Genomic DNA, 59,127 nt, shown 5'->3' with positions numbered 1-59,127 from the left:
GCTCGTTGTCCCATTTTCTACCGCTGCGCTCGTTGTCCCATTTTCTACCCCTGCGCTCGTTGTCCCATTTTCTACCGCCGCGCTCGTTGTCCCATTTTCTACCGCTGCGCTCCTTGTCCCATTTTCTACCGCTGCGCTCGTTGTCCCATTTTCTACCGCCGCGCTCGTTGTCCCATTTTCTACCGCCGCGCTCGTTGTCCCATTTTCTACCGCCGCGCTCGTTGTCCCATTTTCTACCGCCGCGCTCGTTGTCCCATTTTCTACCGCTGCGCACGTTGTCCCATTTTCTACCGCCGCGCACGTTGTCCCATTTTCTACCGCCGCGCTCGTTGTCCCATTTTCTACCGCCGCGCTCGTTGTCCCATTTTGTACCGCTGCGCTCGTTGTCCCATTTTCTACCGTCGCGCTCGTTGTCCCATTTTCAACCGCTGCGCTCGTTGTCCCATTTTCTACCGCTGCACTCATTGTCCCGGGTGATTGTCCCATTTTCTACCGCTGCGCTCGTTGTCCCATTTTCTACCGCCGCACTCGTTGTCCCATTTTCTACCGCTGCACTCATTGTCCCATTTTCTACCGCTGCGCTCGTTGTCCCATTTTCTACCGCTGCGCTCGTTGTCCCATTTTCTACCCCTGCGCTCGTTGTCCCATTTTCTACCGCCGCGCTCGTTGTCCCATTTTCTACCGCTGCGCTCCTTGTCCCATTTTCTACCGCTGCGCTCGTTGTCCCATTTTCTACCGCCGCGCTCGTTGTCCCATTTTCTACCGCCGCGCTCGTTGTCCCATTTTCTACCGCCGCGCACGTTGTCCCATTTTCTACCGCCGCGCACGTTGTCCCATTTTCTACCGCCGCGCTCGTTGTCCCATTTTCTACCGCCGCGCTCGTTGTCCCATTTTCTACCGCCGCGCTCGTTGTCCCATTTTCTACCGCCGCGCTCGTTGTCCCATTTTCTACCGCCGCGCTCGTTGTCCCATTTTCTACCGCCGCGCTCGTTGTCCCATTTTCTACCGCCGCGCTCGTTGTCCCATTTTCTACCGCCGCGCTCGTTGTCCCATTTTCTACCGCCGCGCTCGTTGTCCCATTTTCTACCGCCGCGCTCGTTGTCCCATTTTTTACCGCCGCGCTCGTTGTCCCATTTTCTACCGCCGCGCTCGTTGTCCCATTTTCTACCGCCGCGCTCGTTGTCCCATTTTCTACCGCCGCGCTCGTTGTCCCATTTTCTACCGCCGCGCTCGTTGTCCCATTTTCTACCGCCGCGCTCGTTGTCCCATTTTCTACCGCCGCGCTCGTTGTCCCATTTTCTACCGCCGCGCTCGTTGTCCCATTTTCTACCTCCGCGCTCGTTGTCCCATTTTCTACCGCCGCGCTCGTTGTCCCATTTTCTACCGCCGCGCTCGTTGTCCCATTTTCTACCGCCGCGCTCGTTGTCCCATTTTCTACCGCCGCGCTCGTTGTCCCATTTTCTACCGCCGCGCTCGTTGTCCCATTTTCTACCGCTGCGCTCGTTGTCCCATTTTCTACCGCTGCACTCATTGTCCCGGGTGATTGTCCCATTTTCTACCGCTGCGCTCGTTGTCCCATTTTCTACCGCCGCGCTCGTTGTCCCATTTTCTACCGCCGCGCTCGTTGTCCCATTTTCTACCGCTGCGCTCGTTGTCCCATTTTCTACCGCCGCGCTCGTTGTCCCATTTTCTACCGCCGCGCTCGTTGTCCCATTTTCTACCGCCGCGCTCGTTGTCCCATTTTCTACCGCCGCGCTCGTTGTCCCATTTTCTACCGCCGCGCTCGTTGTCCCATTTTCTACCGCCGCGCTCGTTGTCCCATTTTCTACCGCCGCGCTCGTTGTCCCACATTCTACCGCCGCGCTCGTTGTCCCATTTTCTACCGCCGCGCTCGTTGTCCCATTTTCTACCGCCGCGCTCGTTGTCCCATTTTCTACCGCCGCGCTCGTTGTCCCATTTTCTACCGCCGCGCTCGTTGTCCCATTTTCTACCGCCGCGCTCGTTGTCCCACTTTCTACCGCCGCGCTCGTTGTCCCATTTTCTACCGCCGCGCTCGTTGTCCCATTTTCTACCGCCGCGCTCGTTGTCCCATTTTCTACCGCCGCGCTCGTTGTCCCATTTTCTACCGCCGCGCTCGTTGTCCCATTTTCTACCGCCGCGCTCGTTGTCCCATTTTCTACCGCCGCGCTCGTTGTCCCATTTTCTACCGCCGCGCTCGTTGTCCCATTTTGTACCGCTGCGCTCGTTGTCCCATTTTCTACCGTCGCGCTCGTTGTCCCATTTTCTACCGCTGCGCTCGTTGTCCCATTTTCTACCGCTGCACTCATTGTCCCGGGTGATTGTCCCATTTTCTACCGCTGCGCTCGTTGTCCCATTTTCTACCGCCGCACTCGTTGTCCCATTTTCTACCGCTGCACTCATTGTCCCATTTTCTACCGCTGCGCTCGTTGTCCCATTTTCTACCGCTGCGCTCGTTGTCCCATTTTCTACCCCTGCGCTCGTTGTCCCATTTTCTACCGCCGCGCTCGTTGTCCCATTTTCTACCGCTGCGCTCCTTGTCCCATTTTCTACCGCTGCGCTCGTTGTCCCATTTTCTACCGCCGCGCTCGTTGTCCCATTTTCTACCGCCGCGCTCGTTGTCCCATTTTCTACCGCCGCGCTCGTTGTCCCATTTTCTACCGCCGCGCTCGTTGTCCCATTTTCTACCGCTGCGCACGTTGTCCCATTTTCTACCGCCGCGCACGTTGTCCCATTTTCTACCGCCGCGCTCGTTGTCCCATTTTCTACCGCCGCGCTCGTTGTCCCATTTTGTACCGCTGCGCTCGTTGTCCCATTTTCTACCGTCGCGCTCGTTGTCCCATTTTCAACCGCTGCGCTCGTTGTCCCATTTTCTACCGCTGCACTCATTGTCCCGGGTGATTGTCCCATTTTCTACCGCTGCGCTCGTTGTCCCATTTTCTACCGCCGCACTCGTTGTCCCATTTTCTACCGCTGCACTCATTGTCCCATTTTCTACCGCTGCGCTCGTTGTCCCATTTTCTACCGCTGCGCTCGTTGTCCCATTTTCTACCCCTGCGCTCGTTGTCCCATTTTCTACCGCCGCGCTCGTTGTCCCATTTTCTACCGCTGCGCTCCTTGTCCCATTTTCTACCGCTGCGCTCGTTGTCCCATTTTCTACCGCCGCGCTCGTTGTCCCATTTTCTACCGCCGCGCTCGTTGTCCCATTTTCTACCGCCGCGCTCGTTGTCCCATTTTCTACCGCCGCGCTCGTTGTCCCATTTTCTACCGCCGCGCACGTTGTCCCATTTTCTACCGCCGCGCACGTTGTCCCATTTTCTACCGCCGCGCTCGTTGTCCCATTTTCTACCGCCGCGCTCGTTGTCCCATTTTCTACCGCTGCGCTCGTTGTCCCATTTTCTACCGCCGCGCTCGTTGTCCCATTTTCTACCGCCGCGCTCGTTGTCCCATTTTCTACCGCCGCGGTCGTTGTCCCATTTTCTACCGCCGCGCTCGTTGTCCCATTTTCTACCGCCGCGCTCGTTGTCCCATTTTCTACCGCCGCGCTCGTTGTCCCATTTTCTACCGCCGCGCTCGTTGTCCCATTTTTTACCGCCGCGCCCGTTGTCCCATTTTCTACCGCCGCGCTCGTTGTCCCATTTTCTACCGCCGCGCTCGTTGTCCCATTTTCTACCGCCGCGCTCGTTGTCCCATTTTCTACCGCCGCGCTCGTTGTCCCATTTTCTACCGCCGCGCTCGTTGTCCCATTTTCTACCGCCGCGCTCGTTGTCCCATTTTCTACCGCCGCGCTCGTTGTCCCATTTTCTACCTCCGCGCTCGTTGTCCCATTTTCTACCGCCGCGCTCGTTGTCCCATTTTCTACCGCCGCGCTCGTTGTCCCATTTTCTACCGCCGCGCTCGTTGTCCCATTTTCTACCGCCGCGCTCGTTGTCCCATTTTCTACCGCTGCGCTCGTTGTCCCATTTTCTACCGCCGCGCTCGTTGTCCCATTTTCTACCGCTGCGCTCGTTGTCCCATTTTCTACCGCTGCACTCATTGTCCCGGGTGATTGTCCCATTTTCTACCGCTGCGCTCGTTGTCCCATTTTCTACCGCCGCGCTCGTTGTCCCATTTTCTACCGCCGCGCTCGTTGTCCCATTTTCTACCGCTGCGCTCGTTGTCCCATTTTCTACCGCCGCGCTCGTTGTCCCATTTTCTACCGCCGCGCTCGTTGTCCCATTTTCTACCGCCGCGCTCGTTGTCCCATTTTCTACCGCCGCGCTCGTTGTCCCATTTTCTACCGCCGCGCTCGTTGTCCCATTTTCTACCGCCGCGCTCGTTGTCCCATTTTCTACCGCCGCGCTCGTTGTCCCACTTTCTACCGCCGCGCTCGTTGTCCCATTTTCTACCGCCGCGCTCGTTGTCCCATTTTCTACCGCCGCGCTCGTTGTCCCATTTTCTACCGCCGCGCTCGTTGTCCCATTTTCTACCGCCGCGCTCGTTGTCCCATTTTCTACCGCCGCGCTCGTTGTCCCACTTTCTACCGCCGCGCTCGTTGTCCCATTTTCTACCGCCGCGCTCGTTGTCCCATTTTCTACCGCCGCGCTCGTTGTCCCATTTTCTACCGCCGCGCTCGTTGTCCCATTTTCTACCGCCGCGCTCGTTGTCCCATTTTCTACCGCCGCGCTCGTTGTCCCATTTTCTACCGCCGCGCTCGTTGTCCCATTTTCTACCGCCGCGCTCGTTGTCCCATTTTGTACCGCTGCGCTCGTTGTCCCATTTTCTACCGTCGCGCTCGTTGTCCCATTTTCTACCGCTGCGCTCGTTGTCCCATTTTCTACCGCTGCACTCATTGTCCCGGGTGATTGTCCCATTTTCTACCGCTGCGCTCGTTGTCCCATTTTCTACCGCCGCACTCGTTGTCCCATTTTCTACCGCTGCACTCATTGTCCCATTTTCTACCGCTGCGCTCGTTGTCCCATTTTCTACCGCTGCGCTCGTTGTCCCATTTTCTACCCCTGCGCTCGTTGTCCCATTTTCTACCGCCGCGCTCGTTGTCCCATTTTCTACCGCTGCGCTCCTTGTCCCATTTTCTACCGCTGCGCTCGTTGTCCCATTTTCTACCGCCGCGCTCGTTGTCCCATTTTCTACCGCCGCGCTCGTTGTCCCATTTTCTACCGCCGCGCTCGTTGTCCCATTTTCTACCGCCGCGCTCGTTGTCCCATTTTCTACCGCTGCGCACGTTGTCCCATTTTCTACCGCCGCGCACGTTGTCCCATTTTCTACCGCCGCGCTCGTTGTCCCATTTTCTACCGCCGCGCTCGTTGTCCCATTTTGTACCGCTGCGCTCGTTGTCCCATTTTCTACCGTCGCGCTCGTTGTCCCATTTTCAACCGCTGCGCTCGTTGTCCCATTTTCTACCGCTGCACTCATTGTCCCGGGTGATTGTCCCATTTTCTACCGCTGCGCTCGTTGTCCCATTTTCTACCGCCGCACTCGTTGTCCCATTTTCTACCGCTGCACTCATTGTCCCATTTTCTACCGCTGCGCTCGTTGTCCCATTTTCTACCGCTGCGCTCGTTGTCCCATTTTCTACCCCTGCGCTCGTTGTCCCATTTTCTACCGCCGCGCTCGTTGTCCCATTTTCTACCGCTGCGCTCCTTGTCCCATTTTCTACCGCTGCGCTCGTTGTCCCATTTTCTACCGCCGCGCTCGTTGTCCCATTTTCTACCGCCGCGCTCGTTGTCCCATTTTCTACCGCCGCGCTCGTTGTCCCATTTTCTACCGCCGCGCTCGTTGTCCCATTTTCTACCGCCGCGCACGTTGTCCCATTTTCTACCGCCGCGCACGTTGTCCCATTTTCTACCGCCGCGCTCGTTGTCCCATTTTCTACCGCCGCGCTCGTTGTCCCATTTTCTACCGCTGCGCTCGTTGTCCCATTTTCTACCGCCGCGCTCGTTGTCCCATTTTCTACCGCCGCGCTCGTTGTCCCATTTTCTACCGCCGCGCTCGTTGTCCCATTTTCTACCGCCGCGCTCGTTGTCCCATTTTCTACCGCCGCGCTCGTTGTCCCATTTTCTACCGCCGCGCTCGTTGTCCCATTTTCTACCGCCGCGCTCGTTGTCCCATTTTTTACCGCCGCGCTCGTTGTCCCATTTTCTACCGCCGCGCTCGTTGTCCCATTTTCTACCGCCGCGCTCGTTGTCCCATTTTCTACCGCCGCGCTCGTTGTCCCATTTTCTACCGCCGCGCTCGTTGTCCCATTTTCTACCGCCGCGCTCGTTGTCCCATTTTCTACCGCCGCGCTCGTTGTCCCATTTTCTACCGCCGCGCTCGTTGTCCCATTTTCTACCTCCGCGCTCGTTGTCCCATTTTCTACCGCCGCGCTCGTTGTCCCATTTTCTACCGCCGCGCTCGTTGTCCCATTTTCTACCGCCGCGCTCGTTGTCCCATTTTCTACCGCCGCGCTCGTTGTCCCATTTTCTACCGCCGCGCTCGTTGTCCCATTTTCTACCGCTGCGCTCGTTGTCCCATTTTCTACCGCCGCGCTCGTTGTCCCATTTTCTACCGCCGCGCTCGTTGTCCCATTTTCTACCGCCGCGCTCGTTGTCCCATTTTCTACCGCCGCGCTCGTTGTCCCATTTTCTACCGCCGCGCTCGTTGTCCCATTTTCTACCGCCGCGCTCGTTGTCCCATTTTCTACCGCCGCGCTCGTTGTCCCATTTTCTACCGCCGCGCTCGTTGTCCCATTTTCTACCTCCGCGCTCGTTGTCCCATTTTCTACCGCCGCGCTCGTTGTCCCATTTTCTACCGCCGCGCTCGTTGTCCCATTTTCTACCGCCGCGCTCGTTGTCCCATTTTCTACCGCCGCGCTCGTTGTCCCATTTTCTACCGCCGCGCTCGTTGTCCCATTTTCTACCGCTGCGCTCGTTGTCCCATTTTCTACCGCCGCGCTCGTTGTCCCATTTTCTACCGCTGCGCTCGTTGTCCCATTTTCTACCGCTGCACTCATTGTCCCGGGTGATTGTCCCATTTTCTACCGCTGCGCTCGTTGTCCCATTTTCTACCGCCGCGCTCGTTGTCCCATTTTCTACCGCCGCGCTCGTTGTCCCATTTTCTACCGCTGCGCTCGTTGTCCCATTTTCTACCGCCGCGCTCGTTGTCCCATTTTCTACCGCCGCGCTCGTTGTCCCATTTTCTACCGCCGCGCTCGTTGTCCCATTTTCTACCGCCGCGCTCGTTGTCCCATTTTCTACCGCCGCGCTCGTTGTCCCATTTTCTACCGCCGCGCTCGTTGTCCCATTTTCTACCGCCGCGCTCGTTGTCCCACTTTCTACCGCCGCGCTCGTTGTCCCATTTTCTACCGCCGCGCTCGTTGTCCCATTTTCTACCGCCGCGCTCGTTGTCCCATTTTCTACCGCCGCGCTCGTTGTCCCATTTTCTACCGCCGCGCTCGTTGTCCCATTTTCTACCGCCGCGCTCGTTGTCCCACTTTCTACCGCCGCGCTCGTTGTCCCATTTTCTACCGCCGCGCTCGTTGTCCCATTTTCTACCGCCGCGCTCGTTGTCCCATTTTCTACCGCCGCGCTCGTTGTCCCATTTTCTACCGCCGCGCTCGTTGTCCCATTTTCTACCGCCGCGCTCGTTGTCCCATTTTCTACCGCCGCGCTCGTTGTCCCATTTTCTACCGCCGCGCTCGTTGTCCCATTTTGTACCGCTGCGCTCGTTGTCCCATTTTCTACCGTCGCGCTCGTTGTCCCATTTTCTACCGCTGCGCTCGTTGTCCCATTTTCTACCGCTGCACTCATTGTCCCGGGTGATTGTCCCATTTTCTACCGCTGCGCTCGTTGTCCCATTTTCTACCGCCGCACTCGTTGTCCCATTTTCTACCGCTGCACTCATTGTCCCATTTTCTACCGCTGCGCTCGTTGTCCCATTTTCTACCGCTGCGCTCGTTGTCCCATTTTCTACCCCTGCGCTCGTTGTCCCATTTTCTACCGCCGCGCTCGTTGTCCCATTTTCTACCGCTGCGCTCCTTGTCCCATTTTCTACCGCTGCGCTCGTTGTCCCATTTTCTACCGCCGCGCTCGTTGTCCCATTTTCTACCGCCGCGCTCGTTGTCCCATTTTCTACCGCCGCGCTCGTTGTCCCATTTTCTACCGCCGCGCTCGTTGTCCCATTTTCTACCGCTGCGCACGTTGTCCCATTTTCTACCGCCGCGCACGTTGTCCCATTTTCTACCGCCGCGCTCGTTGTCCCATTTTCTACCGCCGCGCTCGTTGTCCCATTTTGTACCGCTGCGCTCGTTGTCCCATTTTCTACCGTCGCGCTCGTTGTCCCATTTTCAACCGCTGCGCTCGTTGTCCCATTTTCTACCGCTGCACTCATTGTCCCGGGTGATTGTCCCATTTTCTACCGCTGCGCTCGTTGTCCCATTTTCTACCGCCGCACTCGTTGTCCCATTTTCTACCGCTGCACTCATTGTCCCATTTTCTACCGCTGCGCTCGTTGTCCCATTTTCTACCGCTGCGCTCGTTGTCCCATTTTCTACCCCTGCGCTCGTTGTCCCATTTTCTACCGCCGCGCTCGTTGTCCCATTTTCTACCGCTGCGCTCCTTGTCCCATTTTCTACCGCTGCGCTCGTTGTCCCATTTTCTACCGCCGCGCTCGTTGTCCCATTTTCTACCGCCGCGCTCGTTGTCCCATTTTCTACCGCCGCGCTCGTTGTCCCATTTTCTACCGCCGCGCTCGTTGTCCCATTTTCTACCGCCGCGCACGTTGTCCCATTTTCTACCGCCGCGCACGTTGTCCCATTTTCTACCGCCGCGCTCGTTGTCCCATTTTCTACCGCCGCGCTCGTTGTCCCATTTTCTACCGCTGCGCTCGTTGTCCCATTTTCTACCGCCGCGCTCGTTGTCCCATTTTCTACCGCCGCGCTCGTTGTCCCATTTTCTACCGCCGCGCTCGTTGTCCCATTTTCTACCGCCGCGCTCGTTGTCCCATTTTCTACCGCCGCGCTCGTTGTCCCATTTTCTACCGCCGCGCTCGTTGTCCCATTTTCTACCGCCGCGCTCGTTGTCCCATTTTTTACCGCCGCGCTCGTTGTCCCATTTTCTACCGCCGCGCTCGTTGTCCCATTTTCTACCGCCGCGCTCGTTGTCCCATTTTCTACCGCCGCGCTCGTTGTCCCATTTTCTACCGCCGCGCTCGTTGTCCCATTTTCTACCGCCGCGCTCGTTGTCCCATTTTCTACCGCCGCGCTCGTTGTCCCATTTTCTACCGCCGCGCTCGTTGTCCCATTTTCTACCTCCGCGCTCGTTGTCCCATTTTCTACCGCCGCGCTCGTTGTCCCATTTTCTACCGCCGCGCTCGTTGTCCCATTTTCTACCGCCGCGCTCGTTGTCCCATTTTCTACCGCCGCGCTCGTTGTCCCATTTTCTACCGCCGCGCTCGTTGTCCCATTTTCTACCGCTGCGCTCGTTGTCCCATTTTCTACCGCCGCGCTCGTTGTCCCATTTTCTACCGCTGCGCTCGTTGTCCCATTTTCTACCGCTGCACTCATTGTCCCGGGTGATTGTCCCATTTTCTACCGCTGCGCTCGTTGTCCCATTTTCTACCGCCGCGCTCGTTGTCCCATTTTCTACCGCTGCGCTCGTTGTCCCATTTTCTACCGCCGCGCTCGTTGTCCCATTTTCTACCGCCGCGCTCGTTGTCCCATTTTCTACCGCCGCGCTCGTTGTCCCATTTTGTACCGCTGCGCTCGTTGTCCCATTTTCTACCGTCGCGCTCGTTGTCCCATTTTCTACCGCTGCGCTCGTTGTCCCATTTTCTACCGCTGCACTCATTGTCCCGGGTGATTGTCCCATTTTCTACCGCTGCGCTCGTTGTCCCATTTTCTACCGCCGCACTCGTTGTCCCATTTTCTACCGCTGCGCTCGTTGTCCCATTTTTTACCCCTGCGCTCGTTGTCCCATTTTCTACCGCTGCGCTCGTTGTCCCATTTTCTACCGCTGCGCTCGTTGTCCCATTTTTTACCCCTGCGCTCGTTGTCCCATTTTCTACCGCCGCGCTCGTTGTCCCATTTTCTACCGCCGCGCACGTTGTCCCATTTTCTACCGCCGCGCTCGTTGTCCCATTTTCTACCGCCGCGCTCGTTGTCCCATTTTCTACCGCTGCGCTCGTTGTCCCATTTTCTACCGCTGCGCTCGTTGTCCCATTTTCTACCGCTGCGCTCGTTGTCCCATTTTCTACCGCTGCGCTCCTTGTCCCATTTTCTACCGCCGCGCTCGTTGTCACATTTTCTACCGCTGCGCTCGTTGTCCCATTTTCTACCGCCGCGCTCGTTGTCCCATTTTCTACCGCCGCGCTCGTTGTCCCATTTTCTACCGCCGCGCTCGTTGTCCCATTTTCTACCGCCGCGCTCGTTGTCCCATTTTCTACCGCCGCGCTCGTTGTCCCATTTTCTACCGCCGCGCTCGTTGTCCCATTTTCTACCGCCGCGCTCGTTGTCCCATTTTCTACCGCCGCGCTCGTTGTCCCATTTTCTACCGCCGCGCTCGTTGTCCCATTTTCTACCCCTGCGCTCGTTGTCCCATTTTCTACCGCCGCGCTCGTTGTCCCATTTTCTACCGCTGCGCTCCTTGTCCCATTTTCTACCGCTGCGCTCGTTGTCCCATTTTCTACCGCCGCGCTCGTTGTCCCATTTTCTACCGCCGCGCTCGTTGTCCCATTTTCTACCGCCGCGCTCGTTGTCCCATTTTCTACCGCCGCGCTCGTTGTCCCATTTTCTACCGCCGCGCACGTTGTCCCATTTTCTACCGCCGCGCACGTTGTCCCATTTTCTACCGCCGCGCTCGTTGTCCCATTTTCTACCGCCGCGCTCGTTGTCCCATTTTCTACCGCTGCGCTCGTTGTCCCATTTTCTACCGCCGCGCTCGTTGTCCCATTTTCTACCGCCGCGCTCGTTGTCCCATTTTCTACCGCCGCGCTCGTTGTCCCATTTTCTACCGCCGCGCTCGTTGTCCCATTTTCTACCGCCGCGCTCGTTGTCCCATTTTCTACCGCCGCGCTCGTTGTCCCATTTTCTACCGCCGCGCTCGTTGTCCCATTTTTTACCGCCGCGCTCGTTGTCCCATTTTCTACCGCCGCGCTCGTTGTCCCATTTTCTACCGCCGCGCTCGTTGTCCCATTTTCTACCGCCGCGCTCGTTGTCCCATTTTCTACCGCCGCGCTCGTTGTCCCATTTTCTACCGCCGCGCTCGTTGTCCCATTTTCTACCGCCGCGCTCGTTGTCCCATTTTCTACCGCCGCGCTCGTTGTCCCATTTTCTACCTCCGCGCTCGTTGTCCCATTTTCTACCGCCGCGCTCGTTGTCCCATTTTCTACCGCCGCGCTCGTTGTCCCATTTTCTACCGCCGCGCTCGTTGTCCCATTTTCTACCGCCGCGCTCGTTGTCCCATTTTCTACCGCCGCGCTCGTTGTCCCATTTTCTACCGCTGCGCTCGTTGTCCCATTTTCTACCGCCGCGCTCGTTGTCCCATTTTCTACCGCTGCGCTCGTTGTCCCATTTTCTACCGCTGCACTCATTGTCCCGGGTGATTGTCCCATTTTCTACCGCTGCGCTCGTTGTCCCATTTTCTACCGCCGCGCTCGTTGTCCCATTTTCTACCGCTGCGCTCGTTGTCCCATTTTCTACCGCCGCGCTCGTTGTCCCATTTTCTACCGCCGCGCTCGTTGTCCCATTTTCTACCGCCGCGCTCGTTGTCCCATTTTGTACCGCTGCGCTCGTTGTCCCATTTTCTACCGTCGCGCTCGTTGTCCCATTTTCTACCGCTGCGCTCGTTGTCCCATTTTCTACCGCTGCACTCATTGTCCCGGGTGATTGTCCCATTTTCTACCGCTGCGCTCGTTGTCCCATTTTCTACCGCCGCACTCGTTGTCCCATTTTCTACCGCTGCGCTCGTTGTCCCATTTTTTACCCCTGCGCTCGTTGTCCCATTTTCTACCGCTGCGCTCGTTGTCCCATTTTCTACCGCTGCGCTCGTTGTCCCATTTTTTACCCCTGCGCTCGTTGTCCCATTTTCTACCGCCGCGCTCGTTGTCCCATTTTCTACCGCCGCGCACGTTGTCCCATTTTCTACCGCCGCGCTCGTTGTCCCATTTTCTACCGCCGCGCTCGTTGTCCCATTTTCTACCGCTGCGCTCGTTGTCCCATTTTCTACCGCTGCGCTCGTTGTCCCATTTTCTACCGCTGCGCTCGTTGTCCCATTTTCTACCGCTGCGCTCCTTGTCCCATTTTCTACCGCCGCGCTCGTTGTCACATTTTCTACCGCTGCGCTCGTTGTCCCATTTTCTACCGCCGCGCTCGTTGTCCCATTTTCTACCGCCGCGCTCGTTGTCCCATTTTCTACCGCCGCGCTCGTTGTCCCATTTTCTACCGCCGCGCTCGTTGTCCCATTTTCTACCGCCGCGCTCGTTGTCCCATTTTCTACCGCCGCGCTCGTTGTCCCATTTTCTACCGCCGCGCTCGTTGTCCCATTTTCTACCGCCGCGCTCGTTGTCCCATTTTCTACCGCCGCGCTCGTTGTCCCATTTTCTACCGCCGCGCTCGTTGTCCCATTTTCTACCGCTGCGCTCGTTGTCCCATTTTCTACCGCTGCGCTCGTTGTCCCATTTTCTACCGCCGCGCTCGTTGTCCCATTTTCTACCGCTGCGCTCGTTGTCCCATTTTCTACCGCTGCACTCATTGTCCCGGGTGATTGTCCCATTTTCTACCGCTGCGCTCGTTGTCCCATTTTCTACCGCCGCACTCGTTGTCCCATTTTCTACCGCTGCACTCATTGTCCCATTTTCTACCGCTGCGCTCGTTGTCCCATTTTCTACCGCTGCGCTCGTTGTCCCATTTTCTACCCCTGCGCTCGTTGTCCCATTTTCTACCGCTGCGCTCGTTGTCCCATTTTCTACCGCTGCGTTCGTTGTCCCATTTTCTACCGCTGCGCTCGTTGTCCCGGGTGATTGTCCCATTTTCTACCGCTGCACTCATTGTCCCGGGTGAATGTCCCATTTTCTACCGCTGCGCTCATTGTCCCATTTTCTACCGCTGTGCTCGTTGTCCCATTTTCTACCGCCGCGCTCGTTGTCCCATTTTCTACCGCCGCGCTCGTTGTTCCATTTTCTACCGCTGCGCTCGTTGTCCCATTTTCTACTGCTGCACTCATTGTCCCGGGTGATTGTCCCATTTTCTACCGCTGCGCTCGTTGTCCCATTTTCTACCGCTGCGCTCGTTGTCCCATTTTCTACTGCTGCACTCATTGTCCCGGGTGATTGTCCCATTTTCTACCGCTGCGCTCGTTGTCCCATTTTCTACCGCTGCGCTCGTTGTCCCATTTTCTACCGCCGCGCTCGTTGTCCCATTTTCTACCGCTGCGCTCGTTGTCCCATTTTCTACCGCCGCGCTCGTTGTCCCATTTTCTACCGCTGCGCTCGTTGTCCCATTTTCTACCGCCGCGCACGTTGTCCCATTTTCTACCGCCGCGCTCGTTGTCCCATTTTCTACCGCTGCGCTCGTTGTCCCATTTTCTACCGCTGCGCTCGTTGTCCCATTTTCTACCGCTGCGCTCGTTGTCCCATTTTCTACCGCTGCGCTCGTTGTCCCATTTTCTACCGCTGCGCTCGTTGTCCCATTTTCTACCGCTGCGCTCGTTGTCCCATTTTCTACCGCTGCGCTCGTTGTCCCATTTTCTACCGCCGCGCTCGTTGTCCCATTTTCTACCGCTGCGCTCGTTGTCCCATTCTCTACCGCTGCACTAATTGTCCCGGGTGATTGTCCCATTTTCTACCGCTGCGCTCGTTGTCCCATTTTCTATCGCTGCGCTCGTGGTCCCATTTTCTACCGCCGCGCTCGTTGTCCCATTTTCTACCGCTGCGCTCGTTGTCCCATTTTCTACCGCCGCGCTCGTTGTCCCATTTTCTACCGCCGCGCTCGTTGTCCCATTTTCTACCGCCGCGCTCGTTGTCCCATTTTCTACCGCTGCGCTCGTTGTCCCATTTTCTACCGCCGCGCTCGTTGTCCCATTTTCTACCGCCGCGCTCGTTGTCCCATTTTCTACCGCCGCGCTCGTTGTCCCATTTTCTACCGCCGCGCACGTTGTCCCATTTTCTACCGCCGCGCTCGTTGTCCCATTTTCTACCGCTGCGCTCGTTGTCCCGGGTGATTGTCCCATTTTCTACCGCTGCACTCATTGTCCCGGGTGAATGTCCCATTTTCTACCGCTGCGCTCATTGTCCCATTTTCTACCGCTGTGCTCGTTGTCACATTTTCTACCGCCGCGCTCGTTGTCCCATTTTCTACCGCCGCGCTCGTTGTCCCATTTTCTACCGCTGCGCTCGTTGTCCCATTTTCTACTGCTGCACTCATTGTCCCGGGTGATTGTCCCATTTTCTACCGCTGCGCTCGTTGTCCCATTTTCTACCGCTGCGCTCGTTGTCCCATTTTCTACTGCTGCACTCATTGTCCCGGGTGATTGTCCCATTTTCTACCGCTGCGCTCGTTGTCCCATTTTCTACCGCTGCGCTCGTTGTCCCATTTTCTACCGCCGCGCTCGTTGTCCCATTTTGTACCGCTGCGCTCGTTGTCCCATTTTCTACCGCCGCGCTCGTTGTCCCATTTTCTACCGCCGCGCTCGTTGTCCCATTTTCTACCGCCGCGCTCGTTGTCCCATTTTCTACCGCCGCGCTCGTTGTCCCATTTTCTACCGCCGCGCACGTTGTCCCATTTTCTACCGCCGCGCTCGTTGTCCCATTTTCTACCGCTGCGCTCGTTGTCCCATTTTCTACCGCTGCGCTCGTTTTCCCATTTTCTACCGCTGCGCTCGTTGTCCCATTTTCTACCGCTGCGCTCGTTGTCCCATTTTCTACCGCTGCGTTCGTTGTCCCATTTTCTACCGCTGCGCTTGTTGTCCCATTTTCTACCGCTGCGCTCATTGTCCCATTTTCTACCGCTGCGTTCGTTGTCCCAATTTCTACCGCTGCGCTCGTTGTCCCGGGTGATTGTCCCATTTTCTACCGCTGCACTCATTGTCCCGGGTGAATGTCCCATTTTCTACCGCTGCGCTCATTGTCCCATTTTCTACCGCTGTGCTCGTTGTCCCATTTTCTACCGCCGCGCTCGTTGTCCCATTTTCTACCGCCGCGCTCGTTGTCCCATTTTCTACCGCTGCGCTCGTTGTCCCATTCTCTACCGCTGCACTCATTGTCCCGGGTGATTGTCCCATTTTCTACCGCTGCGCTCGTTGTCCCATTTTCTATCGCTGCGCTCGTTGTCCCATTTTCTACCGCCGCGCTCGTTGTCCCATTTTCTACCGCCGCGCTCGTTGTCCCATTTTCTACCGCTGCGCTCGTTGTCCCATTTTCTACCGCCGCGCTCGTTGTCCCATTTTCTACCGCCGCGCTCGTTGTCCCATTTTCTACCGCTGCGCTCGTTGTCCCATTTTCTACCGCCGCGCTCGTTGTCCCATTTTCTACCGCCGCGCTCGTTGTCCCATTTTCTACCGCCGCGCTCGTTGTCCCATTTTCTACCGCCGCGCACGTTGTCCCATTTTCTACCGCCGCGCTCGTTGTCCCATTTTCTACCGCCGCGCTCGTTGTCCCATTTTCTACCGCTGCGCTCGTTGTCCCATTTTCTACCGCTGCGCTCGTTGTCCCATTTTCTACCGCTGCGCTCGTTGTCCCATTTTCTACCGCTGCGTTCGTTGTCCCATTTTCTACCGCTGCGCTCGTTGTCCCGGGTGATTGTCCGATTTTCTACCGCTGCACTCATTGTCCTGGGTGATTGTCCCATTTTCTATCGCTTCGCTCATTGTCCCATTTTATACCGCTGCGCTCGTTGTCCCATTTCCTACCGCCGCGCTCGTTGTCCCATTTTCTACCGCCACGCTCGTTGTCCCATATTCTACCGCTGCGCTCGTTGTCCCATTTTCTACCGCCGCGCTCGTTGTCCCATTTTCTACCGCTGCGCTCGTTGTCCCATTTTCTACCGCCGCGCTCGTTGTCCCATTTTCTACCGCCGCGCTCATTGTCCCATTCTCTACCGCTGCACACATTGTCCCGGGTGATTGTCCCATTTTCTACCGCTGCGCTCGTTGTCCCATTTTCTATCGCTGCGCTCGTTGTCCCATTTTCTACCGCCGCGCTCGTTGTCCCATTTTCTACCGCTGCGCTCGTTGTCCCATTTTCTACCGCCGCGCTCGTTGTCCCATTTTCTACCGCCGCGCTCGTTGTCCCATTTTCTACCGCTGCGCTCGTTGTCCCATTTTCTACCGCCGCGCTCGTTGTCCCATTTTCTACCGCCGCGCTCGTTGTCCCATTTTCTACCGCCGCGCACGTTGTCCCATTTTCTACCGCCGCGCTCGTTGTCCCATTTTCTACCGCTGCGCTCGTTGTCCCATTTTCTACCGCTGCTCTCGTTGTCCCATTTTCTACCGCTGCGCTCGTTGTCCCATTTTCTACCGCTGCGTTCGTTGTCCCATTTTCTACCGCTGCGCTCGTTGTCCCGGGTGATTGTCCCATTTTCTACCGCTGCACTCATTGTCCCGGGTGATTGTCCCATTTTCTATCGCTGCGCTCATTGTCCCATTTTCTACCGCTGCGCTCGTTGTCCCATTTCCTACCGCCGCGCTCGTTGTCCCATTTTCTACCGCCGCGCTCGTTGTCCCATTTTCTACCGCTGCGCTCGTTGTCCCATTTTCTACCGCCGCGCTCGTTGTCCCATTTTCTACCGCTGCGCTCGTTGTCCCATTTTCTACCGCCGCGCTCGTTGTCCCATTTTCTACCGCCGCGCTCATTGTCCCATTTTCTACCGCCGCGCTCGTTGTCCCATTTTCTACCACTGCGCTCGTTGTCCCATTTTCTACCGCTGCGCTCGTTGTCCCATTTTCTACCGCTGCGCTCGTTGTCCCATTTTCTACGCCGCGGTCGTTGTCCCATTTTCTATCGCTGCGCTCGTTGTCCCATTTTCTACCGCTGCACTCATTGTCCCGGGTGATTGTCCCATTTTCTACCGCTGCGCTCGTTGTCCCATTTTCTACCGCCGCGCTCGTTGTACCATTTTCTACCGCCGCGCTCGTTGTACCATTTTCTACCGCCGCGCTCGTTGTCCCATTTTCTACCGCCGCGCTCGTTGTCCCATTTTCTACCGCCGCGCTCGTTGTCCCATTTTCTACCGCCGCGCTCGTTGTCCCATTTTCTAACGCCGCGCTCGTTGTCCCATTTTCTACCGCCGCGCTCGTTGTCCCATTTTCTACCGCCGCGCTCGTTGTCCCATTTTCTACCGCCGCGCTCGTTGTCCCATTTTCTACCGCCGCGCTCATTGTCCCATTTTCTACCGCCGCGCTCGTTGTCCCATTTTCTACCGCTGCGCTCGTTGTCCCATTTTCTACCGCCGCGGTCGTTGTCCCATTTTCTACCGCTGCGCTCGTTGTCCCATTTTCTACCGCTGCACTCATTGTCCCGGGTGATTGTCCCATTTTCTACCGCTGCGCTCGTTGTCCCATTTTCTACCGCCGCGCTCGTTGTCCCATTTTCTACCGCTGCGCTCGTTGTCCCATTTTCTACCGCTGCACTCATTGTCCCGGGTGATTGTCCCATTTTCTACCGCTGCGCTCGTTGTCCCATTTTCTACCGCTGCGCTCGTTGTCCCATTTTCTACCGCTGCGCTCGTTGTCCCATTTTCTACCGCTGCGCTCGTTGTCCCATTTTCTACCGCCGCGCTCGTTGTCCCATTTTCTACCGCTGCGCTCGTTGTCCCATTTTCTACCGCTGCACTCATTGTCCCGGGTGATTGTCCCATTTTCTACCGCTGCGCTCGTTGTCCCATTTTCTACCGCTGCGCTCGTTGTCCCATTTTCTACTGCTGCACTCATTGTCCCGGGTGATTGTCCCATTTTCTACCGCTGCGCTCGTTGTCCCATTTTCTACCGCTGCGCTCGTTGTCCCATTTTCTACCGCCGCGCTCGTTGTCCCATTTTCTACCGCCGCGCTCGTTGTCCCATTTTCTACCGCCGCGCTCGTTGTCCCATTTTCTACCGCCGCGCTCGTTGTCCCATTTTCTACCGCCGCGCACGTTGTCCCATTTTCTACCGCCGCGCTCGTTGTCCCATTTTCTACCGCTGCGCTCGTTGTCCCATTTTCTACCGCCGCGCTCGTTGTCCCATTTTCTACCGCCGCGCTCGTTGTCCCATTTTCTACCGCTGCGCTCGTTGTCCCATTTTCTACCGCTGCGCTCGTTGTCCCATTTTCTACCGCCGCGCTCGTTGTCCCATTTTCTACCGCTGCGCTCGTTGTCCCATTCTCTACCGCTGCACTAATTGTCCCGGGTGATTGTCCCATTTTCTACCGCTGCGCTCGTTGTCCCATTTTCTATCGCTGCGCTCGTGGTCCCATTTTCTACCGCCGCGCTCGTTGTCCCATTTTCTACCGCTGCGCTCGTTGTCCCATTTTCTACCGCCGCGCTCGTTGTCCCATTTTCTACCGCCGCGCTCGTTGTCCCATTTTCTACCGCCGCGCTCGTTGTCCCATTTTCTACCGCTGCGCTCGTTGTCCCATTTTCTACCGCCGCGCTCGTTGTCCCATTTTCTACCGCCGCGCTCGTTGTCCCATTTTCTACCGCCGCGCTCGTTGTCCCATTTTCTACCGCCGCGCACGTTGTCCCATTTTCTACCGCCGCGCTCGTTGTCCCATTTTCTACCGCTGCGCTCGTTGTCCCGGGTGATTGTCCCATTTTCTACCGCTGCACTCATTGTCCCGGGTGAATGTCCCATTTTCTACCGCTGCGCTCATTGTCCCATTTTCTACCGCTGTGCTCGTTGTCCCATTTTCTACCGCCGCGCTCGTTGTCCCATTTTCTACCGCCGCGCTCGTTGTCCCATTTTCTACCGCTGCGCTCGTTGTCCCATTTTCTACTGCTGCACTCATTGTCCCGGGTGATTGTCCCATTTTCTACCGCTGCGCTCGTTGTCCCATTTTCTACCGCTGCGCTCGTTGTCCCATTTTCTACTGCTGCACTCATTGTCCCGGGTGATTGTCCCATTTTCTACCGCTGCGCTCGTTGTCCCATTTTCTACCGCTGCGCTCGTTGTCCCATTTTCTACCGCCGCGCTCGTTGTCCCATTTTCTACCGCTGCGCTCGTTGTCCCATTTTCTACCGCCGCGCTCGTTGTCCCATTTTCTACCGCCGCGCTCGTTGTCCCATTTTCTACCGCCGCGCTCGTTGTCCCATTTTCTACCGCCGCGCTCGTTGTCCCATTTTCTACCGCCGCGCACGTTGTCCCATTTTCTACCGCCGCGCTCGTTGTCCCATTTTCTACCGCTGCGCTCGTTGTCCCATTTTCTACCGCTGCGCTCGTTTTCCCATTTTCTACCGCTGCGCTCGTTGTCCCATTTTCTACCGCTGCGCTCGTTGTCCCATTTTCTACCGCTGCGCTCGTTGTCCCATTTTCTACCGCTGCGCTTGTTGTCCCATTTTCTACCGCTGCGCTCATTGTCCCATTTTCTACCGCTGCGTTCGTTGTCCCAATTTCTACCGCTGCGCTCGTTGTCCCGGGTGATTGTCCCATTTTCTACCGCTGCACTCATTGTCCCGGGTGAATGTCCCATTTTCTACCGCTGCGCTCATTGTCCCATTTTCTACCGCTGTGCTCGTTGTCCCATTTTCTACCGCCGCGCTCGTTGTCCCATTTTCTACCGCCGCGCTCGTTGTCCCATTTTCTACCGCTGCGCTCGTTGTCCCATTCTCTACCGCTGCACTCATTGTCCCGGGTGATTGTCCCATTTTCTACCGCTGCGCTCGTTGTCCCATTTTCTATCGCTGCGCTCGTTGTCCCATTTTCTACCGCCGCGCTCGTTGTCCCATTTTCTACCGCCGCGCTCGTTGTCCCATTTTCTACCGCTGCGCTCGTTGTCCCATTTTCTACCGCCGCGCTCGTTGTCCCATTTTCTACCGCCGCGCTCGTTGTCCCATTTTCTACCGCCGCGCTCGTTGTCCCATTTTCTACCGCTGCGCTCGTTGTCCCATTTTCTACCGCCGCGCTCGTTGTCCCATTTTCTACCGCCGCGCTCGTTGTCCCATTTTCTACCGCCGCGCTCGTTGTCCCATTTTCTACCGCCGCGCACGTTGTCCCATTTTCTACCGCCGCGCTCGTTGTCCCATTTTCTACCGCCGCGCTCGTTGTCCCATTTTCTACCGCTGCGCTCGTTGTCCCATTTTCTACCGCTGCGCTCGTTGTCCCATTTTCTACCGCTGCGCTCGTTGTCCCATTTTCTACCGCTGCGCTCGTTGTCCCGGGTGATTGTCCGATTTTCTACCGCTGCACTCATTGTCCTGGGTGATTGTCCCATTTTCTATCGCTTCGCTCATTGTCCCATTTTATACCGCTGCGCTCGTTGTCCCATTTCCTACCGCCGCGCTCGTTGTCCCATTTTCTACCGCCACGCTCGTTGTCCCATATTCTACCGCTGCGCTCGTTGTCCCATTTTCTACCGCCGCGCTCGTTGTCCCATTTTCTACCGCTGCGCTCGTTGTCCCATTTTCTACCGCCGCGCTCGTTGTCCCATTTTCTACCGCCGCGCTCATTGTCCCATTCTCTACCGCTGCACACATTGTCCCGGGTGATTGTCCCATTTTCTACCGCTGCGCTCGTTGTCCCATTTTCTATCGCTGCGCTCGTTGTCCCATTTTCTACCGCCGCGCTCGTTGTCCCATTTTCTACCGCTGCGCTCGTTGTCCCATTTTCTACCGCCGCGCTCGTTGTCCCATTTTCTACCGCCGCGCTCGTTGTCCCATTTTCTACCGCTGCGCTCGTTGTCCCATTTTCTACCGCCGCGCTCGTTGTCCCATTTTCTACCGCCGCGCTCGTTGTCCCATTTTCTACCGCCGCGCACGTTGTCCCATTTTCTACCGCCGCGCTCGTTGTCCCATTTTCTACCGCTGCGCTCGTTGTCCCATTTTCTACCGCTGCTCTCGTTGTCCCATTTTCTACCGCTGCCCTCGTTGTCCCATTTTCTACCGCTGCGTTCGTTGTCCCATTTTCTACCGCTGCGCTCGTTGTCCCGGGTGATTGTCCCATTTTCTACCGCTGCACTCATTGTCCCGGGTGATTGTCCCATTTTCTATCGCTGCGCTCATTGTCCCATTTTCTACCGCTGCGCTCGTTGTCCCATTTCCTACCGCCGCGCTCGTTGTCCCATTTTCTACCGCCGCGCTCGTTGTCCCATTTTCTACCGCTGCGCTCGTTGTCCCATTTTCTACCGCCGCGCTCGTTGTCCCATTTTCTACCGCTGCGCTCGTTGTCCCATTTTCTACCGCCGCGCTCGTTGTCCCATTTTCTACCGCCGCGCTCATTGTCCCATTTTCTACCGCCGCGCTCGTTGTCCCATTTTCTACCACTGCGCTCGTTGTCCCATTTTCTACCGCTGCGCTCGTTGTCCCATTTTCTACCGCTGCGCTCGTTGTCCCATTTTCTACGCCGCGGTCGTTGTCCCATTTTCTATCGCTGCGCTCGTTGTCCCATTTTCTACCGCTGCACTCATTGTCCCGGGTGATTGTCCCATTTTCTACCGCTGCGCTCGTTGTCCCATTTTCTACCGCCGCGCTCGTTGTACCATTTTCTACCGCCGCGCTCGTTGTACCATTTTCTACCGCCGCGCTCGTTGTCCCATTTTCTACCGCCGCGCTCGTTGTCCCATTTTCTACCGCCGCGCTCGTTGTCCCATTTTCTACCGCCGCGCTCGTTGTCCCATTTTCTAACGCCGCGCTCGTTGTCCCATTTTCTACCGCCGCGCTCGTTGTCCCATTTTCTACCGCCGCGCTCGTTGTCCCATTTTCTACCGCCGCGCTCGTTGTCCCATTTTCTACCGCCGCGCTCATTGTCCCATTTTCTACCGCCGCGCTCGTTGTCCCATTTTCTACCGCTGCGCTCGTTGTCCCGGGTGATTGTCCCATTTTCTACCGCTGCGCTCGTTGTCCCATTTTCTACCGCTGCGCTCGTTGTCCCATTTTCTACCGCCGCGCTCGTTGTCCCATTTTCTACCGCCGCGCTCGTTGTCCCATTTTCTACCGCCGCGCTCGTTGTCCCATTTTCTACCGCCGCGCTCGTTGTCCCATTTTCTACCGCCGCGCACGTTGTCCCATTTTCTACCGCCGCGCTCGTTGTCCCATTTTCTACCGCTGCGCTCGTTGTCCCATTTTCTACCGCTGCGCTCGTTGTCCCATTTTCTACCGCTGCGCTCGTTGTCCCATTTTCTACCGCTGCGCTCGTTGTCCCATTTTCTACCGCTGCGCTCGTTGTCCCATTTTCTACCGCCGCGCTCGTTGTCCCATTTTCTACCGCTGCGCTCGTTGTCCCATTCTCTACCGCTGCACTAATTGTCCCGGGTGATTGTCCCATTTTCTACCGCTGCGCTCGTTGTCCCATTTTCTATCGCTGCGCTCGTGGTCCCATTTTCTACCGCCGCGCTCGTTGTCCCATTTTCTACCGCTGCGCTCGTTGTCCCATTTTCTACCGCCGCGCTCGTTGTCCAATTTTCTACCGCCGCGCTCGTTGTCCCATTTTCTACCGCCGCGCTCGTTGTCCCATTTTCTACCTTTGCGCTCGTTGTCCCATTTTCTACCGCCGCGCTCGTTGTCCCATTTTCTATCGCCGCGCTCGTTGTCCCATTTTCTACCGCCGCGCTCGTTGTCCCATTTTCTACCGCCGCGCACGTTGTCCCATTTTCTACCGCCGCGCTCGTTGTCCCATTTTCTACCGCTGCGCTCGTTGTCCCGGGTGATTGTCCCATTTTCTACCGCTGCACTCATTGTCCCGGGTGAATGTCCCATTTTCTACCGCTGCGCTCATTGTCCCATTTTCTACCGCTGTGCTCGTTGTCCCATTTTCTACCGCCGCGCTCGTTGTCCCATTTTCTACCGCCGCGCTCGTTGTCCCATTTTCTACCGCTGCGCTCGTTGTCCCATTTTCTACTGCTGCACTCATTGTCCCGGGTGATTGTCCCATTTTCTACCGCTGCGCTCGTTGTCCCATTTTCTACCGCTGCGCTCGTTGTCCCATTTTCTACTGCTGCACTCATTGTCCCGGGTGATTGTCCCATTTTCTACCGCTGCGCTCGTTGTCCCATTTTCTACCGCTGCGCTCGTTGTCCCATTTTCTACCGCCGCGCTCGTTGTCCCATTTTCTACCGCCGCGCTCGTTGTCCCATTTTCTACCGCCGCGCTCGTTGTCCCATTTTCTACCGCCGCGCTCGTTGTCCCATTTTCTACCGCCGCGCTCGTTGTCCCATTTTCTACCGCCGCGCTCGTTGTCCCATTTTCTACCGCCGCGCACGTTGTCCCATTTTCTACCGCCGCGCTCGTTGTCCCATTTTCTACCGCTGCGCTCGTTGTCCCATTTTCTACCGCTGCGCTCGTTTTCCCATTTTCTACCGCTGCGCTCGTTGTCCCATTTTCTACCGCTGCGCTCGTTGTCCCATTTTCTACCGCTGCGCTCGTTGTCCCATTTTCTACCGCTGCGCTTGTTGTCCCATTTTCTACCGCTGCGCTCATTGTCCCATTTTCTACCGCTGCGTTCGTTGTCCCAATTTCTACCGCTGCGCTCGTTGTCCCGGGTGATTGTCCCATTTTCTACCGCTGCACTCATTGTCCCGGGTGAATGTCCCATTTTCTACCGCTGCGCTCATTGTCCCATTTTCTACCGCTGTGCTCGTTGTCCCATTTTCTACCGCCGCGCTCGTTGTCCCATTTTCTACCGCCGCGCTCGTTGTCCCATTTTCTACCGCTGCGCTCGTTGTCCCATTCTCTACCGCTGCACTCATTGTCCCGGGTGATTGTCCCATTTTCTACCGCTGCGCTCGTTGTCCCATTTTCTATCGCTGCGCTCGTTGTCCCATTTTCTACCGCCGCGCTCGTTGTCCCATTTTCTACCGCCGCGCTCGTTGTCCCATTTTCTACCGCTGCGCTCGTTGTCCCATTTTCTACCGCCGCGCTCGTTGTCCCATTTTCTACCGCCGCGCTCGTTGTCCCATTTTCTACCGCCGCGCTCGTTGTCCCATTTTCTACCGCTGCGCTCGTTGTCCCATTTTCTACCGCCGCGCTCGTTGTCCCATTTTCTACCGCCGCGCTCGTTGTCCCATTTTCTACCGCCGCGCTCGTTGTCCCATTTTCTACCGCCGCGCACGTTGTCCCATTTTCTACCGCCGCGCTCGTTGTCCCATTTTCTACCGCCGCGCTCGTTGTCCCATTTTCTACCGCTGCGCTCGTTGTCCCATTTTCTACCGCTGCGCTCGTTGTCCCATTTTCTACCGCTGCGCTCGTTGTCCCATTTTCTACCGCTGCGCTCGTTGTCCCGGGTGATTGTCCGATTTTCTACCGCTGCACTCATTGTCCTGGGTGATTGTCCCATTTTCTATCGCTTCGCTCATTGTCCCATTTTATACCGCTGCGCTCGTTGTCCCATTTCCTACCGCCGCGCTCGTTGTCCCATTTTCTACCGCCACGCTCGTTGTCCCATATTCTACCGCTGCGCTCGTTGTCCCATTTTCTACCGCCGCGCTCGTTGTCCCATTTTCTACCGCTGCGCTCGTTGTCCCATTTTCTACCGCCGCGCTCGTTGTCCCATTTTCTACCGCCGCGCTCATTGTCCCATTCTCTACCGCTGCACACATTGTCCCGGGTGATTGTCCCATTTTCTACCGCTGCGCTCGTTGTCCCATTTTCTATCGCTGCGCTCGTTGTCCCATTTTCTACCGCCGCGCTCGTTGTCCCATTTTCTACCGCTGCGCTCGTTGTCCCATTTTCTACCGCCGCGCTCGTTGTCCCATTTTCTACCGCCGCGCTCGTTGTCCCATTTTCTACCGCTGCGCTCGTTGTCCCATTTTCTACCGCCGCGCTCGTTGTCCCATTTTCTACCGCCGCGCTCGTTGTCCCATTTTCTACCGCCGCGCACGTTGTCCCATTTTCTACCGCCGCGCTCGTTGTCCCATTTTCTACCGCTGCGCTCGTTGTCCCATTTTCTACCGCTGCTCTCGTTGTCCCATTTTCTACCGCTGCCCTCGTTGTCCCATTTTCTACCGCTGCGTTCGTTGTCCCATTTTCTACCGCTGCGCTCGTTGTCCCGGGTGATTGTCCCATTTTCTACCGCTGCACTCATTGTCCCGGGTGATTGTCCCATTTTCTATCGCTGCGCTCATTGTCCCATTTTCTACCGCTGCGCTCGTTGTCCCATTTCCTACCGCCGCGCTCGTTGTCCCATTTTCTACCGCCGCGCTCGTTGTCCCATTTTCTACCGCTGCGCTCGTTGTCCCATTTTCTACCGCCGCGCTCGTTGTCCCATTTTCTACCGCTGCGCTCGTTGTCCCATTTTCTACCGCCGCGCTCGTTGTCCCATTTTCTACCGCCGCGCTCATTGTCCCATTTTCTACCGCCGCGCTCGTTGTCCCATTTTCTACCACTGCGCTCGTTGTCCCATTTTCTACCGCTGCGCTCGTTGTCCCATTTTCTACCGCTGCGCTCGTTGTCCCATTTTCTACGCCGCGGTCGTTGTCCCATTTTCTATCGCTGCGCTCGTTGTCCCATTTTCTACCGCTGCACTCATTGTCCCGGGTGATTGTCCCATTTTCTACCGCTGCGCTCGTTGTCCCATTTTCTACCGCCGCGCTCGTTGTACCATTTTCTACCGCCGCGCTCGTTGTACCATTTTCTACCGCCGCGCTCGTTGTCCCATTTTCTACCGCCGCGCTCGTTGTCCCATTTTCTACCGCCGCGCTCGTTGTCCCATTTTCTACCGCCGCGCTCGTTGTCCCATTTTCTAACGCCGCGCTCGTTGTCCCATTTTCTACCGCCGCGCTCGTTGTCCCATTTTCTACCGCCGCGCTCGTTGTCCCATTTTCTACCGCCGCGCTCGTTGTCCCATTTTCTACCGCCGCGCTCATTGTCCCATTTTCTACCGCCGCGCTCGTTGTCCCATTTTCTACCGCTGCGCTCGTTGTCCCATTTTCTACCGCCGCGGTCGTTGTCCCATTTTCTACCGCTGCGCTCGTTGTCCCATTTTCTACCGCTGCACTCATTGTCCCGGGTGATTGTCCCATTTTCTACCGCTGCGCTCGTTGTCCCATTTTCTACCGCCGCGCTCGTTGTCCCATTTTCTACCGCTGCGCTCGTTGTCCCATTTTCTACCGCTGCACTCATTGTCCCGGGTGATTGTCCCATTTTCTACCGCTGCGCTCGTTGTCCCATTTTCTACCGCTGCGCTCGTTGTCCCATTTTCTACCGCTGCGCTCGTTGTCCCATTTTCTACCGCTGCGCTCGTTGTCCCATTTTCTACCGCCGCGCTCGTTGTCCCATTTTCTACCGCTGCGCTCGTTGTCCCATTTTCTACCGCTGCACTCATTGTCCCGGGTGATTGTCCCATTTTCTACCGCCGCGCTCGTTGTCCCATTTTCTACCGCCGCGCTCGTTGTCCCATTTTCTACCGCCGCGCTCGTTGTCCCATTTTCTACCGCCGCGCTCGTTGTCCCATTTTCTACCGCCGCGCTCGTTGTCCCATTTTCTACCGCCGCGCTCGTTGTCCCATTTTCTACCGCCGCGCTCGTTGTCCCATTTTCTACCGCCGCGCTCATTGTCCCATTTTCTACCGCCGCGCTCGTTGTCCCATTTTCTACCGCCGCGCTCGTTGTCCCATTTTCTACCGCTGCGCTCGTTGTCCCATTTTCTACCGCTGCGCTCGTTGTCCCATTTTCTACCGCTGCGCTCGTTGTCCCATTTTCTACCGCTGCGCTCGTTGTCCCGGGTGATTGTCCGATTTTCTACCGCTGCACTCATTGTCCTGGGTGATTGTCCCATTTTCTATCGCTTCGCTCATTGTCCCATTTTATACCGCTGCGCTCGTTGTCCCATTTCCTACCGCCGCGCTCGTTGTCCCATTTTCTACCGCCACGCTCGTTGTCCCATATTCTACCGCTGCGCTCGTTGTCCCATTTTCTACCGCCGCGCTCGTTGTCCCATTTTCTACCGCTGCGCTCGTTGTCCCATTTTCTACCGCCGCGCTCGTTGTCCCATTTTCTACCGCCGCGCTCATTGTCCCATTCTCTACCGCTGCACACATTGTCCCGGGTGATTGTCCCATTTTCTACCGCTGCGCTCGTTGTCCCATTTTCTATCGCTGCGCTCGTTGTCCCATTTTCTACCGCCGCGCTCGTTGTCCCATTTTCTACCGCTGCGCTCGTTGTCCCATTTTCTACCGCCGCGCTCGTTGTCCCATTTTCTACCGCCGCGCTCGTTGTCCCATTTTCTACCGCTGCGCTCGTTGTCCCATTTTCTACCGCCGCGCTCGTTGTCCCATTTTCTACCGCCGCGCTCGTTGTCCCATTTTCTACCGCCGCGCACGTTGTCCCATTTTCTACCGCCGCGCTCGTTGTCCCATTTTCTACCGCTGCGCTCGTTGTCCCATTTTCTACCGCTGCTCTCGTTGTCCCATTTTCTACCGCTGCCCTCGTTGTCCCATTTTCTACCGCTGCGTTCGTTGTCCCATTTTCTACCGCTGCGCTCGTTGTCCCGGGTGATTGTCCCATTTTCTACCGCTGCACTCATTGTCCCGGGTGATTGTCCCATTTTCTATCGCTGCGCTCATTGTCCCATTTTCTACCGCTGCGCTCGTTGTCCCATTTCCTACCGCCGCGCTCGTTGTCCCATTTTCTACCGCCGCGCTCGTTGTCCCATTTTCTACCGCTGCGCTCGTTGTCCCATTTTCTACCGCCGCGCTCGTTGTCCCATTTTCTACCGCTGCGCTCGTTGTCCCATTTTCTACCGCCGCGCTCGTTGTCCCATTTTCTACCGCCGCGCTCATTGTCCCATTTTCTACCGCCGCGCTCGTTGTCCCATTTTCTACCACTGCGCTCGTTGTCCCATTTTCTACCGCTGCGCTCGTTGTCCCATTTTCTACCGCTGCGCTCGTTGTCCCATTTTCTACGCCGCGGTCGTTGTCCCATTTTCTATCGCTGCGCTCGTTGTCCCATTTTCTACCGCTGCACTCATTGTCCCGGGTGATTGTCCCATTTTCTACCGCTGCGCTCGTTGTCCCATTTTCTACCGCCGCGCTCGTTGTACCATTTTCTACCGCCGCGCTCGTTGTACCATTTTCTACCGCCGCGCTCGTTGTCCCATTTTCTACCGCCGCGCTCGTTGTCCCATTTTCTACCGCCGCACTCGTTGTCCCATTTTCTACCGCCGCGCTCGTTGTCCCATTTTCTAACGCCGCGCTCGTTGTCCCATTTTCTACCGCCGCGCTCGTTGTCCCATTTTCTACCGCCGCGCTCGTTGTCCCATTTTCTACCGCCGCGCTCGTTGTCCCATTTTCTACCGCCGCGCTCATTGTCCCATTTTCTACCGCCGCGCTCGTTGTCCCATTTTCTACCGCTGCGCTCGTTGTCCCATTTTCTACCGCCGCGGTCGTTGTCCCATTTTCTACCGCTGCGCTCGTTGTCCCATTTTCTACCGCTGCACTCATTGTCCCGGGTGATTGTCCCATTTTCTACCGCTGCGCTCGTTGTCCCATTTTCTACCGCCGCGCTCGTTGTCCCATTTTCTACCGCTGCGCTCGTTGTCCCATTTTCTACCGCTGCACTCATTGTCCCGGGTGATTGTCCCATTTTCTACCGCTGCGCTCGTTGTCCCATTTTCTACCGCTGCGCTCGTTGTCCCATTTTCTACCGCTGCGCTCGTTGTCCCATTTTCTACCGCTGCGCTCGTTGTCCCATTTTCTACCGCCGCGCTCGTTGTCCCATTTTCTACCGCTGCGCTCGTTGTCCCATTTTCTACCGCTGCACTCATTGTCCCGGGTGATTGTCCCATTTTCTACCGCCGCGCTCGTTGTCCCATTTTCTACCGCCGCGCTCGTTGTCCCATTTTCTACCGCCGCGCTCGTTGTCCCATTTTCTACCGCCGCGCTCGTTGTCCCATTTTCTACCGCCGCGCTCGTTGTCCCATTTTCTACCGCCGCGCTCGTTGTCCCATTTTCTACCGCCGCGCTCGTTGTCCCATTTTCTACCGCCGCGCTCGTTGTCCCATTTTCTACCGCCGCGCTCATTGTCCCATTTTCTACCGCCGCGCTCGTTGTCCCATTTTCTACCGCTGCGCTCGTTGTCCCATTTTCTACCGCCGCGCTCGTTGTCCCATTTTCTACCGCTGCGCTCGTTGTCCCATTTTCTACCGCCGCGCTCGTTGTCCCATTTTATACCGCTGCGCTCGTTTTCCCATTTTCTACCGCAGCACTCATTGTCCCGGGTGATTGTCCCATTTTCTACCGCTGCGCTCGTTGTCCCATTTTCTACCGCCGCGCTCGTTGTCCCATTTTCTACCGCTGCGCTCGTTGTCCCATTTTCTACCGCTGCACTCATTGTCCCGGGTGATTGTCCCATTTTCTACCGCTGCGCTCGTTGTCCCATTTTCTACCGCCGCGCTCGTTGTACCATTTTCTACCGCCGCGCTCGTTGTACCATTTTCTACCGCCGCGCTCGTTGTCCCATTTTCTACCGCCGCGCTCGTTGTCCCATGCTCGTTGTCCCATTTTCTACCGCCGCGCTCGTTGTCCCATTTTCTAACGCCGCGCTCGTTGTCCCATTTTCTACCGCCGCGCTCGTTGTCCCATTTTCTACCGCCGCGCTCGTTGTCCCATTTTCTACCGCCGCGCTCGTTGTCCCATTTTCTACCGCCGCGCTCATTGTCCCATTTTCTACCGCTGCGCTCGTTGTCCCATTTTCTACCGCTGCGCTCGTTGTCCCATTTTCTACCGCCGCGCTCGTTGTCCCATTTTCTACCGCTGCGCTCGTTGTCCCATTTTCTACCGCCGCGCTCGTTGTCCCATTTTCTACCGCTGCGCTCGTTGTCCCATTTTCTACCGCTGCACTCATTGTCCCGGGTGATTGTCCCATTTTCTACCGCTGCGCTCGTTGTCCCATTTTCTACCGCCGCGCTCGTTGTCCCATTTTCTACCGCTGCGCTCGTTGTCCCATTTTCTACCGCTGCACTCATTGTCCCGGGTGATTGTCCCATTTTCTACCGCTGCGCTCGTTGTCCCATTTTCTACCGCTGCGCTCGTTGTCCCATTTTCTACCGCTGCGCTCGTTGTCCCATTTTCTACCGCTGCGCTCGTTGTCCCATTTTCTACCGCCGCTGCACTCATTGTCCCGGGTGATTGTCCCATTTTCTACCGCTGCGCTCGTTGTCCCATTTTCTACCGCCGCGCTCGTTGTCCCATTTTCTACCGCCGCGCTCGTTGTCCCATTTTCTACCGCCGCGCTCGTTGTCCCATTTTCTACCGCCGCGCTCGTTGTCCCATTTTCTACCGCTGCGCTCGTTGTCCCATTTTCTACCGCTGCGCTCGTTGTCCCATTTTCTACCGCTGCGCTCGTTGTCCCATTTTCTACCGCTGCGCTCGTTGTCCCATTTTCTACCGCTGCGCTCGTTGTCCCATTTTCTACCGCCGCGCTCGTTGTCCCATTTTCTACCGCCGCGCTCGTTGTACCATTTTCTACCGCCGCGCTCGTTGTACCATTTTCTACCGCCGCGCTCGTTGTCCCATTTTCTACCGCCACGCTCGTTGTCCCATTTTCTACCGCCGCGCTCGTTGTCCCATTTTCTACCGCCGCGCTCGTTGTCCCATTTTCTACCGCCGCGCTCGTTGTCCCATTTTCTACCGCCGCGCTCGTTGTCCCATTTTCTACCGCCGCGCTCGTTGTCCCATTTTCTACCGCCGCGCTCGTTGTCCCATTTTCTACCGCCGCGCTCATTGTCCCATTTTCTATCGCCGCGCTCGTTGTCCCATTTTCTACCGCTGCGCTCGTTGTCCCATTTTCTACCGCTGCGCTCGTTGTCCCATTTTCTACCGCCGCGCTCGTTGTCCCATTTTCTACCGCCGCGCTCGTTGTCCCATTTTCTACCGCTGCGCTCGTTGTCCCATTTTCTACCGCTGCACTCATTGTCCCGGGTGATTGTCCCATTTTCTACCGCTGCGCTCGTTGTCCCATTTTCTACCGCTGCGCTCGTTGTCCCATTTTCTACCGCTGCGCTCGTTGTCCCATTTTCTACCGCTGCGCTCGTTGTCCCATTTTCTACCGCCGCGCTCGTTGTCCCATTTTCTACCGCCGCGCTCGTTGTCCCATTTTCTACCGCTGCGCTCGTTGTCCCATTTTCTACCGCTGCGCTCGTTGTCCCATTTTCTACCGCCGCGCTCGTTGTCCCATTTTCTACCGCCGCGCTCGTTGTCCCATTTTCTACCGCTGCGCTCGTTGTCCGATTTTCTACCGCTGCACTCATTGTCCTGGGTGATTGTCCCATTTTCTATCGCTTCGCTCATTGTCCCATTTTATACCGCTGCGCTCGTTGTCCCATTTCCTACCGCCGCGCTCGTTGTCCCATTTTCTACCGCCACGCTCGTTGTCCCATATTCTACCGCTGCGCTCGTTGTCCCATTTTCTACCGCCGCGCTCGTTGTCCCATTTTCTACCGCTGCGCTCGTTGTCCCATTTTCTACCGCCGCGCTCGTTGTCCCATTTTCTACCGCCGCGCTCATTGTCCCATTCTCTACCGCTGCACACATTGTCCCGGGTGATTGTCCCATTTTCTACCGCTGCGCTCGTTGTCCCATTTTCTATCGCTGCGCTCGTTGTCCCATTTTCTACCGCCGCGCTCGTTGTCCCATTTTCTACCGCTGCGCTCGTTGTCCCATTTTCTACCGCCGCGCTCGTTGTCCCATTTTCTACCGCCGCGCTCGTTGTCCCATTTTCTACCGCTGCGCTCGTTGTCCCATTTTCTACCGCCGCGCTCGTTGTCCCATTTTCTACCGCCGCGCTCGTTGTCCCATTTTCTACCGCCGCGCACGTTGTCCCATTTTCTACCGCCGCGCTCGTTGTCCCATTTTCTACCGCTGCGCTCGTTGTCCCATTTTCTACCGCTGCTCTCGTTGTCCCATTTTCTACCGCTGCCCTCGTTGTCCCATTTTCTACCGCTGCGTTCGTTGTCCCATTTTCTACCGCTGCGCTCGTTGTCCCGGGTGATTGTCCCATTTTCTACCGCTGCACTCATTGTCCCGGGTGATTGTCCCATTTTCTATCGCTGCGCTCATTGTCCCATTTTCTACCGCTGCGCTCGTTGTCCCATTTCCTACCGCCGCGCTCGTTGTCCCATTTTCTACCGCCGCGCTCGTTGTCCCATTTTCTACCGCTGCGCTCGTTGTCCCATTTTCTACCGCCGCGCTCGTTGTCCCATTTTCTACCGCTGCGCTCGTTGTCCCATTTTCTACCGCCGCGCTCGTTGTCCCATTTTCTACCGCCGCGCTCGTTGTCCCATTTTCTACCGCCGCGCTCGTTGTCCCATTTTCTACCACTGCGCTCGTTGTCCCATTTTCTACCGCTGCGCTCGTTGTCCCATTTTCTACCGCTGCGCTCGTTGTCCCATTTTCTACGCCGCGGTCGTTGTCCCATTTTCTATCGCTGCGCTCGTTGTCCCATTTTCTACCGCTGCACTCATTGTCCCGGGTGATTGTCCCATTTTCTACCGCTGCGCTCGTTGTCCCATTTTCTACCGCCGCGCTCGTTGTACCATTTTCTACCGCCGCGCTCGTTGTACCATTTTCTACCGCCGCGCTCGTTGTCCCATTTTCTACCGCCGCGCTCGTTGTCCCATTTTCTACCGCCGCACTCGTTGTCCCATTTTCTACCGCCGCGCTCGTTGTCCCATTTTCTAACGCCGCGCTCGTTGTCCCATTTTCTACCGCCGCGCTCGTTGTCCCATTTTCTACCGCCGCGCTCGTTGTCCCATTTTCTACCGCCGCGCTCGTTGTCCCATTTTCTACCGCCGCGCTCATTGTCCCATTTTCTACCGCCGCGCTCGTTGTCCCATTTTCTACCGCTGCGCTCGTTGTCCCATTTTCTACCGCCGCGGTCGTTGTCCCATTTTCTACCGCTGCGCTCGTTGTCCCATTTTCTACCGCTGCACTCATTGTCCCGGGTGATTGTCCCATTTTCTACCGCTGCGCTCGTTGTCCCATTTTCTACCGCCGCGCTCGTTGTCCCATTTTCTACCGCTGCGCTCGTTGTCCCATTTTCTACCGCTGCACTCATTGTCCCGGGTGATTGTCCCATTTTCTACCGCTGCGCTCGTTGTCCCATTTTCTACCGCTGCGCTCGTTGTCCCATTTTCTACCGCTGCGCTCGTTGTCCCATTTTCTACCGCTGCGCTCGTTGTCCCATTTTCTACCGCCGCGCTCGTTGTCCCATTTTCTACCGCTGCGCTCGTTGTCCCATTTTCTACCGCTGCACTCATTGTCCCGGGTGATTGTCCCATTTTCTACCGCCGCGCTCGTTGTCCCATTTTCTACCGCCGCGCTCGTTGTCCCATTTTCTACCGCCGCGCTCGTTGTCCCATTTTCTACCGCCGCGCTCGTTGTCCCATTTTCTACCGCCGCGCTCGTTGTCCCATTTTCTACCGCCGCGCTCGTTGTCCCATTTTCTACCGCCGCGCTCGTTGTCCCATTTTCTACCGCCGCGCTCGTTGTCCCATTTTCTACCGCCGCGCTCATTGTCCCATTTTCTACCGCCGCGCTCGTTGTCCCATTTTCTACCGCTGCGCTCGTTGTCCCATTTTCTACCGCCGCGCTCGTTGTCCCATTTTCTACCGCTGCGCTCGTTGTCCCATTTTCTACCGCCGCGCTCGTTGTCCCATTTTATACCGCTGCGCTCGTTTTCCCATTTTCTACCGCTGCACTCATTGTCCCGGGTGATTGTCCCATTTTCTACCGCTGCGCTCGTTGTCCCATTTTCTACCGCCGCGCTCGTTGTCCCATTTTCTACCGCTGCGCTCGTTGTCCCATTTTCTACCGCTGCACTCATTGTCCCGGGTGATTGTCCCATTTTCTACCGCTGCGCTCGTTGTCCCATTTTCTACCGCCGCGCTCGTTGTACCATTTTCTACCGCCGCGCTCGTTGTACCATTTTCTACCGCCGCGCTCGTTGTCCCATTTTCTACCGCCGCGCTCGTTGTCCCATGCTCGTTGTCCCATTTTCTACCGCCGCGCTCGTTGTCCCATTTTCTAACGCCGCGCTCGTTGTCCCATTTTCTACCGCCGCGCTCGTTGTCCCATTTTCTACCGCCGCGCTCGTTGTCCCATTTTCTACCGCCGCGCTCGTTGTCCCATTTTCTACCGCCGCGCTCATTGTCCCATTTTCTACCGCTGCGCTCGTTGTCCCATTTTCTACCGCTGCGCTCGTTGTCCCATTTTCTACCGCCGCGCTCGTTGTCCCATTTTCTACCGCTGCGCTCGTTGTCCCATTTTCTACCGCCGCGCTCGTTGTCCCATTTTCTACCGCTGCGCTCGTTGTCCCATTTTCTACCGCTGCACTCATTGTCCCGGGTGATTGTCCCATTTTCTACCGCTGCGCTCGTTGTCCCATTTTCTACCGCCGCGCTCGTTGTCCCATTTTCTACCGCTGCGCTCGTTGTCCCATTTTCTACCGCTGCACTCATTGTCCCGGGTGATTGTCCCATTTTCTACCGCTGCGCTCGTTGTCCCATTTTCTACCGCTGCGCTCGTTGTCCCATTTTCTACCGCTGCGCTCGTTGTCCCATTTTCTACCGCTGCGCTCGTTGTCCCATTTTCTACCGCCGCTGCACTCATTGTCCCGGGTGATTGTCCCATTTTCTACCGCTGCGCTCGTTGTCCCATTTTCTACCGCCGCGCTCGTTGTCCCATTTTCTACCGCCGCGCTCGTTGTCCCATTTTCTACCGCCGCGCTCGTTGTCCCATTTTCTACCGCCGCGCTCGTTGTCCCATTTTCTACCGCTGCGCTCGTTGTCCCATTTTCTACCGCTGCGCTCGTTGTCCCATTTTCTACCGCTGCGCTCGTTGTCCCATTTTCTACCGCTGCGCTCGTTGTCCCATTTTCTACCGCTGCGCTCGTTGTCCCATTTTCTACCGCCGCGCTCGTTGTCCCATTTTCTACCGCCGCGCTCGTTGTACCATTTTCTACCGCCGCGCTCGTTGTACCATTTTCTACCGCCGCGCTCGTTGTCCCATTTTCTACCGCCACGCTCGTTGTCCCATTTTCTACCGCCGCGCTCGTTGTCCCATTTTCTACCGCCGCGCTCGTTGTCCCATTTTCTACCGCCGCGCTCGTTGTCCCATTTTCTACCGCCGCGCTCGTTGTCCCATTTTCTACCGCCGCGCTCGTTGTCCCATTTTCTACCGCCGCGCTCGTTGTCCCATTTTCTACCGCCGCGCTCATTGTCCCATTTTCTATCGCCGCGCTCGTTGTCCCATTTTCTACCGCTGCGCTCGTTGTCCCATTTTCTACCGCTGCGCTCGTTGTCCCATTTTCTACCGCCGCGCTCGTTGTCCCATTTTCTACCGCCGCGCTCGTTGTCCCATTTTCTACCGCTGCGCTCGTTGTCCCATTTTCTACCGCTGCACTCATTGTCCCGGGTGATTGTCCCATTTTCTACCGCTGCGCTCGTTGTCCCATTTTCTACCGCTGCGCTCGTTGTCCCATTTTCTACCGCTGCGCTCGTTGTCCCATTTTCTACCGCTGCGCTCGTTGTCCCATTTTCTACCGCCGCGCTCGTTGTCCCATTTTCTACCGCCGCGCTCGTTGTCCCATTTTCTACCGCTGCGCTCGTTGTCCCATTTTCTACTGCCGCGCTCGTTGTCCCATTTTCTACCGCCGCGCTCGTTGTACCATTTTCTACCGCCGCGCTCGTTGTACCATTTTCTACCGCCGCGCTCGTTGTCCCATTTTCTACCGCCGCGCTCGTTGTCCCATTTTCTACCGCCGCGCTCGTTGTCCCATTTTCTACCGCCGCGCTCGTTGTCCCATTTTCTACCGCCGCGCTCGTTGTCCCATTTTCTACCGCCGCGCTCGTTGTCCCATTTTCTACCGCCGCGCTCGTTGTCCCATTTTCTACCGCCGCGCTCGTTGTCCCATTTTCTACCGCCGCGCTCGTTGACCCATTTTCTACCGCCGCGCTCATTGTCCCATTTTCTACCGCCGCGCTCGTTGTCCCATTTTCTACCGCTGCGCTCGTTGTCCCATTTTCTACCGCTGCGCTCGTTGTCCCATTTTCTACCGCCGCGCTCGTTGTCCCATTTTCTACCGCCGCGCTCGTTGTCCCATTTTCTACCGCTGCGCTCGTTGTCCCATTTTCTACCGCTGCACTCATTGTCCCGGGTGATTGTCCCATTTTCTACCGCTGCGCTCGTTGTCCCATTTTCTACCGCCGCGCTCGTTGTCCCATTTTCTACCGCTGCACTCATTGTCCCATTTTCTACCGCTGCGCTCGTTGTCCCATTTTCTACCGCTGCGCTCGTTGTCCCATTTTCTACCGCTGCACTCATTGTCCCGGGTGATTGTCCCATTTTCTACCGCCGCGCTCGTTGTCCCATTTTCTACCGCCACGCTCGTTGTCCCATTTTCTACCGCTGCGCTCGTTGTCCCATTTTCTACCGCCGCGCTCATTGTCCCATTTTCTACCGCCGCGCTCGTTGTCCCATTTTCTACCGCTGCGCTCGTTGTCCCATTTTCTACCGCTGCGCTCGTTGTCCCATTTTCTACCGCTGCGCTCGTTGTCCCATTTTCTACCGCTGCGCTCGTTGTCCCATTTTCTACCGCTGCGCTCGTTGTCCCATTTTCTACCGCTGCGCTCGTTGTCCCATTTTCTACCGCTGCGCTCGTTGTCCCATTTTCTACCTCCGCGCTCGTTGTCCCATTTTCTACCTCCGCGCTCGTTGTCCCATTTTCTACCGCCGCGCTCGTTGTCCCATTTTCTACCGCCGCGCTCGTTGTCCCATTTTCTACCGCCGCGCTCGTTGTCCCATTTTCTACCGCCGCGCTCGTTGTCCCATTTTCTACCGCCGCGCTCGTTGTCCCATTTTCTACCGCCGCGCTCGTTGTCCCATTTTCTACCGCCGCGCTCGTTGACCCATTTTCTACCGCCGCGCTCATTGTCCCATTTTCTACCGCCGCGCTCGTTGTCCCATTTTCTACCGCTGCGCTCGTTGTCCCATTTTCTACCGCTGCGCTCGTTGTCCCATTTTCTACCGCCGCGCTCGTTGTCCCATTTTCTACCGCCGCGCTCGTTGTCCCATTTTCTACCGCTGCGCTCGTTGTCCCATTTTCTACCGCTGCACTCATTGTCCCGGGTGATTGTCCCATTTTCTACCGCTGCGCTCGTTGTCCCATTTTCTACCGCCGCGCTCGTTGTCCCATTTTCTACCGCTGCACTCATTGTCCCATTTTCTACCGCTGCGCTCGTTGTCCCATTTTCTACCGCTGCGCTCGTTGTCCCATTTTCTACCGCTGCACTCATTGTCCCGGGTGATTGTCCCATTTTCTACCGCCGCGCTCGTTGTCCCATTTTCTACCGCCACGCTCGTTGTCCCATTTTCTACCGCTGCGCTCGTTGTCCCATTTTCTACCGCCGCGCTCATTGTCCCATTTTCTACCGCCGCGCTCGTTGTCCCATTTTCTACCGCTGCGCTCGTTGTCCCATTTTCTACCGCTGCGCTCGTTGTCCCATTTTCTACCGCTGCGCTCGTTGTCCCATTTTCTACCGCTGCGCTCGTTGTCCCATTTTCTACCGCTGCGCTCGTTGTCCCATTTTCTACCGCTGCGCTCGTTGTCCCATTTTCTACCGCTGCGCTCGTTGTCCCATTTTCTACCTCCGCGCTCGTTGTCCCATTTTCTACCGCTGCGCTCGTTGTCCCATTTTCTACCGCCGCGCTCGTTGTCTCATTTTCTACCGCTGCGCTCGTTGTCCCATTTTCTACCGCTGCACTCATTGTCCCGGGTGATTGTCCCATTTTCTACCGCTGCGCTCGTTGTCCCATTTTCTACCGCCGCGCTCGTTGTCCCATTTTCTACCGCCGCGCTCGTTGTCCCATTTTCTACCGCCGCGCTCGTTGTCCCATTTTCTACCGCCGCGCTCATTGTCCCATTTTCTACCGCTGCGCTCGTTGTCCCATTTTCTACCGCTGCGCTCGTTGTCCCATTTTCTACCGCTGCGCTCGTTGTCCCATTTTCTACCGCTGCGTTCGTTGTCCCATTTTCTACCGCTGCGCTCGTTGTCCCGGGTGATTGTCCCATTTTCTACCGCTGCACTCATTGTCCCGGGTGATTGTCCCATTTTCTACCGCTGCGCTCGTTGTCCCATTTTCTACCGCTGCGCTCGTTGTCCCATTTTCTACCGCCGCGCTCGTTGTCCCATTTTCTACCGCTGCGCTCGTTGTCCCATTTTCTACCGCTGCACTCATTGTCCCGGGTGATTGTCCCATTTTCTACCGCCGCGCTCGTTGTCCCATTTTCTACCGCCGCGCTCGTTGACCCATTTTCTACCGCCGCGCTCATTGTCCCATTTTCTACCGCCGCGCTCGTTGTCCCATTTTCTACCGCTGCGCTCGTTGTCCCATTTTCTACCGCTGCGCTCGTTGTCCCATTTTCTACCGCCGCGCTCGTTGTCCCATTTTCTACCGCCGCGCTCGTTGTCCCATTTTCTACCGCTGCGCTCGTTGTCCCATTTTCTACCGCTGCACTCATTGTCCCGGGTGATTGTCCCATTTTCTACCGCTGCGCTCGTTGTCCCATTTTCTACCGCCGCGCTCGTTGTCCCATTTTCTACCGCTGCACTCATTGTCCCATTTTCTACCGCTGCGCTCGTTGTCCCATTTTCTACCGCTGCGCTCGTTGTCCCATTTTCTACCGCTGCACTCATTGTCCCGGGTGATTGTCCCATTTTCTACCGCCGCGCTCGTTGTCCCATTTTCTACCGCCACGCTCGTTGTCCCATTTTCTACCGCTGCGCTCGTTGTCCCATTTTCTACCGCCGCGCTCATTGTCCCATTTTCTACCGCCGCGCTCGTTGTCCCATTTTCTACCGCTGCGCTCGTTGTCCCATTTTCTACCGCTGCGCTCGTTGTCCCATTTTCTACCGCTGCGCTCGTTGTCCCATTTTCTACCGCTGCGCTCGTTGTCCCATTTTCTACCGCTGCGCTCGTTGTCCCATTTTCTACCGCTGCGCTCGTTGTCCCATTTTCTACCGCTGCGCTCGTTGTCCCATTTTCTACCTCCGCGCTCGTTGTCCCATTTTCTACCGCTGCGCTCGTTGTCCCATTTTCTACCGCCGCGCTCGTTGTCTCATTTTCTACCGCTGCGCTCGTTGTCCCATTTTCTACCGCTGCACTCATTGTCCCGGGTGATTGTCCCATTTTCTACCGCTGCGCTCGTTGTCCCATTTTCTACCGCCGCGCTCGTTGTCCCATTTTCTACCGCCGCGCTCGTTGTCCCATTTTCTACCGCCGCGCTCGTTGTCCCATTTTCTACCGCCGCGCTCATTGTCCCATTTTCTACCGCTGCGCTCGTTGTCCCATTTTCTACCGCTGCGCTCGTTGTCCCATTTTCTACCGCTGCGCTCGTTGTCCCATTTTCTACCGCTGCGTTCGTTGTCCCATTTTCTACCGCTGCGCTCGTTGTCCCGGGTGATTGTCCCATTTTCTACCGCTGCACTCATTGTCCCGGGTGATTGTCCCATTTTCTACCGCTGCGCTCGTTGTCCCATTTTCTACCGCTGCGCTCGTTGTCCCATTTTCTACCGCCGCGCTCGTTGTCCCATTTTCTACCGCTGCGCTCGTTGTCCCATTTTCTACCGCTGCACTCATTGTCCCGGGTGATTGTCCCATTTTCTACCGCCGCGCTCGTTGTCCCATTTTCTACCGCTGTGCTCGTTGTCCCATTTTCTACCGCTGCGCTCGTTGTCCCATTTTCTACCGCTGCGCTCGTTGTCCCATTTTCTACCGCCGCGCTCGTTGGCCCATTTTCTACCGCTGCGCTCGTTGTCCCATTTTCTACCGCCGCGCTCGTTGTCCCATTTTCTACCGCCGCGCTCGTTGTCCCATTTTCTACCGTCGCGCTCGTTGTCCCATTTTCTACCGCCGCGCTCGTTGTCCCATTTTCTACCGCTGCGCTCGTTGTCCCATTTTCTACCGCTTTGCTCGTTGTCCCATTTTCTACAGCTGCGCTCGTTGTCCCATTTTCTACCGCTGCGCTCGTTGTCCCATTTTCTACCGCTGCGCTCGTTGTCCCATTTTCTACCGCTGAAATGTCAGGCACCAGAAGGATGTATTTTGTTTGTTTAAATGTATGCTTAAAAGGATCCACCCCTTTTTTTCAATTTTAAACTTATGAAGTTGATTTTGAAGCATAATGTGGTAGTTTGATATTTTGACTGATTTTATGATTCTGTTTGTTTCATATCTGCAAAGTAGTTAAAACGCAATCAGTTCCACTTTGAATGTGCAGTTGAAGTTGGAAGTTTGAGGCGTTAAAACCCGTTTTTCAAATACTCCACAACATTCTTGTTAACAAAATATAGTTTTGTCAAGTTGGTTAGGACATCTACTTTGTGCATGACACAAGTAATTTTTCCAACAATTATTTACAGACAGATTATTTCACTTATACCTCACTGTATCACAATTCCAGTGGGTCAGAAATGTACATACGCTAAGTTGATTGTGCCTTTAAATAACTTGGACAATTTCAGAAAATGATGTTATGGCTTTAGAAGCTTCTGATAGGCTAATTGACATAATTTGAGTGCAAATTAATCCCAGAACAACAGCAAAGTACCTTGTGAAGATGCTGGAGGAAACAGGTACAAAAGTCTCTATATCAACAGTAAAACGAGTCTTATATCGACATAGCCTGAAAGGCCGCTCAGCAAGGAAGAAGCCACTGCTCCAAAACCGCCATAAAAAGCCAGACTATGGTTTGCAACTGCACATGGGGACAAAGATCATACTTTTTGGAGAAATATCCTCTGGTCTGATGAAACAAAAATTGAACTGTTTGGCCATAATGACCATCGCTATGTTTGGAGGAAAAAGGGGGAGGCTTGCAAGCCGAAGAAAACCATCCCAACCGTGAAGCACGGGGGTGGCAGCATCATGTTGTGGGGGTGCTTTGCTGCAGGAGGGACTGGTGCACTTCACAAAATAGATGGCATCATGAGGGAGTAAAATTATGTGGATATATGGAAGCAACATTTCAAGACATCAGTCAGGAAGTTAAAGCTTAATGGGTCTTCCAAATGGACAATGACCCCAAACATACTTCCAAAGTTGTGGCAAAATTACTTAAGGACAACAAAGTCAAGGTATTGGAGTGGCCATCACAAAACCCTGACCTCAATCCCATAGACAATCTGTGGGCAGAACTGAAAAAGTGTGTTCGAACAAGGATGCCTACAAACCTGACTCAGTTACACCAGCTCAGTTAGGAGGAATGGGCCAAAATTCACCCAACTTATTGTGGGAAGCTTGTGGAAGACTACCCGAAACGTTTTTACCCAAGTTAAACAATTTAAAGGCATTGCTACCAAATACTAATTGAGTGTATGTAAACTTTTGACCCATTGGGAATGTGATGAAAGAAATAAAAGCTTAAATAAATCCTTCTCTCTACTATTATTCCGACATTTCACATTCTTAAAATAAAGTGGTGATCCTAACTGACCTAAAACAGGATATTTTTACAAGGATTAAATGTCAGGAATTGTGAAAAACTGAGTTTAAATCTATTTGGCTAAGGTGTATGTAAACTTCCGACTTCAACTGTTTATGATTTAGCTGATGGCTTTCAGAGTTCAATAGAGGACTGTAACGTTAGCTAGCTAGTTAACTTACCCAGCTATTCCAGCTAGGCTACCAAGCTAGCTAATGTTAAGTTTCTTCTAATTGAGAATCTTCCGTTTTGTTGTGAAGGGGAAAAAAAATCAATGGTATCGCATCCTATCTCAGCTCTTGTCGAAATGGGTTCACCGTAGGTTTAGCCTGACAATCCCTATGATGATCTTTGGTCACTGTATCATTCTTGATAGCCACAAGCCACTAGCAGAATTGGGATGAATCTCTGGTCGGTAGAACGGTGAGAGTTGACACATTTTCACGCTTGTTTGTAAAGAGCACATCCAGGCACAGAACACCACATGGGCATGATGACATACATTAGTGGAAAATAGTAAATAATGGCTACTTCTTTGAAAGTATAAAACTGTCAAGAGGAGTAAAACAAGGTTGTCCACTATCAGCATATCTATTTATTATGGCGCCGTACTCAGATTATTGCATGGTTTGCTTTTTCCATAAAGCTTCTTAATGCGGTTGCATTAAGGAGAAGTGGATCTAAAATTCCATGTATAACACTTGTATCTTTGATCAACGTTTATTATGAGTATTTCTGTAAATTGATGTGGCTCTCTGCAAAATCGCCAGATGTTTTTGGAACTACTGACCATAACGCGCCAATGTATACTGAGATTTTTTTAATATAAATATGAACTTTATCGAACAAAACATACATGTATTGTGTAACATGAAGTCCTATGTGTGTCATCTGATGAAGATCATCAAAGGTTAGTGATTAATTCTCTCTCTATTTCTGATTTTTGTGACTCCTCTCTTTGGCTGGAAAAATTGCTGTTTTTCTGTGACTTGGCAGTGACCTAACATAATCGTTTGTGGTGCTTTCGCCGTAAAGCCTATTTGAAATCGGACACTGTGGTGGGATTAACAAGAAGTGTATATTTAAAATGGTGTGAAGTACTTGTATGTTTGAGGAATTTTAATTATCGGATTTCTGTTGTTTTGAATTTGGCGCCCTGCACTTTCACTGGCTGTTGTCATATCAATCCCGTTAGCGGGATCTCAGCCCAAAGAAGATAACTTCTTAGGGCTCCTTTTAACTCAATTTCCACCTGACTGACGTTCCCAAAGTAAACTGCCTGTTGCTCATGCCCTGAAGCCAGGATATGCACATAATTGGTACCATTGGAAAGAAAACACTTTGAAGTTTGTAGAAATGTTAACTTGTTATGGCTGCAATCCTGCTAACGGGATCAATATGGCAACTACCAGTTAAAATAGAGGGCGCCAACGTCAAACCACAGAAATCTCATAATTACAATTCCTAAAACATACATGTGTTTTATATCATTTTAAAGTTAATATTGTTGTTAATCCCACCAAAGTGTCCGATTTCAAATATGCTTTTCAGCAAAAGCACTACAAACGATTATGTTAGGTCTCCACCAAACCACAATAAGCACAGCCATTTTCCAGCGAAATATAGCATTCACAAAAAGCAGAAATAGAGAGAAAATGAATCACTAACCTTGAATTATCTTCATCAGATGACACTCATAGGACTTCATGTTACACAATACATGCATGTTTTGTTTGATAAAGTTCATATTTATATAAAAAAAATCTGAGTTTACATTGGCGTATTAGATTCACTAGTTCCAAAAACATCAAGTGATTTTGCATAGCCAGTGAAGTGAAAACTCAGCCATATCTCGCTGTAATTTCAATGAGAGCTTGGTTGAAAATCTGCCACCCCCAGAAAAAATACAAACAGGAAGTGGAAGTTCTCAGGTTTTTGCCTGCAATATGAGTTCTGTTATACTCGCAGACATAATTCAAACAGTTTTAGAAACTTCAGAGTGTTTTCTATCCAATACTAATAACAATATGCATATATTAGCAACTGAGACTGAGTAGCTGGCCATTTACAATGGGCACCTTTTCATCCAAGCTACTCAATACTGCCCCTGCAGCCATAAAAAGTTAATAATGTAGGAGACTATAACACAATAGATATGGTAGGAGAAAATCAAAAGAAAAAACAACCAGAATTTTGTTTTTGAGACTGTGCTCTTACAATGGAAAGTATAGGGGCATTCGCAATTCTAGCTCCCAGCATGCAATTCCTGTTGCTTCCACAGGGTGTCAGCAGTCTATGTTCAAGGTTTCAGGCTTGTAACTTCCAAAACAAATAATAAATAGGAGTTTTAGTACAAGGACACAGTCTTGGAAATTCGTGTTTGGGCGTGTGATGAAGACAAGACGCACCTGCTAAAATTGGTTTCCTATTGAACATATGTCTTTCCGTAAGAAATATTATAGTTTGAATACATTTTAGGGTATCTGAGGAGTAAGTAGAAATGTATTTTGACTTGTTGAAACAAAGTTCAGCGGTAGATTTTCGGATTCTTTCTCTGCATGTGGAACGAGTGGATTATTCAAATCGATGGCGCAAACTAAATTGACTTTTTGGGATATAAAGAAGGATTTTATCTAACAAAACTACACTACATGTTTTAGCTGGGATCCTTTGGATGACAAATCAGAGGAAGATTTTCAAAAAGTCAGTGACTATTTAATCGCTATTTGTGAATTTATGAAACTTGTGCCGGTGGAAAAACATTGTGATGTGGGGCGCCGTCCTTTCGACACTACATGCTTTCGCTGTAATGGCAACTGTAAATCGGACAGTGCAGTTAGATTAACAAGAATTTAAGCTTTCAACCGATATAAGACACTTTTATGTACCTAAATGTTTAATATCCATAATGTCTATGATTATTTATTTGAATTGCGCGCCCTCCAGTTTCACCGTAAGTTGTCCCGCTAGCGGGACAGTACCAGCAAGACACCAGTCTCAACGTCAACAGTGAAGAAGCGACACCGAGATGCTGGCCTTCTAGGCAGAGTTCCTCTGACCAGTGTCTGTGTTCTTTTGCCCATCTTAATCTTTTATTTTTTTTGGCCAGTCTGAAATATGGCTTTTTCTTTGCAACTCTGCCTAAAAGGCCAGAATCCCAGAGTCGCCTCTTCACTGTTGACGTTGAGACTGGTGTTTTGCGGGTACTATTTAATGAAGCTGCCAGTTATGGTGGTCTTTCCTTTATTTTATCAGTTACCTGGAGGTGTCTCACTTAATGGTGGCACAAATGTTGATATGGGGGAGGGGAGGTATATGCAAATTAAATACTGTAGTATGTATTATAGTTTAAAAAAGTGTTGTGTTTTTGCGGACATTACTGTAGTATTTACTTCAGTGTTTTATTGACGATTATAAGGTAGTATTTACTCTGGTATTCTACATTAATCTACAAAATTATATAGTAAGTACTACAAATGATCGAGGGATACTACAGTGTGTAGTATAGTATTCTACATTATACAAAATGTTACTATAGAATTCTATTGTAAGTACTGTAGTATTCTATAGTAAACTGTAGTATTTGGGGGAATGCGGTACAGCACACCATAAACATCACATTCATTATGGGTTTCTATAAACAAGACAAGTTCTCCAGTACTTTTGTATACTTTTTAGTCAGTAGTTCTGAAAGTAGAAACATATTTAGTAGTCGCCAAAGTTGGGGAACATGTCAGGCCATATTAAAGTTGTGCAGTTGAGGTATTCTTGCCACCACCTACTGATTGTTGACTCGACTGCATCTGCATGATGATGATATTCTGTTCAATTAAGGTTTTACAGAACTCACAGATTTGTTTAATTGTTTAGTTAATTAGTTGTCTATATAAAAATAAATGATAATTCATTAACAACTGATAGGAGTTATTATATAACAGAGAACTTGGAAATGTAATCTTAATTCTAATCATAGTTCGATCAATTGCTGAGGGTTGACTTAATTTCTGATGGAATTTCAGCGCCATCAAGTGGCCAAAGGCAATACATCAGCGAGTGACTGATGGATATTGGTTAGAAGATTGTCATATTGTTCTACAATTTGTCTGTTGAAATGTTACATGTAGAAAGACACTTTGTTTGTAACGGCATAAAATGTTGACGATTGGCAGTCCAACAGATATTTGGGGACACTGGAACGTCACTGAAAGATTGTCATGCTTGCCATCGTATTAGCCAGAGAACTGTCTAGTAGAACATTTTCATAATCTGTTTACCATTCTCTAAAACGGTTGTCAGAGTTTTAGAATGAACAAACTACATATTGTGTTTGTTATGTGATATAAAAACGTACTGAACTTCAGTAAATAGGTAATCGCCTCTACTCATGAGTGAGAATTTACCGGTATGTCTGCGCATGCGCAATCCACACAAGGTCATTGGCACATGTGCGTGCTAACATACGTTCTATTTGCATTTACGAGAGGCTTCAGAAGAGGATCAGACGATCCTGGCAGAAACAGTTTGAAGTTGTAAAGAACATATTATCTGCATAAAAAAATGGCTAGAGGAAGTCGCAGTGCCAGTCGTTCTGCGGCACCAACCAGGTAATGAGTTTTGAACGATAAGGAAACTAGGTCAGATGCCGGTTTATTAAAATGTTAACAGCCTCGGTTGCATAGCAGTTACCTGGTTATAGTGTATATGCATAATTGTAATTGAATGACACACAGCTGTTTTAGAAACCCTAAAACTAGTGCCATATGACTGACACTTTTCCTGATAGTTGTCTGCATCACAAAGGTCCTTGTTTGTGGGTCATTTTTCAGTTCTTGACCCCAAGGGTAGTGGGTAGAAGGTCAGCATTTGCTCGAAAAGTTTGCATAAACCAAAGAACAAATTATGCCATCAATTTTAAATAATTGCTGTTTCTTATTGTCAGTCAGACTGTTTTCCTGCACATATTCGTTCTTGGTGATAATAACCAATGTGGAGGTAGAAGATTAGAGATCAGCTGTTTACTAACCAATAGAGGCCAAGTCTTTGAATGCATGCATTCTCCGAAGATGGAGAGGGACAATTCATGGCTTGATCAGAGGAAGGTGGTCAGGGAGATGGTTGAAGAGTCTGGTGATGATCATGTAGATTGGCCAGGTCGCAATTGTAAATGAGAACTTGTTCTCAACTTGCCTACCTGGTTAAATAAAGGTGTTCTCAACTTGCCTACCTGGTTAAATAAAGGTAAAATAAATAAATAAAAAAAGATCAGTGGTTCCCAGGCTTTAATCTTACTCTTGAAAGTTGTAATAGTAAAATGCACATGGTGCAATTTTGAAATTGGGTAGTGCATCATCAGTTCCTCTTGTCATGTTAGTCATTGCATACCTTAGAGCTATTTATAACTTGTCAGAAATTTCAAGATCAACTAGCCCATGTCAGCTAAAAAAATAGTTTTTTTAGCCTGTAGATATTGATGTAATTTTTGTCACTCACATCATATGACACACATTAGACATTGCAATGTATAGAATTGCAAGAAAACGTGCTTTAAAACTACAACATTTTCTTTTGCACCCCATGACAAAATGTGTAGAATTGCAGGAAATAAGCTTTAAACAATGTGACGTCGCAGTTTGATATATCACAGTTTGATTTCTTGAAAGCTTTTCTTAAAATGGAACTAGACCTGTCCTAGAAAGCCCAAACTCCTCCCTTCAGCTAAGTGAGGTCACGCAAGCGACCCATTCACTCACTAAGAAGTGTCACATTATACTCCTTGATGTCAGACATTGACTACATGACGACTGAGGCAATTGAATCTGGCGCTGACAGTATTACAACAGCTAGAAAGAGTTTTGGATGAAGCAAATTATTAAAGGATTGTCTGGCCCATGGGATGTCTCAAAAGTGGCATTACTCCAACAATATTAGTTCTGGTGTGTCTACAATTATGGTTGATGAATTTGATTACTTAGTATTATATCATATAAGCCTGCCATTGAGGTTTTGGAAGCAGAACATCATGTGGCCTAGCCATAGCAATGGAAGCAGTAAACAAGGAACATAAAAGATAGCTTGTCGATACTGTTCTATGAAATCTCTGCAGTACTAATTCAAAAGGTGCATTATGCAGAAATGTATTGATAATTTAAATGTGCCTTGAATTTCCATGAAAGTATACAGCATGGTACTTGGAATGGCCAAACCAGACATTCGTCAGTAAACAAGCAACATTATGCAACTTTGAAATATTCTATCAGGTAATTGCACTCCTTTATGTGTGATTCCAGGATATCAACCTCTCCCTCAACGTGATCAAGACAAAAGAGATGATTGTGGACTACAGAAAACGGGGCTGTAGTGGAGCAGGTTGAGAGCTTCAAGTTCCTTGGTGTCCACATCACCAACAAACTATCATGGTCCAAACACAACAAGACAGTCGAAGAGGACACGACAACGCCTATTCCCCCTCGGGAGACTGAAAAGATTTGGCATGGATCCTCAGATCCTTAAAAATGTCTACAGCTGCACCATCAAGAGCATACCACCTGGTATGACAACTGCTCGGCCTCCGTGACACATGGCACGTACATCACTGGGGCCAAGCTTCCGGCCATCCAGGACCTCTATACCAGGCAGTGTCAGAGGAAGGCCCAAAAAGGACTCCAGCCACCCTAGTCATAGACTGTTCTCTCTGCTACCGCACGGCAAGCGGTACCGGAGCACCAAGTCTAGGTCCAAAAGATTTCTAAATAGCTTCTAACCCCATAAGACTCCAGAACAGTTAATGAAATGGTTACCTGGACTATTTGCATTGTCCCCACACCCATTTTTATGCTGCTGCTACTCTCCGTTTATTAGCCATGCATAGTCACTTTACTTCTACCTAGATGTACATATTACCTCAATTACCTCGACTAACTGGTGCCCCCGCACATTGACTCTGTACCGGTACCCCCTGTATATAGCCTCACTACTGTTATTTTATTGTTGCTCCTTAATTATTAGTTATTTAATTTTTTCTTCATTTTTTTTACTTCAGTTTATTTTAGTAAATAATTTAACGTTTTTTTTCTTAACTGCATTGTTGGTTAAGGGCTTGTAAGTGAACACTTCACTGAAAGGTTGTATTTGGCACATATGACATAAAATTTGATTTGTTATGTCAAAGATATAAAGGACAGGTGGAAATGTTGCATAATGTATCTGAGCTAGCATGGAGATAATGACTGTCACACTGAAGTCAAATCAATACTTGTTTACAGTAGTGCAGATGGCTACAGTATCTTTGACAAGTGTGTGTGTGTGTGTGTGTCTGTGCCATTACAGGAGGCCGCTCAACCTGTCTCCTCCCAGCCGGGCCCATGCATGTTTGAGGTGCGACAGTTCCTGAACTGCGCCACCACTCAGGCAGACCTCAGCTTGTGCGAGGGTTTCAATGAGGTGCTCAAACCGTGCAAAGGCTCACACGGTAAGGTACTCATTAATGATTGGTAGTTATGAACACCCAGTTGTATCACAGGACACTGGGTTAAATTAGTGATGTAGAATAAATAGACCTTAGCTGTGTTTGAATACTCATACTAACTGTACTATTTGTGATGTGAATTGAGTATATAGTATGCTTATTGGTCATAGTATGATGTAGTTAGTATGCCAAAAGTTCCCGGATGTCGTACTACATTCGCCAAAATATAAAGTATAGACGCAGAGGACACTGTTTCTGTATGATATGTTGGATAAAGGAATAAAGACAGACACCAATGTCAGGTTCAATAGCCTTGTTTGTGCATTGTACAAATCCCTACAACTGGAGTCCGGGGAACAGTCCGGCTAGTCGATTACCTATCAACTAGACTCCGTAACATCATCCTTTTCAATAGAAAGTGCAAACATAAAGGCACAACATTAAGTTCTTAAGTCAGGTCATAACAATAGAAAAAGCATGACATTTTCTTTTTACTTCAGTTGTCATCTTCCTTTTTTAATTTAATTTAATTATTTAAGAAAAAATATATATTTTAATTAACCGAGGGCAAGTTAACAGTCCCTTGCTTACAGAGTAAGCCTGTCCGGTGGCTTGCACAGCCGACCCACCCGTGAGTAAGTATTGGCTCTGACAGGGGTAGGATTAGGGGCACGAGCTGGAGAGCTTGGTGGGGTAGAAGCCTCACCTTCAGTTGGCCCAAGTCTCAATTCTGCGCCCCTTACCCTTAGGCCTGGACTGTGATCCAGCTCATCTAGGTGAGTGTATGGCGTGTTCTGGTTTGTCTGCTCTGCTACGCGCAGATCCACCCGATTGCCACGATAGAGGGAGCCACCAACATCCACCACGTGGTGCAACTCTCTGCAGGCATGTGCCCAGCCTCCAAAGTCCTGTGTGGTCTCCCGGCAGCGGTTTCATCCTTATCGTTTCACCCACCTCCAGCTCTGGTAGGTCTCGAGCAGTCCGGTCGTAGAAGCACTTAGCGAGCTGCTTTCTGTGACGCAGTTTGTCCGTGACGCCAACCATGACGCAGGGCTCAAGTAGCTTGATAGCTACGGGGATGGTAGTCTTCAGACGTCTGGACAGAAGGCGTTGTGCTGGGCTGCTGTCCATGTTTTCGGTGGGTGTGTTCCTCCACTGTAAGATCGCTTTCCATGGGTCGTTGCTGTCGCGCAAGGCCCTGCTTAACAGGTTTTTTGCAATCTTGACAGCTGATTCTGCCTTGCCATTTGCTTTTGTAGAATTTGTTATTTTTCAGTTTTTGTAAAAAAAAGAGAAAGAAAAACAAGGGGAATTTTTAGGGGAAGAGAAGAAGGGGTACTGGGATAAGAGGGAGGGTACTGGGAGTGTATTGGAGGGAGGGAATTAAGGTTTTGCTTCCATCATCTCCTGCACGTAGTCAAACTCCCATTCTGAGGCAAAACGCTTGAACTGTGCAGTGAATTGTGGGCCATTGTCCGTGATTACCTTGTCAGGCTGACCTTGCCTTGCAAACTGCGCCTTGCAGCGCTTAATGACCGTCTCTGCAGACAAGTCAGGGAGCAGTTAAATTTCCCAAAAGTCAGAGTAGTGATCAACGATGAGAAGATAGTCCTTTTGTCTGTGGCTGAATAAGTCCATGCTGACGATTTGCCAGGCCCTTGTGGGCAGTTCGTGTGACATCATGGTTTCCTTTTGCTGTTCATGAGCGTACTCGTTGCATGTGGTACAGTTGCTGACAAAGTCTTTAATTTCTGCTTGCATGTTTGGCCAGTATAATGTTTCACGAGCCTGGCGGTAGCATGCGTCACCTCCAACGTGACTGGAGTGTATGCGGGTAAGCATCTCTGGACGTAGTGATTTGGGAATAATGACCTTCTGACCTCTGAACAAGATGCCATTTTGCACGCTGATCTCATCTCGAAAGGTCCAGTATTCTCTCACTGTGAAAGGTGTCTCCTCTTTCAGGTATGGCCAACCTGCGAGAGCCATGGACTTCAGTGACTGTAGGTGTTCGTCCTTGTCAGTGTGTTGCCTTATTTGGGCTAGGCGGTGATCTGTGACGTTTAAGTAGTCTGCCTGATTGATCTGTTGAACATCTTGTTGTTCCTGCTGTAGTGAACAGATGGCCTGCCGCTGATAGACAGTGCCTCTGCCTGTACATTGTGTTGTTGCCCTGCTCAGTGTGTCGCTGATGTACATCTCTGGTCCTGGCTTGTAAATGACCTTCAGGCTGTAGTTTTGCAGAGTCAGGAGCATGCTTTGAAGCCTCTTGGCCGCGTTGAGGAGAAGTTTACTGAATATGGCAATGAGTGGTTTGTGGTCAGTTTCAGCGGTGACCAGGTCTCGCCCATATAAGTAGTGATGGAATCGCTGGCAGGAGAAGACGATGCATAGGCACTCTTTCTCAATTTGTGCATAGTTTTGTTCGGTGGGGTTGAGCGCTCTCGAGGCAAACGCAACGGGCTGGCCTTCCTGCATAAGGCAGCATCCAAGTCCCCTTTGGCTGGAGTCGCTCTGGATTGTGACAGGCTTCATGACGTCGTAGTAGCGCAACACTGGCATGGATGAAGCCAGAGATTTCATCTCCTGCACTGCGGCCTCGTGCTTGGGTAGCCAGTGCCATGGTGTGTCTTTGTCTAGCAACCGGCGCAGAGGCTCACAGACTGCTGATAGGTGTGGCATGAACTTTGCAAGATAGTTTGCAAAGCCGATGAGACGCTGTACTCCTTTTGCATCAGACGGGTTTGGCATGTCGAGGATCGCTCTGACCTTGTCTGGGTCCGGCTTCAGGCCTTTTGCATCAGACGGGTTTGGCATGTCGAGGATCGCTCTGACCTTGTCTGGGTCCGGCTTCAGGCCTTTTGCATCAGACGGGTTTGGCATGTCGAGGATCGCTCTGACCTTGTCTGGGTCCGGCTTCAGGCCTTTTGCATCAGACGGGTTTGGCATGTCGAGGATCGCTCTGACCTTGTCTGGGTCCGGCTTCAGGCCTTTTGCATCAGACGGGTTTGGCATGTCGGGGATCGCTCTGACCTTGTCTAGGTCCGGCTTCAAGCCTTTTGCATCAGACGGGTTTGGCATGTCGAGGATCGCTCTGACCTTGTCTGGGTCCGGCTTCAGGCCTTTTGCATCAGACGGGTTTGGCATGTCGAGGATCGCTCTGACCTTGTCTAGGTCCGGCTTCAGGCCTTTTGCATCAGACGGGTTTGGCATGTCGAGGATCGCTCTGACCTTGTCTGGGTCCGGCTTCAGGCCTTTTGCATCAGACGGGTTTGGCATGTCGAGGATCGCTCTGACCTTGTCTGGGTCCGGCTTCAGGCCTTTTGCCGAGAGAATGTGGCCATGGAAGTGGACGTCTTTCACCTTGAACTGCAGCTTCGTCTGTGTCACCACAGCCTACGATCAGGACATCATCGGCGATGGGTTCAATGCCCTTGAGCCCAGCCAGTAACTCGTGCTGCTTACGTTGGTATATCTCAGGCGCCACTGAGACACCAAACGGGAGCTTGAGCCAGCGTTTCCGACCCCAGGAGGTCCAGAAGGTAGTCATGAGGCTGCTTTCTTCATCCAGCTTGCATTGAAGGAATGCATCTCGGGCATCCACCAAGGTGAAATTCCTGGCCTTGGGAAGCTTATAGAGGACATCCTCTAGTGTCGGCATGATGTAGTGGGATCGTTTCAGTTCTTGGTTCAGATGCTTTGGGTCGATGCAGACCCTCAGCTTCTCTGGTTTTTTCACTATGACCATATTGCTGATCCAGTCAGTTGGTTCAGTCACAGATGTCATGTGGCCATCGGCCTCATACTTGTCCAGCTGGGCCTTCACAGCCACTTTCATTGCAATGGGCACATTGCGAGGAGCACACTGGACTGGAGTGATGCTCTCATCCACTTCAAAGTGTACCTCCCCAGGCACAGATTCAACGGGCATGTTGAATACATCGTCATATCTGCTGAGTAGTTGTTCTTTGGACAGGGGTCCATGCTGGACATGATCCACAATGTGCAGGTCATTTGGTACAGTGAACTGCATCAGTCCCAGGCGTTCGCATGTAGAGCCTGAGAGGAGAGGATGTTGACTGGTTTTTACAATCTCAAACTCCAGTTTGCGTCCCCGAATAACACATTCGGTCTCAAAGGTGCCCATAGAGTTCATTAGCTCTCCTGAGTACAGCTTTAGTCTAGTATCGCTGGGCAATAGATGTGTGTCAGGTGACAGATTGATTTTGTCTTTGTAGCTCATTACGTTGCATGTAGCACCGGAATCCAGTTGATATTGTTGTTGCTTGTTGTGTAATCGTAGTGTCACAAACCATTTCTTCCCTCTTGAGTGTACAGCCCCAATGGATTCATGCATGTAAATGTCACTTTCACTGTTCTGAACATTGAGTGACATCATCAACACAGTGAATCTTGCCCTCACTCACCCTTCTTTTGCTTTTGAGACAAACTTTTGCAAAATGATTATTAGTTCCACAAGCTCTGCATGGTTTTCCGTAGGCAGGGCAGTGCTCTTTGCCACGTGTGTGTGTGTATTCCCACAGTATTTACATGCTACGGGGCTCTCTGTGTTCACCGTTCGTGGTGAATTGCTCTGCCTCGATTGGTTTAGTCTGAATGTCTGCCTAGCAACAGCGTGAACAGTATCAACATCGGAGCGTGGGGTTTCGATTTCCATTGCTCTCATTCTCATGTCAGTGACTTCAGCAGTGCGGCACATTTCGATGGCAGTTACTAATGTTAAGTCTCTCTCTCTCTCAGTAGACGCCGGCGTGTATCCTCATTTGCAATTCCCAGCACTATTTTTGTCACGAATCAATTCATCTTTCAATCCCCCGTATTCACAAGTGGCAGATTTCTCTCTCAAACGGGTTACAAAGTTGTGTACTGACTCACCCTCTTCCTGTTTGCAGCTTCCGAAAACGAACCGCTCGTAAATTACGTTTCTGGCGGGTTTGAAGTAATTCTCCAATGCATCCAATATAGCCTTTGCATCACACTGTTGTCGTGCTGTGAGGATGAGATTGTGCCGGTAGATAGACACTTTCTTTACTTTAGGGCCCAAAATGCAATTCTTCAGGAAATGGGCGTGGCTTCACGTCTTTTACAGATTTGAAGGAAATGGCGGAAAATATGCAGTCGAAGTACAACTAGAGCGGATACAAGTTCATTCCTTTAACTAATTGACAAATGTTGAACAATGTAATAAAGTAATGACTTTTCAAATGAGTTACCTTACATTTTATTGGCTGACAATTTGATAGCTACGCTGTCCTTATGAACCAAATAGCGTATCATTACAGCAGTTTGTACTGGTATGTTGTTAGCTAGCTACTTATACATCAAACTTGCCAGGATATTAACTATAGGCAATTTAATCAACCACCCAACGTTTATTGACTTGATTATTCCCATCATTCTTAGCTTAGCTAAATGGTATAGTTGTCAATGGACATTCGGGTGCTTTCGTAAATTCACTCCGGCTATCTACTCCTATTTAAGAGCACTCTCGTCTGAGTGTACCAGAGCGCAGAATAATGAATTTACGAGCGCTCAACACCCATTCAATATGGCCGTTATCATCAAAAAAGCATAATTAAATTGTTGCCAGCAGCAGTTACAGTCACCAACGCTCTGGATAACATGAAAACAGCCTAACCAGCTCTGCTAGGGCAAGTAAAATAGTCAGAGTGAGGTGTTCTCTCATTTGTGTCTGGAAGTAGCTAGCAAACTAGCCAATGTTAGCTTGGGTGCTTGACTGCCATTGTAAGGTCAGAACGCTCAAATCAGCCCTACTCCTCGGCCCGAACGTCCAGTGTGCACTCCTAATGCGAAATGCTCTGAATTTACGAGCACACTCTGGAACTCCAGCTTAAATTTAAGAACACACCCGATGTCTTAAAATGTCTAACCAGTCATTTGTTATGCTGGCAAGAGGTTGCATAGCAACAGCATCAACTTCCGGTAGACGGGCAAAGCGCTAGTGCGCTCAACTGAAAGCATACTGTTCCTTTACAGTATACTAAAATGAACCAACAGTATGTAGTGTATATATACTCATTAAGTATACAGTATGTTAGTATGGGTATTCGAACACAGCTCATGAATGTCTACAAAATGTCTGCTCAAGGGAGTGATTTAGAATTCTGTGGTATAACCAGAAGATATTTACATTCTTGTTCTATTTTTATTATGCTATTGGGAATGCCATTTGGATATTTATCAGACCTAGAAGATCAGGCTAGGCTTGGTTATGCACATTTACTTGACTTGGCTATGCATATTTCAACACACCACACAATACATGGATGTGCATGCTTTGTTCAGTGTAATGCTTCGTTTTTTCGTTTGTATATATACTTTAGTATTTATCCTTTTCCGAGCCCTAACTGTTAGAATATGATTTGCAGATAGTTATTTTATGAATCAATTGACCTTGTCTTGTTGTGTTTCCTGCAGGTGTTACATCACTGGTTTGATCAAGGATGTTAGGAGTCAAAACAAGACACCGTTTTCAGATAAACACATCGTAGAGTAGACAGATGTGCCACTCGGTCATTAAATGAACTCTATTCAACTCTCCACTGTAACATATGTCACAATGTATGCTGTATGATTATTTGTTTTTGTCATGTACAGTGGGGCAAAAAAGTATTTAGTCAGCCACCAATTGTGCAAGTTCTCCCTCTTAAAAAGATGGGAGGCCTGTAATTTTCATCATAGGTACACTTCAACTATGACAGACAAAATGAGAAGAAAAAAATCCAGAACATCACATTGTAGAATTTTTATGAATTTATTTGCAAATTATGGTGTAAAATGAGTATTTGGTCAATAACAAAAGTTTATCTCAATACTTTGTTATATACCCTTTGTTGGCAATGACAGAGGTCAAACGTTTTCTGTAAGTCTTCACAAGGTTTTCACACACTGTTGCTGGTATTTTGGCCCATTCCTCCATGCAGATCTCCTCTAGAGCAGTGATGTTTTGGGGCTGTTGCTGGGCAACACAGACTTTCAACTCCCTCCAAAGATTTTCTATGGGGTTGAGATCTGGAGACTGGCTAGGCCACTCCAGGGCCTTGAAATGCTTCTTACAAAGCCACTCCTTCGTTGCCCGGGCGGTGTGTTTGGGATCATTGTCATGCTGAAAGACCCAGCCACGTTTAATCTTCAATGCCCTTGCTGATGGTAGGCTTTGTTACTTTGGTCCCAGCTCTATGCAGGTCATTCACTAGGTCCCCCCGTGTGGTTCTGGGATTTTTGCTCACCGTTCTTGTGATCATTTTCACCCACGGGGTGAGATCTTGCGTGGAGCCCCAGATCGAGGGAGATTATCAGTGGTCTTGTATGTCTTCCATTTCCTAATAATTGCTCCCACAGTTGATTTCTTCAAACCAAGCTGCTTACCTATTGCAGATTCAGTCTTCCCATTCTGGTGCAGGTCTACAATGTTGTTTCTGGTGTCCTTTGACAGCTCTTTGGTCTTGGCCATAGTGGAGTTTGGAGTGTGACTGTTTGAGGTTGTGGACAGGTGTCTTTTATACTGATAACAAGTTCAAACAGGTGCCATTAATACAGGTAACGAGTGGAGGACAGAGGAGCCTCTTAAAGAAGAAGTTACAGGTCTGTGAGAGCCAGAAATCTTGCTTGTTAGTAGGTGACCAAATACTTATTTTCCACCATAATTTGCAAATAAATTCATAAAAAATCCTACAATGTGATTTTCTGGAGAAAATAAATTCTAATTTTGTCTGTCATAGTTGAAGTGTACCTATGGTGAAAATTACAGGCCTCATCTTTTTAAGTGGGAGAACTTGCACAATTGGTGGCTGACTAAATGCTTTTTTGCCCCACTGTATATGATATTGTGAAATAAAGAGCTGCTATTTACTTTCTGCTGGATTCCTCTGTTCAGCATTTTTTTTTTAACAACCTAAAGGATGGTTAATTAAATAGTTTGCTTGTCCATCCTTAAAATGACCCTTGGAATGAAGTGCTTCAGACGAGAGAAATTAAACATGTAGGTATTCAAGTGAGAATATTGATAGAAGAGAAATGAAAAATGAATCTTGTGTGCTCTGCTTTACTCTTTCGTGTAGAAAAAATAGATTCACTATATTGTCAATTAACCTCTTAATGGTCTGACCCTTTTTTTCCATTTCTGCCCAAAATGGACCTGAAGCAAGGATATGCATGTTCTTGATACCATTTGAATGGAAACACTTTGAAGTTTGTGGAAATGTAAAATTAATGTAGGAGATTATAACATATTAGATCTGGGAAAAGATAATATAAACAAACGTGTTTTTTGGGGGGGGGGGTTTCATCTTTGAAATGCAAGCAAAAAGCCATAATACAATATTGCAGTTTATGTGACATATTTTGACCACTAGATGGCAGCAGTGTGTGTAAAGTTTCAGATTGATCCAGTGGAGCATTACAATACTGCACATTATTTTGTATAAAGTCTGTCAAAATTTGCCGAATTGATCTATTGATACATTTTCAAGGACATAACTATAGAGAACATACAAAAACGATAAGGTAATAAAACATTTTAGTTTACACACTCACAGGAATGTCATACATGATGGATCATTAGCTTATACACTAACTTTCACACAACTAGGTGACCGGGTGGGTTGGGTGTGGAGCCAGAGACCGCAGGGGTTCAAACAGTAGACTATGCTCCATTTTATCTCTGTAGCCATTTACAACTATGTCTACACTGTATTTCTGATAAACTTTTTAACAGTAGTGTGTATTTTTAAAATGACAATTCATAGGACCAATGTTGTCCACAACAATGTTTTAATTTTTTTATCATATGCAATGGGATGCTATCTAATATGATAATGGCCAATCCTCAAATGATTTCAGTTTTTGAGATACCCCTACCTGAGGTATCTCTAAGGTCACCCATATATGAAATGGATGGTTATATAAAAACACTTGACAGCAAAAGTGGTTAAGATAATAGATATTGTGACCCCCCCCCCCCCCTTAACTCACAGTGTATATCTATGAATATTTGTGTTTCGAGTCAAATGTTCTCTCATTCAGTGCAGTATGGTCATGTCGGACAAAAAAATACATACAGTAACATGTTTTTTGATGATGTGGCTCTTGCAATTTGCTATATGGAAAACAGAATAATGCCTGGCTGGAGGGGTGTGGTCCACATACAGTATGCTCATGTAACCCAACATTGCAAGGTCTGATATTACTAAAATGTGGAATACATGTAGTCTGTTTTACATACACAAACAAACGGCATTAGGATATCTTAATGCATCTTGGAAATATAGACCTGTAAACACACAGATACAATAGGCAGAAATATCTTCACTTTTTAGTAGCTGTTACATAGATAACTTTCCAAGTCAAATTTGATCTCATTCATTGCTGTATGGTCCTGCCTGACAAAAATGAATACAGTTACAAGTTTTTTTTATGTTGTGGGCATTGTAATCAGCTCTAAGGCAACTGGGCCCAAACACTGAAAACTGTAATTTTTTCCAGTCAAAGGTTTCTCTGTGGATTTTATATGTTCAGCCTCTACCGTTGCAATTACGTTACCCCCCCCCCCCCCCCCCCTTCCCTTGATTTGACTCCAAATCCAATATGGCTGCAACAATACAATTAAATGGTAGTTTGTACACATTTTAAGTGAAATACATCTTTCAGATGTGTGTACTGCACTTACGACCTGTACTCTAGGCTATTTTTGTGTACTTCAACTATGTTAGGAATCCAATGTGCCCACCATATACACTAGAACACTTTTGTCCGGATATATGAAAAGGCAGCAGACTGCTTAGATTGGCAACACCAAGAATTCCAATTCACCCTCGCTCTAGCTCTACAACTTGCCTCCACTGTGGTATAACTTGCGCCTTAAAGATTGGGCTCTTCAGTCACCTTATCAAAGTAAGCTTTGATTCATTGCTAGTCCAATACTCCTGCCTGAATCCAATATGACCTTCTGCTGGATCACTGTATTTGTGATGCATATTGGGATGTTCAGGTGCACTCTTATCCTATTTGAGTTGAGCTGGCACATTGTTTCTTCCAGACAA

The 59,127-nt window shown here is 51.7% G+C and overlaps 1 long non-coding RNA gene across 1 annotated transcript; it reads left to right on the top strand.

Annotated features, from left to right (window-relative positions):
- Positions 1-45,992: 45,992 nt before the first annotated feature.
- On the top strand, positions 45,993-57,177 carry LOC149970612 (uncharacterized). The gene is made up of 3 exons (XR_016493456.1): positions 45,993-46,184; positions 48,907-49,048; positions 55,505-57,177. It is a non-coding gene; the product is annotated as an uncharacterized LOC149970612 (long non-coding RNA).
- The last annotated feature ends 1,950 nt before the right edge of the window (positions 57,178-59,127 follow it).

This window comes from Oncorhynchus mykiss, chromosome 29 (genome assembly GCF_057628025.1).
Source record: "Oncorhynchus mykiss isolate SJ-2025 chromosome 29, ASM5762802v1, whole genome shotgun sequence".
Taxonomy (NCBI): domain Eukaryota; kingdom Metazoa; phylum Chordata; class Actinopteri; order Salmoniformes; family Salmonidae; genus Oncorhynchus; species Oncorhynchus mykiss.
This window is presented reverse-complemented; position numbering and strand designations above follow the sequence as displayed.